The 72,089-nt window shown below is 44.0% G+C and overlaps 1 protein-coding gene and 1 long non-coding RNA gene across 2 annotated transcripts in view; both read right to left on the bottom strand.

Annotated features, from left to right (window-relative positions):
• The window catches only part of LOC141919131 (uncharacterized), a 10,234-nt gene extending 8,533 nt beyond the window's left edge, over positions 1–1,701 (bottom strand). The window contains exon 1 of the long non-coding RNA XR_012621880.1: positions 1,648–1,701. This is a non-coding gene — a long non-coding RNA (uncharacterized LOC141919131). The remainder of the gene's footprint in view (positions 1–1,647) is intronic.
• Positions 1,702–35,282: 33,581 nt separating this feature from the next.
• On the bottom strand, positions 35,283–50,955 carry LOC141919138 (HUWE1-associated protein modifying stress responses 1). The gene is made up of 4 exons (XM_074814131.1): positions 50,518–50,955; positions 49,512–49,592; positions 45,091–45,366; positions 35,283–35,676 (listed from the first exon to the last, which is right to left on the bottom strand). Exons 1-4 carry the CDS (start codon positions 50,735–50,737, stop codon positions 35,432–35,434), a joined length of 822 nt encoding a protein of 273 aa, XP_074670232.1. The 5' UTR covers positions 50,738–50,955; the 3' UTR covers positions 35,283–35,431.
• Between the last annotated feature and the right edge of the window lie 21,134 nt (positions 50,956–72,089).

Raw genomic sequence — 72,089 nt, 5'->3', positions numbered from 1 at the left:
CAGCAAGTAAACAGAGGCATGAGCAAACAGCATCTTGCAATGGGGGCTGAAGAGCCCGAAGTTGGAGGTTACAGGTGTACGGGCTCCTCAAAGGAGCAAACCAACAGCAGGACAAAGCCAACACTTCGATGTTGTGGAGGAGCCCAGCACAGAGAAAAGATTTCCACTTGCCCTGATGGTTTCTCTCCATGCATTACTTGTGTGCCTCAAACATCTGAACTGAAATCCAGAGCTGAGACTTGCACTGCCCACTCTTCCCCACAGCCCCACAGGCTGATGTGACACCGTGCAGCACACAGAACGTCACTGAAATGAGGAAAAAGATGGGAGTGAATAAATAAAAGGTCAACGCAATACAGAAGAATTCCCTTGAACGACATAGAGGGCTCAGCCCTTTGTCTCAACATACCAATGCAACTTTTGGTAGGCTTTCAGTAGAAAAAATACCACAGGGATATTTTATTCTATCTCTTTCCTTTTCTGCCTTTTCTACTTCCCCACACTGTCTTGGGAAAAAAAGTAGCTTGAGGAATTTCAGCTATTGCCAACCGCTGTATAAAAAAATATAATTTTGGGTAGCCCGGAAGTACTATTTGTAGCCAAAACAAGCACAGTTTATAACTAAGCTTTTCACATCAGCAGATCACAGGCAGGGGGTTGAAAAATTGATTACATACCTAAGCACATATGCATCCCACCACATATCAAACATTAATTTGAAGTGTAAGATTCCCACAGCCCACACACTGCATCCTTCAAACTACAGAGGGAGGAACATCTAAGGTGGGCTGAATAACAACCCGGATGTGTACCTCCCTCTCTGCTTCCTGCAGAATGAGCCCAGGGGGACGTGTGTCCCCTCTCATGGAAGAAATGCCAAACCTCAAGTGAAATAAACCCAAAGCCCTGTCCCAACATCCACTACTGCCACCCACAGCTCTGCAAGAGTCAATAATCAAGCCTCTTCATCAATTCTGTATTATTTAGAAGTTCAGCTGCTGATTCTAGCTAGCAGTCTGTCACATCACAGCATATTGCTCTTCCCTTTCTAAAACAGATGGTTCATCTCTGTTTGAGCTTTAGCTCCACAGAAGACGACCTTCTCCCCAGACCTTTACACACTGTTTTTACATGCAACACACAGGCTAAGACACTAACCCTGGAAAAGCTCCCTGTAGCACAAATTCAGCAGAAGTACAAAACACACAGTGGCTCTTATAATTCTCTATCTACTGATACAACATTATACATCAATCAATAGGTCAGAAGATTTCACTGCTCACTGGTTTTGTGAAACCAATTAACTGGATCATAAAGAAGATTAATTTATGGGATCTGCTAGGACACTAATTGTTTGCAGGAGGAAAGAAATTGTTTACTTCGATTTAACAGAGGAATGATTCCCATTTATATATGTGCACATATATATATATAGTGAGATGTAGGAATATGTGGAGCTCAGTTCCAAATAGCTGCAGCATGAGGTGCAGAGTGGCTTTGCCTTCCAGCATGAAGCTGGTGCTGCCAGGTGCAGCAAGCTCTGCAGCTGAGCCCCTCTGCTCTGCAGCACACCATAAACCCTGCAGCAGCTCAAACAGCCCCAAGCTGCATCCATCGAGTGTGCCTGTTGGTCCACGCTATACATACCGGCGCTGGTAATCTGTTCTGTGTTCAGTCTGAAAACTTCTGCTTGCAGATGGCTGCAATGTGTTTCAGTCTGCTGAGTAAGAAGCAGAGATTTAGGTTAGGCTGGAGAAGACTGGAGAAAAGCAGCACCACTCTTCTTTGAATGAAGAGATTTAGGAGCCTTTAAGGTAAAAGGTAATGAAAAAAAAGGGTAAAGTACTACAGTGGCAACCAATGAGCCTTTGCAAGCTGTGTTGCTGTTAATCCCACGGACTCAGCAGGGAGCTGGGAGGGGAGCAGACACAGCACATGGCCATGTGTAGGTGGGTGACAGCTCACAGGCCAGCGAAGCTTCACACATTAAGCAGCTCCGGCATTACCAAGCTGCAGCAATCCTGCCCAGCAGCTGCACAACTGGTTTTACCATCTCAAACCATTCGAGGTGGCTGTGCAGTGTGCTGTGACGTAGACGTGCCCCGACAGCACCTGCGTCACTCCTGTCTGTGTTGCCAACCTCCAGGACTCATCTCTGCATCAGCATGACTACTGTCTGGGTTCTGCCAAGCCATGATGGGTTTCCCCCTTAACTCATCTGCTTAAAAAATGAACAGTTTTCCTTTGGGATATAGCTGCAGCCTCACGCAAGCCCTGAAGCGCAGGCAGCACTAGTGCCACACATCATCGCTGTGAATTTGACACCATCAGTGCGAGGAGGGAGATCCCCAGCAGAGCAAAGTTTACTGACCCATGAAGGCAGCAGCTGAGGAACCACAATGGGTGCTGACCCCTCTGTGGCCGTGTGCCCCTTAATGCCAGGGTGCGGCAGATTGTGTACGGGGCTTGTAGCACTGCCGAGATGAAGCGAAAGCCACAGCAGTGTGAAAAGATTGGCATCCACCCAACAGGGCTGCCGCTTAATGGACTGATTTTAGATACATATATTTGGACAAGGAGCAATCAATATTGTACAGAACAGCACAGCACATTGTCTGCAGCCAATTATGCCACACTCTCCACTATACAATATTCATTTTAATGTTACCCTGAAAGGAGGGAGCATGGCAGGTCAGCCAAATAAAGTGACAGCCGTTGCTATACAACCCAGTCCTCATTTCTTTGAAAACCCATGTCGTTACAGTGCAAATCCTGACAACCAGCCCTTACAAAGCATGGGGTTCTAGGAAATCCATTAAACCTTTACTCGGTGGCTGTTGCTGTTTCTCATGCCAGTGCCACATGTGCCGTTTGGGCTCTGTTGCCAGCTCCACTCCATGCCCAGCACAGCATCACCCCTTCCCACCAGGCACTCCCTGGGGAGGAGCAGGATGGAGTCCCGGGGACTCAGCTCATCCTCCCCTTCCTGACCAAGCACAGGGAGTTCAAGGCAACATAAATGCCCAAACTGAGCCTGAATATCTGGGGGCCTTAACCTGCTCCTGGGTATCTGACTACAGATTCACCCAGCACAGGGCAGCACCATACAGAAAGCCATATTATGGTGCCAAGGATGCTGCTCTGAGCCAAAGTCAGTGTTTGCCCTCGACACAGCACTGCAATCTGCTGGGTCAACAGCATCCTTCACCAATTTGACCATCAAGTTATAATCTGTGAAATACCATAACCATCCTTTTCTGCTAATCTTCATCCAAGGCTGCATCTCCCCTCATAGCATCTTCAGGTCTCCTAAATTAGTCTCATACTATCTAGCATTTGTTTTAAAACCAATTAATGACAAAGGAAAAAAACAAACAACTAAAAAGGCAATTATTTTAATGACTCATTCTCGGTGCAAAAAGACCCTCAACTGTTTGAAGCCCATGACTCAAAGGTATGGCTTTTACAGGCAGCTGGCCAGCACAACACACTGCTACAATGCTCTGTGCAGTACCTGGAGATGCTTCTTTATCCCAAACAATAGGAAATTAACAGTTGCAAAAGGCTTTCGAGTGTTCCCAGGCAGGAAGCATTACAGGAGGCAGCAGAATCATTATTATTTATATAGATCTCATTATTACAAACTAGAACTCCAAACCATCACTGTAATAAAGCGTTACCCAGGAGACCAGTGAAAAACCTGAACGAAATCCTGTAATACGCTGGGATGAAATAAGAACACAAAAGGAAACAGCCTTTCAGATCATTTCCCGTTATCCCTTTAAATGGAGCTGCCTTGACATATGCTGTGCATCGCAGGGGATTGGCACATCAGCAGAGTGCTCTACAACAGCTGCAGGACTCTAAAAACCACCTTTTCCTTCTCACCTGTATTTCTTAGTTTAGCTCTTTCCATTTTGTTTTTCTACTGATGTGAATACGCCTCTTCCGTCGGGGGAGAAATGTAAGAAATGCCAGGGGATTAGCCCTGGCAGATACTGCCCAATTTGAAGGCAATACTGAACAATCTTCATGCGGAAGATGCCCAGCAGGCAGAGACTGAGCCAAATTCCTCCTGAAAGACCAGGACACTGCTCTGCAGCCCCATAAGCTATGTTGTGCCCTCTCTTTTTAAGCAGTTGGCTACAGAAATAGCAACAGCAGCATGTGCTGCAGAAATACAGCCGAGTATTGCCTGTGTTTGGACCGTGCTCAAAGAGCGAGCAGTTATCTACCTGCGGTTCATCATGGTGGCTACAGTGCCATCGAGCAGTCAACGTTTACACCGCAGCGCTGCCTAGGCGTGGTACGTACGTACCGGCACTGCTGACCCGGCCAGCGGCTTTGCCTCGGCCCAGGCATGGCAACAGGCTTGGCTGGAGGGCAACAGTGGTTTTGCACCTATAGCCAAGGTGGCTCTCTATTTTTAGGCGCAGGCTGCTTGAAAGCAGCACCCCAGGAGCTGGCGAGCCACTCAGTTCCCACTGAGACTCACTCCACCTCCGCAACCAAGAGATGCACACCCCAGGTGAGAGGGAAAGCCAATATTATCTGTGCTCTGACTGAGGGAGCTGCAGAGAAAAGCTCGTTAATATTGATATAGAAACCCAAAATCAGGCCACTTCAGTCCCTCCTATTTGTAGAAGCAATAATTCTCCATAGGTGCTTAAATGAATACAGAACAGACCACGTGCAAAATAACCTCATTTCAGATCTGGATCCATTTCAGAACAATTGCGGGCATTTGGTGATTTGCAGCAGAATTTTCAGTTAGCATCTCAGTCATGCCCGTTAGAGACCCTAAGGAGCAGCTGGGCTGTTTCACTATTAAAGGAGCCAGGGAGAGGTTAAGCTGGGAGCCTGCAGGCACAGACATAGCCCAAGCCCATAACTGCCATACCCCTGGAAAGAAGGCTGAGCAGGGTCAGCCTGCACGCTGCCTGCACGCTGCTCTCCCTGTTAGACATGCTGGGGGGGAGCAAGCCAGGACAGGCACAAGCCACACGCCAGCCAAATTAAACCTGTTCAGAAGCACTCCCAGAGTCAGGGCCAGTTAAAGCTGCTAGCTGTCACCAGCAGGATTGTTATATTTTAACTCAGTGTATTTCACAGTACTGCTGGGACCCACATCTCTGGCCAGAACCTCTTCTTTTACGAAAAACTCTCATTAAACAAACTCCTAAACAAGCAGGTTTGTATTACTTCTTTGCAAACACATGAAGACAAGCTGTCCAAGGAGAGCCCTGAGTAGTTCATGCCCACTGCTAATACATTCAAAAAATATAGCAAGATCCATCTGGGGATTGTGGACAAAGCTCAGCATAAGTCAATACTCAAATGGGGTATCTGGGAACCAAAGGTCAGCAAATCTGCATATCATCATCAACCATGGAAAATAAAATGTCAAATAAACCAGGTATTTTGGTTGCATCAGTACGTTGTTTGACAGAGACCTAAGCATGAAGCAGACTTGCACAGGCAGTAGATTTTCAATATAAAAGTGTTTTATACAAAATAAAGGTACCCAAAATATTTTAAAACTAGTTAGCTGATAGGTACTACATGATAAACAGACAAATAGCCAAATTGTTTCTGTCCCTGATCCAACCCTATTCAGTACATTACTCAATTATCTGGGAAATACACAAAACCATTACTGATAGTTTGTGCATAGCAGTACTTGGTGCCAGGAACAGCATTAATGACAACAGCAGATCTGGAAAGCTGGGTAATATCAGTTTGAGCAAAGTGCTCTGAATAGCTGCATATGGCATGTTGCCTGTCTAAGGATCAAGTACACAGGTCATGCTAATAACATGGACAACAGTATTTTGGCATCAGCAATTAAAAAAGGAAATGGGGAAGTTTGTACAGACCCAGCCTCACATGAACTCCTCACGTGATGCTGTTACTAAGGGGGGAGAAGCAATCCAGGGCTACATAAATAGAAGATTAACAAGCAAGTGCAAGGAAATGGTGTTATTCTGGCATCCAGTATCCAAGATACCATGGTTAAATGCTGTGAGCAGCTCTGGTGACCATATTTCAAGGATAGTCTTAAAAATATGTGAAGGATTCAAACAAGACTCTGAAGTTATATTGGCTCTTGAAAGTTGCCTGATCGTAAGAGGCTTTCGTAGCTCAGGCTATGCAGTTTTCCCAGGAGGTGGTAGGGATAGTTCAGCCACAGTCTACATTTACCTCTGAGAGGAAGAAACTCTGATAGCATACGGCTCCTAGCCCAGCCTAAACAGATACATTGCAGAAGCAGTAAAAGTAGTAAATATTTTAAAGCAGAAAGCAAGCCATCGCTGGAAGCATAGGCCTGGGGTTTGATCGATTCCATTCCCCTCAGTGAGAAGCATGAGTGGCATGCAGAGAGAATGCCAGGGCTCAGCTGAAGTTACATGCCCAAAGCAGAAGGTGCAGGCCGTGTTTGGATGTGCAGAGCAGCACCTTCTGGCTTGGACACCTGAGCAAGGCAGGCACCGGTGGTCCTGTAGGTGAGAAAACCCTCCCAGCCACACTTAAATGCTCTCCCCAGCTGCCCCACCTCTGACCTGTGTGCAACAGTGTCCCTCAACAATACCAAAAATGAGGTTAATGGCACTGGGAAAACTTCCAAGTGAATAAAAGAAAAGGATGTTTCATGGAGAGTACACGGGGAGCCGACCGCTCAGACTGCCTGCTGTTTGCAACCCAGAGGACGACTGAGGTCTTTCAGGGTTTATTCCTCTAAGGGCACCCATGAACAATGTGAGGAAGTTTCTGGGCTGTGTGGCTGTACCTTGCAGGATGCAATGGATTAAAAAAAAAAAAGTGACAGATCATACACAGAACACTGCCTCCAACTGAAAACCATCATACAAAGTGACTGAGCTCTGCAGCTGGAAGAGGGACCAAAAAAGTGACAGAATCCTTCTGCAGTAGTAGAAAACCCTATTGGGTCACTGTAGATTGCCTTAGATTGCACCAAGATCACGAGGTAAAAGTGAGCCTGACAAAGCCCGTGCCCCCTGCATAGGGAGCTCAGCTATGGAGCTGGCGTGCTGCAGGCTTCACGCGACCTGCGCCATCAGCACTGACAGTAACGCAGCCCCAGACAATATTCATCAACCAGTCATGCACATGAGCACATGCCCGCTTAACCTCAGCTCCAGCTCCTAGAAAATGCAGCTATGTTCAGTATTGCTCATCGTGGGGGGGAGTTTCAGTGCCACCCAGCTCCGAGCTGCCCAGCAGCTTCACAGCCTCTCCCCAGGACCATACGGTATGCCCAGCACTCAACCCCACGACACCTCAGGACAAACCCCCTCCCTGCTGCTCGGGTGTCCAACCCTGGACTCCCCCACCTCACTATACAGCTGCAAAATGGGCAGATCCTAACGCTGACCTGGCCTGAAGGCAGAAATACTCATTTCTGCTCATTAGCAAGTCCAGTGAGGTGAAGTCACTGTGCACGAGTGGAGCATGGGAGGACTTCGTCAAGCTTTTATGTCTAATTATAAATGAACCACTCTCTCCAGTCACATGTCTGTTGTGCTTTCCAAACTACTGCGAGCACTTACATCAAAACCTGAGCATGCATTATCTGGGAAGATTCTACACATGGTCTAATTAAAAAGGGGAAGAAAGTAAAAAAAGTGATGAGGCAGTATTTCACATGTCAGAACAGCAGTTTTAATTCAAGTTTGGAATTTGATAGAAAGCTTTGACTAAAAAGAAATAAAGGCTGGCACTGTGAAAGAATATACTGTTAGTAATGGAGGTCTGCAGCATGAGAACTTTTCCAGGCAAAACCTACTTGTTACAATAAATTATCTAAAAAATTCAGTATTCATATAAGAATCTGTGTGCATCTATAAAATAAGAGAGTTGCAAATAGATTAGGTTTAAAACAGTCTCAGGAAAAAAAAATAACTCATTGTCAGTTAAGTTTCCCCATATCCTGCTCTCTCAAATCACTGTGAAGAGCATCCATAGAGTCTCAGAAATCCCATTATCTCCCTGTTCTTGTCATAAATTCAGCAGTTTCTTTGATAAATCACATTTCTTTCTATTGTATTATTTTACTAAAAATTACAATCCTGTTCTTAATTAAAGCCCAGACCAGTAAATCAGATTTTTATATCTAATTGGAATACATACATGTATATAGTATAAATATAGTATATGCACGTATAAATGAGATCATGATGTGCCATTACCAAAACAGAGCTATCATTTCTATAGCTCTTAGAGAGTTTATTGTGATCTGTGATTCATGTGTTTTCAGGAGCTGTGCTTGTCACCCAGAGCTCTATACCTCCTTCATTTTTCTGGTTAAAATAGATTTTTTTTTTGCATTTGTCTATGCAATATGTTATTCTGGAACAGTTATTCTTGCGTGGATGTCCGCAGTCTGGAATGAAATGCTTTATCCATATGCTCAAAACATTTCCATTATTCCAGATGATGAAACGAAAGAACAAACCAACCAGCAAGCCTGACTCCAGCCCACAGGATGGATTATTCCAAACATCCTAACACTGGTGCCAGGCCCAGCCTAAGGACCATGTCCTTCGTTTACATAAAGGCTCATAAAATCAGGACCTATACTGTGTTCATGCTGCCTACAAAATTAATTTTTGATTATTTGGGTATCTTACACTAGGCAAATTTCCCAGCCCCTCCACGTAAAAATAAACCCATGCACAGAGCACATGGACTTAGAAACAATTTTCCCAAATTTCTGCCATCTTCCCAGCTGGAGAGTCATGAATTCAGGAACCAGACTTTTGCTGCATTGAACACATTAACAGCAATTTTACTGGGACAATTTTAAATATATGAGACTCTGGTGTCATTTTGGTCTCCTGAACAGCAACCCACCAACCCAGCCTTATTCAAGGTTTAGCATTCTCTCTCACATGCAGCCCACACCTCTGTATGTTGTTTTCCCCAACAAGTCTTCCTTTTTCAAAGTTACTAAGAATGCTGAAATATATAAAAGGCCAAAAAATATTACACTCAAAAAATAAACAAGAAAAAGATGTTTCTAAAACAGCAGCAAATTTCAAGGAGCACTGTGCATCCTCAGCACATCCTTAGTGATGCAGTGGATGTGTGGGCCGATGCAATCAGCCACGTGCCTCTGTTGAAACATTAAAGAAGAAAAATGTGGTGCTTTATTTATGTGTGTTATCAGCCTGAAAAGGGAAAAAACTCTCTCCCCACCTGTCAGCCCCACAAACTCAGCTTAGCATCACAGATGTAGCTTCACGATAGCTCTTCCCATCCACCTTTGCTTCCATTGCTCAGCGCCACTCCTGAACTGAACTGCCATCTAAGAAATCTTTGGGGTTTTTTTGCAAATTTTTAAGCTGAATCAGATCACATCATGGCCAAGAGTGCTGATGCAGCAAGAGTGCATGATGCTGCTGCTGGGAGCAAAGCAGGTGTCAAACAGGAGGAACGGGCAAACCTTGACTTTCCCGATACTTGGAACCGTGGCCCAGGAGTCTTGCAGCAGCCAGGATTACATTCCCTGCCTGCAACTCAAACAGCACAAACTTGGCATCACCGAAAAAGCTCCTTCATAACAAAGCACACTTATACCTTCACTGTACATGAGTACCTTTCCAGGGGGTGACTGGTCCAACCAAGGGGAGACAAGTGTAAGGGGAGAGAGAAGACTGTGCAAACGTCATCACAAAATACATGCTTATCATCGTTGTGCTTGTGTTCTTCATCACATCTGTAAGTGAAATGCTGCACTTTCACCCATTTTAGACAAGCAACTGAAGCATGTGTGGGAACACAGATAATTCCTGTATCTGAGGGATCTGGACACTCAAATCATACAGACTTCCATATAAAGCCCACAGTGATTTCAGCAGCTTGCCTGGGAGCAGGAAAGAAGCCTGTGGCAGTACAGGGAATTAACCCTGAGCAAGTCCAACTTTGGAACTGGCCACTGCTATTCTCCCACTTAACACAGAAAGGCGCTTCTTCAGGAAAAGCTTCACTACAAGACTTAAATTTTATCAACTAATTAATCAGCTTGTGCTATACAAGCATGTAGAAAACAAGCAATTAAGGAAAAGCATAGAAAGACTAGACATTCATTTTCATGTGGTTAGATTTTTGCAATAACCTGGGTGATTTTGCAATAACCTGCCAGGCTGCAGCTCCTGGGACTGAGTACTCCATCGGGCAGGCACCAAGGTGAGGGCTGGCACACGGGCGCCCCAGCACACACTGCCTGCTGTGATGCCCTCCTGCATCCCCCCATCCCCATACCAGAGGCCAGGGCAAAGACTTTTGCACCAAACCCAAGGCTGCCACAGCGACCCTGGCCCTGCAAGCAAGGCACAGGTTCATCTTTCCTTTATTAACAACACTTTTGGCAAGACTCAGTGCCCAGGTTGGGACAGCAGCAGCGCAGGAAGCAAAGGAAACCCAAGCAGCCTCAGTATACGCTGGTAAAAGCAACTTGCATGCAGCATCATGCAGTATAGATACAGCTCAGAAGGCTGCAGAAGTGCATCCAATATCCTCACCTGGCCCAGGGAGGCAGCAGATGAGTCACGGCCGTAGGTAGGTCAGGCTGCAAGGTGTTGCCGGCAGGAACACGCTGAGCAGCCCCAAAAGCACCCCTGCGGGAGACACGGAGCCAGTTCACCTCTCTTACCATCCAGCAAAAATGAAAACCCAGCCAGGGGCTTTATAGCCTCTTTATTTAAAAGATAAAATGGAAATAAACTTTAGAATGACGTTAACTAAAACTTTCTAAAATAAAACTTCCATTAAAAGGGGAGGCTGAAAGCAGATATTTCTGAAGCTGCTGCATCCTCCACAGTACTTGCACTTATTGCATCCCGAACATCCACCCAGAGGAGCCGCTGCCTCCCCCTGCTCCAGCCTTGCGCTCCTTGCTCTAGTTAAAATAAAAGGGAAGGATCGTTGTCTGCAAAGACAGGCTTACCAGGAGACTAAGCTCTTAATAATCAAGTCATGCTGTCAGATTAATTAATACATAAGTTAAGAAATGTTTTGCATACAGTTGTACGAGGCACAACCTCCTTGACACAGCACAGAAGAAAGGTTACAGGGATGAAAATGAATAAAGCACCAGGGAGCAAGGGCATGACTTTTTGCCATATCTATGGCCCATGGTGCAGACAATCTCAATAACCAAAGCAAATTTAAAAGTTTACCCTGTTTCTATCCTAGCATCTATTTCTTCCTTAATTTTTATGTTTTCTGCTGGTCACCTAAACTGTGTTTCAACCACACTATTTCTGGGGCCAGGCCATAGCTGGGAACCACCATGCAGCTCCACTATCAGGTCAACCCCTTGACCCCAACAGCAAGTGCCACCACATCAGGAGAAACTACTACATCTGCAACCACTCTCCATCCCACATTGCTCACCTCACACCAAGGCAGGATCTTTGGATGATGGCAACATTATTGAAATGCTCATTTTTTTAATTATTTCTATTTATGAAGAGCCATGAGTTAAAACACATCACTCAAAAGAAATCTAGAATGCAAGGGGTCAGAAGGTGTCTGTGTTCAAAGTAATAAGCAATTCCACTCTGTTGCCTGAAATTTTCTTGAGGTTCCTTCTTAACTGAGGATGGTACATTTGTAGAAAAGACTTGAATAAACTTATTTCTCTGAATGGAGAAAAATGAAAAATATCTTATCAGTAATACTGAGCTAACCTGCTAGAAGAAAAAGGGGGGTGGGGAGACAAAAAAACATTACTAATGATGCCTTAATCTTTTAATGTAATGATTTCTGCATTCAAGGGACTTCTGGTGAATACCACAAAAAGTCTCACCAGGAAAATCTCCTAAGCATTAATCTTGCTGCCTGGCCCCGCCAGGTTTTCAGTGCAGCAGATCGCAGTCAGATGCTCCCTTGGCACAGCAAGGGTATTGCTGGGACAGCAGACAGATGGGAAAACCTATTTCTGCTGTAAAAGCAGTACAGGTTCAAAGTCTGCTCCAGCTCGTAACATGGGGAACCCCATCTGGAGCTCTGCCATCCCCTTACACACTGCCAGAATCCTGAAATTCCTTTTCTCCCCACATCAGCAGCTCCTCTACAGAGCCTGAGGCTATTTCTGGTGCTCCACCAGGGCATGCCCAGGCCACCTCTTACTCACTGCTCCCTCTTTGCTCCATGTCAGGACAGGGCAGGACAGCTCCTTCAGGTTACTCACATCCTGCATGAGCAACCCTGTGGTCCACCCAGTCACACCTCCCGGCCAGCGTGAGGAGTGACAACCCCCTGGGACCATACCCATCACTCTGTCTTCATCCTTGCAGGGCAAGCAGCCCAGGAGGAGATGGAGTGTAGCAGCCAAAGACAACACATTTTAAAACTGTCCAAATCAGGGTCAAGCAGCTCTGAAGAAAGAGTGGGTTCACATCAACCCACCATGAACTGTGTTTTTCAGAGTATCTATTAATTTTAGGAGCTAAGGGTTTGAGCTGCAAGTCAAAGTGTTACCTGAAAGGCAATGCTTTGTGGAAGGGACCAACAGAAATGAAATGGAAGGGACAGGGATGGAGAGAGAGGATGGGTATATGCATGTAGATAGGTAGGTTTTCTTTTGACACATCTTTGGTCAATGGACACCAGAAGTAGGAAAAAATTTTTAAACCATTACGCAATTTTATTTAAATCTTCAATTTGCAATACTTCATCATCTTCTGCCTTGCCTTAGCAGACCCTGAGGGCAGGGACTTGAAGGACAGGGCAGCAGCTTTACAAAATCATTTCCCAGAGCTCTTCTTAGTCCTGAACAGACAACAACTGTCAGGTGAAACAAAAATCAAGGCACACTGGTTTTGCAAGCTGAACCAGTGCAAATTGGCAAGAAATAGCTGTACATGTGGCATCACCTATGCTAGAGGTGGAGAAATTAAAAAGGGAAGGAGAACTTCAGGAAATGCACCCAGACACACAGGTAATCACACCAGAGATGAATAAGAGGAAAAGGAGGAAACCAGTGGGAGCTGGAGGAGGAACAGGTGAGCCCTGCTCACACCACCGCCCTGGGCAGCACATCCAGGCATCCAGGGCAGAATCAAACACTTGTTGGACACTGGATTGACAAACCCACTGCTGCTCTGATAATTGCCACCCAGCAAAAAGCTGCTCACTGGAAACATCTAAGCAATGTGTACTGGGATGAAGCCATGGTCAAGTGACTCAGCATGGGGAAAGATGGGTCCCCACAGCAGCTCGGGCTACTCTAAGTGTCACGTGAAGCTAAATGAGTCACCAACAGTCAGAGAGGGCTCAGAGCAAGCTCACAAGACACACAGAGAAATATCTCCAGTAAATCTCCCCAGACACTGTTCCCAACACTGATGCCTTCAATTGAAAGGAGTCTCACTCCAAGCAAAGGCCACTGACAGAGTTGCTCCAGATTTAGCAAATGCTGATTTCAGTACTCAGCCACAGTTCCCCTTGCAGGCAAGGGCCACATGGATAAACAAAAATCTCCCTTCACCAACACATGCTAAGGAAAGGAGACCACCAGGATGTTACACAATGTATTTTAATCACCTTTCATCTCATTTAGGCCAATAAATTCCACAATTTTACAGTAAGCTACATAAGGAATCATATACACATGTTGTATATGCACCCTGGGCATCCCTGGACATCTGCTTGGCCAAAGATTATGATGCTTGATTTTCTCAGTCTGAAGTCTATGCCATGAATTCAGACCATCAGAAGGATGGCACCAGTGGTATTCTGCCTCTATTGGGGAAGCTGGCATTTTAACAGTTTAAAAATGCATGTTGCTGTTCCCAGATCCTCTTCTTTGTGTTTCCACCCCACTGCATTTTCCCCTGATCATTTTAGCACATCCCCATATATCCTTTTCTCATTCTCAAACTGCCTTTATCAGATCTTGCTTTGTATTTGATGCCCCCAAACATTTCTCTTCCTACCTAAGAATAACCAGAAAAATAAACTTGCAAAAGGCAGTAAATTCACCTTTAAAACAAAGTACTACCCTGGGACAGCTCTATTTTCTACACTATGTCAGTATCTAAACAATAAGCATCTTTCCTTATTTTTCTAATCCCTCTGCTTACTTGCAAGGCTTTGAAGGCCTGGCTGTACGACATGTAGTGACCTGGGGGAAAAAAGAGCAAACGAGCTCAGATGGGCCAAATATCCTGTACCAAAATGGCTCAGAAATAGTATGAGGACAAGAAATAGGTGGGTTAGTGGTGGAACTGGTTAAGAAGATCAGGAGGTCCAACTATGCTACAACTTGCCAAAATACACTGCACATACTTATCAAGCAACATTAAAAGACCAGCACCTTCTCAGGGAGAAAAGACTATTTTTTCTAAGGTCCCAGAGCTCAAGCCCTAAAAAATTCCATCGATCCATTGTTTTTCCCCCTTCTCCTCCCTTTCCTTTCCTGCCCATTCATGTAACCAGAGTTTGACAAAATTACAACTAAAGATCCAGGCTCCTCGGTGTGATTGCTGAAACTTCACGCTCTGCATTAATTTGCAAAAGGCTTTTTCAAACTGCAGAGTGCCATCTAGATGAAGGAAGGAGGATTTGCTGTGAATCAGCCAGCTGGAGGTAATAAATCCTTCGGGGACACAGAATGCCTACAAGATGCTTTGCAGAACAGCTCTTTGCAGACTGCAGATGTTTTGTGGCAATTTTTTTTAAAGTAGTAAAATCCTCCTGTGGCTGAAAGAGCAATGCTCTCAAATGGCTTGTGGGATAAGACAAGAGGCCTTTTAGTTTAGCATTTCAATATTTATGCATTCCCATGGAGAAACATTTTAGGTCCTTATTTTTTCCAGGCTTTTTAAGGGTTCACCTGGTTCAGACTGACACTGAATCTGGACAATTTTGAGGCTGGGTTTCCAGACAGACCCTCATTAAAGGACACATGTGGATGGGCACAACTGGACCCAAATGAGATCCTGCACATAAATGAACATTTTTTACATATGTGCAAATATTTGCCTATGGGGAGGTATTAGAAGGCATAGGGTCTATGAGCTGTTTAAGACAGGCTAAAAATCTTGCCTATATCATGAGTGGAAAAAAATTTGTCCAAGATAACTATAGAAATGCAGTGGGCAGCAGTTGCTGCAATAAAAAGGGACTGCTCCAAGAGACAGTGCTCCCACAAACCTGCTGAGCAGCAATAAGGAACCAAACAGCACATACACCTATCTTCTGTTCTCCTGTGCTGAGGAAGCAACCACGGACTTACAGACTACGCATCTTCATTTGTCTGAAAAATAGTAAGAAAAGTGCAGGAAAGTGGCTCCTAACTTGTTATATTTCCCTCACACCAAGTTGTGCATGAGGGCAGATCACTGAAGATGTCAACCACCCTGCAGAACTACCAGTGGCTCCATAGCCCTTCAAGAACACCACTGGAAATGCAGCGACATCCTAAGCACGCTCGTGCAAGACCCAAATGTGCCTTCACTGCCTGGGATGTTCCTTCTGGTTTAGATGAGCCTGAGGACAAGGTGGTGCTGTGAAGGCCATTGAGAAAGGTGAAATTCCCACTGACCTGCTTGGGGCACTAAGGCAGCTCTGGCTGTCCCACCACCTTCGTTAAATCCAGAGTGGAAATCAGCCCACTGCACCTTGCCGGCTCCCCTTGGCCAAGCTCTGCCCCTTGCAAGATAACCTCTGGTTTAAGGAAAAATTCAGATGAAGGCAGAGCAGGGGAGACAGCAAGCAGTGTGAATGTGAATCGCCTTTCTCCTGGGCCTATGTCAAAACCCAACCTGACAAATTCATCGTTTAAACTAAGCAGCATTGAAATAAACCAAACATCTCATATCAAGAGTCCACATTTAAAAGACAGGCTGCAGCAGCACAAAGCTGCCCTCCAGAAGCATGATCATTTCTTTGGGAGTTATAAAACAATACACTAGTGCAGCAATGTAATAAATAATAGAACCTGGTGAATAATGCAAATAAAACATTTTCCCTTCCTATTTTTCGTGTTTCTAAATATATTTCCTTTCATTGCAGTCAGGCCCTTTCTGCTTCGCCCTTCACAAACCTTCATGTGAAGCAGAGACAAACTGCAAAGGGACTTGGGAGAGAAACGAAGAGGCTGCTGCCTCCCATGCTTCATTCCCCTCTTCCCTCTGCCACATTCTGACAGGACCAGGAAGCTGGGGGCTGGATTTAGAGTCAGCAGAGGCGCTCTCCCAGCCTATAATTATGCTGACAGCTTCACAGGAGCTTTACTTTGGGTCCAATTAAGACTTACTAGAGTTGAAAACAAACAGAACTTGGTTCTTTCCAACACAATAGACTCTTTACAAATGCAAAGCAAAAAGATGAAAACAAAAAGAGATGGAAATTAAGGGGAAAAAAAGAGATCTGTGCCCAGCATTTCGACTTGGGGCAGGGAGCCCTTCACCAGCATCACCACTGGAGGTGGTGGGTTGGTGGCTGGAGGGACAGAACCTGACCCAGCATTCCTCACTCACTGGTTAGGGGCTGCTGGCTAATTGCTAATTGCTCCCCAGCACACTGTTAATGCTGTGAAGCAGGAGAGAAATCCAGTATTTCATAGTTTCTGATGGCTGGGAGATGGGGGCAGGAGAGGCAGCACACACGGGCTCTCAGGGTGAAGGGCTGCACTTGTACAACTGCAGGAGAGACTCCAACAACCTGAGCTTCCCCTGGACAACACGAATGTCACCTTAGCATGTGTATTGAATACCTAATGTAGGTGCAAAAAGAGGACACTAAATCAGAGTTTTTCAAAAAAACTTTCACAAGAGCAGTACCAGACTCCAGCAGATGAATTTGCCTATTGTTAAATGGAAAGGGGCAGGTTCCCACCCAGTGCAAGTGTGTGCACAGCAATTTAGCCCCAACCCTTTGATTTCCTATCTCCAGACACACACAGACAATAAACACAGTTCATTCACTCTTTTCATAGGCTCTTATCTCATATTAAGAGCATAAGGTGATGAGGGTGTGTGCTGTAAATCATTCCTTCAGCACCGGTCAGGGTGCTGAGCCCGGCACAGCTGCTGGAGTGCCAGTGCCCTCTCCTGTTCAGCCCGCACTGGCTTCCCCACTCGTTCCACAGTGTGTCTGCATGCCTTCAGAGGCTGGGGGAAATATTCCCAGCCATAGCCTGACATCCTGCTACCGACTAATAAAAAATGGTATTTATAAGGTTAAAGGAAACGTGAAAACGTTGCAGCACTTACTTGGACACCGCATCCCCTTCACTGCCGTCCAGAAAAGTTATTGCTTGCATTGGACCATTTAGGAAGAAATAATCCTCAAACTATCTCATTCCATTAAGTACAGCAGGCTTGGATCTTCTTTCCAGAATACATCTTCAATGACATCCAGTTTTACTTTCTGTGGCTGTAACTCAACTCCAGCTGCTGCCAAAAGTATTCACAAAGTCACAGAGGACGAAACCAAAGCCAAAGGGGAATCATTAGCAGGTCTGATATTAGGAAGTTTATGCTCCTGTTATTCCTGGACTGTTTTCCAGACTTTTCACACCATCACTTAATTGCAAAGCACAGACTCATCCTCATTTTACCACAGTATCAAAAGCAGTGGTGATGCTACAAAGTGTTTTCAAACAACTATTCTTTCAACTACTCCAAGGATTTCTGAAGCGGAGCTCTAATGAAGTTGCTTTCTGGTCTAATTTTATCACCCATCCTAAAGCAGCTGAAGGAATCAAAAGAATGAGCAGCAAACCTTCTCCCTGTTGCTGGAAAAATTTTCCTAGAATATTCCCAATATTCAGATGTCTTAGGATGGGCAAAATATCAGACCAAAATTTCATCCACCAGGCTATTACAATGAAAGTTTCCATCTCTCACGTTTGGAGACAACTGCTTGAAACCATGATGCTTAGTGGCTCAAAACTAAGGCAAATAAAAGAACCCAAAGCTCCCTAAAATGAGCTCATCTGAGCAAGTGCTCCAGCAAGTACTTGGCAAATTGAGCAGTGAAGATACTCCTATCAAATCAGATTTTCTAGTTCCCAACATGTACTTGTATCCTCAGTGATTACCATTTCTCTTATATCACCTCAGTGCCACAGTGCTCATGTAATCTGTTTCTCCAGCGGCGGGGGCCATTCAATGTCTAATAAAGGAGGGGGGTGAAACAAAACTGCTGCCTGGTCATTGACTCTTCCACTAAAGGAAGAAACACGGAGACTGGCTCATCTCTACGGAGAACACACTTAGCCAGGCTAATGAAGACAACCCTAATAAACTGAAAATATGGACAAGCAAAAAACATGCAAGTTAAGCCATGTATGAACATATTTAGCACATTTCAGCTTTAGGAAGCTTGCAGACTTGAGCATGAAAGAGGAGCTCCTCGAGACACTGTTGAGCTGAGCAGGGCTTTGGTGACACTGCTGATACCAGCATCAAGGGAAGTCATCCCACAAGGACTCGGGGGTGGACAGCACTTCCTGGCTAAACCAGGCTGTGCTCCTGGGGATGCTGTGCCTTCTGAAACCTAAATTCCTCCAACTGGAGCAGTACCATTTTGACCAGTTGAAACCCAGGGCTCAGGTGAGCAGGCAGACACAGTTCACCCTGTAAAGTGGCTCTTGTGCCACTTGTGGTTATTCTCACCACCACCAGCAACAATCAACAACAGACAAGCACAGAACCTCTGTGATTACTGATGGGTGATCTGACATGTTATTCCTTATATTTCTCCTACGCTGTTCTCCAAGTAAAACTAACAGGGTCAGCCAAAATGTCATACTACGATATTACCTACTGTGTTGGTAGCAATATAGTCTCCCTCACTTTAAAAGTTTTGATAAACTGTATAGTAGCTTAAATTAATTCTGCTTTGTGTTTTGCCAGTTAGAAACAACAAATACAGCTGCTCTGTTATCAGATGCCAAGTTTCCTGCCATTACTTTCTATAAACCTATTTGCTGGCAGCTCCTTCTGGGAGCAGAGACCTGGTGTGGGGTTCACAGGAGTCACAGCAGATGGGGCATGGGGCCATACTATGGGGCATGGAGAAGCAAGGCCACACTGGAGCCATGGTCACAGGGGTAACACCCAGGAGCCCTGGTCCAGCCAAAGAGCAAAGCTCATAGCACAGAGCAAGGATGCAAAGGCCTTGGATGGTAACACCCAGGAGTTACCCACAGCTCTCACATGCAGATTTTGACATCTGGTTTTTTTTTTCCTGCAACTCAGATCCATGACAGAAAACTAATTTGTCCCAATTTGGATGTCACATAAAAAGCATCAATATACCAGGGTTTTTCCAACAACAAATTTCGGTTTTCACTGGTTCTTCACATAACATATGTTCACACAGTACTAATTAGGACCAGATCTGGAACTTGCTAAAAGTCAGTTGGGAAATAGGGAGGTTTATCTAAGAACAAGTTTTGGAGCTCTTAGGAAACAAGGGAGTTGTTGCACAAAAATAAACTCAAGTTTAGAAGATATTAAGGGTGTTTCTATACCATCAGCTGGGTTGGTTGAAGCCTAAAATGAGTCACATGCAATGACCTGTGGTTGTAACTCCAAATGCCCAGTAGCCCTACACCACCACTTTTTGGAAAAGCCCACCAATGGGCTTCCATACTCGCCATCTATGGGTGCCAGACCAATGTGCAAACACAAAACTATACTCCATATTCCTGAGAAAATCAGTGCCAAAGCAAAATAGTAAGGGAAAGCTATACAACCAGGAGCCTACCTGTACTGAAGTTTGGGGTCTTCTGGCCTGAAACAGCAGCAGCTGAACTGGGAGCTTCCTCCAGCTGGTTCATGTGCTGTATGTAAGTGTGGGCATTCCCTACAGGGTACCAGCCAGGGCAAGGATGAAGCCACCCATTCAGGAAGTGATGTGGACCATGAAAACAGACATTGAAGGTGGGACACATCCCCCACAGTTGTGGTCCCTGCTGCAGCTCCATATCAGCCAGTCCAAAGAAAATTCAGAGCACTGCTGCCAGGGTCTGTTGCAAATCCACCCCACAACTCTCCTCCTTTAAGCTCTGCATGGGTGCTAAGGGAGGCTGCTCAAAGTTTCCTTCTCTGTAGGACACAAACATTATTTAATCAATGACTTTAAAGCCGTGTATGGCACAAAAGGTGTCTCCTGAACTTTCTAGTTACAGCTGATGCTTATGCCTGACAAGCTGCTTTTCTCTATGAAATCGCTGCTGACACTCAGCATTTTCCTTCCACCTGCCCTGCCAGGAACACGATTTCAAGTCACTTTTGAGGTCCGTATGCTCAGGCCAACTTCAGGCAATAACTACCCAAGCCAAATGGCATCCATGCTTAGCTCAGGAGAGGTATTTGCTGTAGTACGGCATCACTGTCGTAGGGACACCATCCTTCACGTGCCCCAGAAAGCCTCCTCAGTGAAGCATTCAGGTTTTTTTCTCATTAATGGCCAAAAAGCATCACTTCAAGGTCTAAAATATAAAAATAGTATAAAGATACAATGTATAATACTTGTCATAACTAAAAATGCATTCATACCAGAATTACCACCCTCGCAGTCTCTGAAATCTCTACCTAAAAGTAGGAAACATTTAATTGCACTCTGAGTAACTGATGGATTTCAGTCCATCTGTAATACTTAACAGTTCTCAGATAGCTACATCCACATTAACAAATAAGAAAAAGGTCAAGTTCAAAGCACACCAAAATCAATACGGCTTTAAATGTACTCATCTGAGATGTATCTAAAAAACCCACACATTGAAAGTGCCAGCTAGACATTTTTCTAGAAACTGAATCACCCAACAGCACCACAGGACTCTAAAAAGTGCTTCAGGGAGGGGGAAGACATCCAGCAAGAAGCCTTAAAAATGGAAGAAGCCCTCAAGGCTGCAACAATGCATGAGTTCTCCATGTACTTCCAAAGGCAAGGGTAAAATATAGGCTACCCAAAAGAAAATTCAGGAAACTACCAACTGGAGGGCTGTTGGTGTGCAGACCCTTCTGCTTTCTTTCAGAGGGAAAAGTATTTTCTTTCAACTTCATATAATTCCAAAAACATGAAAGAAAACTTCAGTGTAGCAAGTCTGATCAGTAAATAGTTGTATTTACTAATAATTATTGATTGTAAGTAAAGAGTGAGACCCAAAGAGTTGGTGTAAAGCCACATAGCTCTAGATCTGACCCACTGCTTGCAGCATTACAAGCAACTGCCATGTTCACTCCAATGTTATTTTGCAGGTTTTAAATCATGCCTCCACCACTGAGCACACATTAATGTTTGATCAGCCCAACATTTATTTCAAAAGAGCAAAAGGTTGTAGCATCTGTATACAGGATTGATTTGTAGGAAATGGGTGAGAAGGGAAAGTTATCTGCATGGCTTACTAACTTGACAAGGCTTCCCACAGGAGCACGTAAAACCATTTCAAATGTGATATAGCTTTTAAAATCTGATCCATAGCTCATTCTACAGACAGAGCACATTAAAAATATGTCAGAAACTGTGCTCTAAATCACTGAAATTCCTCAGAATCAATGGGGAACCTGGAACCAAGTAAAACTCCCATCCAGATGATCACACCTAATTCCTAATAAGCCTTCGGCAGGCTTTGTCTCAACACTGCACATACTATGGACTACACAGATCGTTTCAACACAGACTTACTTAAAACAATGCAAAAATTAGAGGATGTGAGGAAAGGGAAGAATGACAGAAAACGTGAGGTATTGCTGAGTAAGGGCAGAGTATAAAGGTACTACCAGGAGGTACAAGGAGGAAGGGATTTGTAAGAATAGGATGCAGATCCACAGCAAACTGCACTGCCATAGTTTTAGTGCCATAAACAGTTAAAAGGCAGTTTAAAAAATATATTTTCCTCTTTATGGCTGTCATATCTTCTGTTCCAAAGTACACATGGTTTTGCAGAGGCCATTCCTTCAATCTGGAAGGTCACAGTAATACAGCTGTGGGGGAACTGCAACAGGTATTGATCTGGACTATTAACTGCCTAGTTCATCTATACCAGGGGATGGCGAAACAGCCCTGGCAGCCCCACTTCATCTCTCTCTGACCGAGACAGCCAGCCAGCAGGAATTTAAGACTGTATGTAAATTCATTTAACCAGGAATTTGAGCTCAGGGTAAGATACCAGCTGGATTTGCTGGGGTCTTCAACTCATACACCAAGGTAAGCTTAGGGCAAACTCATGCAGCTCCAGTACACTCAGCCAGGTTTAAATTTAATGCAGAAAAGCGAGAGGCCTGTTTGCTGGGCTTTAGAAATATGAAGACTGTGGAAAGCAGTCTGTAAAATGGAATTTCAATTACACCTGAACTGGAACTACAAAAAAAATTCCCTTTTCTTTCAAGTCCTTGATGTGGGGTCAGAGCTATTAATGCAGATTTCAAGCTCAGGATTGATTTCAGTCTGAACTGAACATCTGTTCCCTAACCATGCCCTGGAGCCCAGGCAGAAGCCGGCCCACCACCTAGCTTTGGCTCACCCTTTAAGTACATGTAAAAACTTCTTGGATCTACAGAAAAGAACTGTTTAACATAAAAGCAAAGCAAAGAATGCGGTAAGGCATGCAAGCCGGTCCCCAGAGCCACTTAGCAGCATTTTGCAGAGGCAGAGCACATGCCTGAGGAAGGGTTGCTCTGGAGAGCCCTTAGTCCGAAGCTGAAACGAGTCACCATCGGCAATCTCTGACCTCTTCCACAAAACCTGACAAGATGCACAGGTACTCGTAAACAACCAAACAAAAAATGTACGTGCCCAGCCACATGTAAAAGGCCAACCTGAGATCGGGACTAACCTCAGCAGGGACAACACACCCACAGCCTGCAGTGAACGAAGGCAGCAGTGGTGCTGCCTGCAGCTCACAGCAAAGCCAGAAACCAATTCCCCATCTGCCCAAGACCATGCTAATGCCCAAGCCACAATACAGTGATCTTCTGCAATTTTTTATGCAGCTTTTTTTCATTGGAATAATATACTGTATTAACATACTAGATACATGCCTAGCCTCCAAGTGCTGCTCTGCCCCAGCACCAGCGGTGGGCTCTGCCCTGGCTGTTCATACACCCTTCCCGAGCAGCACACGGGGAGTAAACACTGCAAAAGGCTGTGGAAAGTATTTCGAGGATGTGGATGGTGTGTCTGCAGCGAAACCTTTGCACACTCGCACTAGATGGCAGCACCATCCAAAGAATGGGCCTGGAAACCCACGCTGTGCCCACAGTGTGCCAGGAGCAATCTGCTTCTTACCTTCACATAAATCTTATTTGAAGGCGTCCATCTAAAAAAAAAATAATAACTTCTGGAAGCCTGAATAAAAGGTGCATGTTGTGAGTGCCAGTGGGTTTCTGGACACCTGGGAAACGAGGTGCCTGGCATCGGCGCAGGCCGCAGGGACCTGGCTCTCCTCATGCCTGCGGTGAGCACGGAGCCAGCTCTGCCAGGGCAGCCCGCAACAGGCACAGGCTGCACCTTCTGTTTGTTACCCACACGCTTTCCTGGCACAGTAACAGCGACAAACCTGCTGTAAAGGTACAGCCTTCACATAACTGGGAGGGCTGAACCACTGGGTAAAGATAACAGCCTCAATATGGGGGAAATCTTGGTCCATTTCCCTGCGCAATCATTTCTAAGTCATGCCCATACCTTAAAATAATTTTACTTGTTTCAGTACTAGTACACTTCTTGTCCCGCTCCCCTAATTTTTTTTCTCGATACCCAGACAACCAAGGAGTGCACACCCTGTGCGTGTGGGGATGTGGCTGCAGGGGGACAGTGCTGGCCAGCAGAAACTGCAGACGCATTCCCATTACATCTGCCTGATGGCAGTGTAAGCACACCCTGTGGGGATTTTTCCAGGACCCACATGGCAGCAGCTGATGCTGGGTGCTGTTTCCACACTGGCACCCAGGACAGGCACCACACAGGCACTCACTTTGCTGTGTGAGGTTTGTCAGAGCTTCAGACAGCCCAGGGAAGTCAACTCACATCAGAACCCTACATAAACCACAGTACAGGATGGAGGGACAAAGATAAAAGGGTTTCCATGTTATTTACATGCCAAGGTGACACTCCTGCCAGTCAGCAGCATCAGCAAACGCTGTGGGCAAGGCAAGGATCCCAAGACAAAACACAGGGCTGAACAGGCATACCCTGCCCACCTAAAGACAGACAGGCAGAGGTAAGGCTGGCAGGGATACCTCAGTGCCCCCATGGACATGCACAGCAAAAGCTGATGTAGCAATGAAACACTACACTGTGCTAATCTTCTCCATACCTCCCACACTAGGCGGCTTTTTCAACAGAGGACAAGGATCTCCCATCAAACCAGGCAGATCACAACTTGGGACATGGAGACCAGCTCTTCCTCCAAGCTCTGATCATCTCAATCCTTTCCTTTAACAGGGAAGAAGATGACTGCTAACTCACACCAGACATTTCTCCTCTCCCTGCCTGTGCTTGCACCACCCTCTGGTTTCCAGGTTCACCTGTGAACCCTGCATTACCCTGAGGGATCCCAGTCACAGCTGCAGTGAACTCCTGGGAGTGAATTCCCCCAGACCTGGGGCCACACAGAAGAAAAGCAAGCATTCTATTCCACCCCTCATTTTGAAGGAGCATCAATGAATATTGACTTTCTTTTTCCATCTTGCATTTCTTGATCACATCCTGTATGGAAACAAAATTCAGAGAAAAAGCAAATAATGTCATTTAATTTGCAATGCATTATTGGTTTCATTATATGAAATGCTAAGCCTGGATTTTATTGCATGGATTAAGTGCCACTCTTGCAGATAATGGAAACAATACATCTAAAAACGTAAAAACTGAATGAGATACAAGTTGCAGAAGTGGGAAAGCACACAGCATCACTCCATCTGCTGCCTCATGCATCACCCCACAGCAGCAAAGGCACCAACCTGAGCCTCATCCAGCTGGGCTGAGCAGTGCCACAGGTTGTACCAGATCACCCAAAAAGCATCTTGGCCATCTTGTCACCTGTTCCATTGCTGCCTGAGGAGAGTTAACTTTGGACTACATATGTAAGAGTTACTCTTGTATAATAAAGTTTTGACTAGGGAAATTACACCAGCTCTACTAATAAATTTGAAAGTTTAAACATAGGAAACACACAGGATTAACAAAAAGTGACAGTTTCATAGAATCATAGAATCATTCAGGTTGGAAAAGACCCTTGGGATCATCGAGTCCAACCATCAGCCCTACTCTACAAAGTTCTCCCCTACACCATATCCCCCAACATCTCATCTAAACGACCCTTGCAGCAACCTTTGTTTCAGCACCAAGGGCCCACAAAGTTGCCTTCAGACACTGAGAAAGTAGGAAAGCAGGCTGTCAAGATGTATTTTGATCTTCACAAAGGACAGATGACAGCACACTGCTCTTCTAAAGATACAGATACAGTTAGTAAATTTATGATTTTCTGTTCATCTGATGATTTTAGAGTTCATCAGCTAAAAGAGAGCAACAATCCCTCACCAGTCACACTAGCAGGCAAAGGCATTGTTTGTAAGCAAACCCACTGGTGAAGGACACAGACCCCACCATCACACAGCACAGCCATTGGCACAACCTGCCGGATGCCACATACCAAAAGAAAACCTGGGCTAAAACACAAGCAGCAAAACTCCTCCAGAGTTCAGGAGAGCCAGGACTCCTTTCCCACACCTTGGGCTGCCCATGTCACCTTGTCTTCTCTCTGCCAGCTAATACAGGGACTCATGCTCCTTTTTTAAAACATTAATTAGGTAGTAGCTGGATCACTGCCACATTATGGGTACACATCAGGGTGAGGCTCCTGAAAAAACAGGGGCTTCACGGGGCACATCATCTCTGCATTGGGTTTCCTCCTTCTCCTCTCTAGTTGCATGCTGTAAACACCCACGAGCTGCAGTGCCTCCATCACTGGGAGGTTCACCCCTCCAGTTCCCTGCCACCAACCAGCTGTGAGGCTGCACCATGGGAAGGAGCTCTTCTGATTCACTCTCCCAAGCAGTGGAAATGGGCACAGCTCCATAAAGCAGCTGAAGACCTGGCTCCACTTGACAGTTTTACCTGAGATCACTATGAGCTTGACTAGGGGGTTCCAGCTGGATTGCTCTGGGGAACCATATTTATAGATAACACTTGATAGGACAACTTCAAGGTGATGGTCCCTGGTGGCCCTTTTCGTATTCCTTCAAGAGATCCTTATTCACACCTACCCAAGCACTTGCCAGGCAGGTTGGAGAGACAGCAGATAATGCAAAGCACCAGGAGCTGTCTTCTCTAGCCACCTGGCAGCAGCACTGCTGCCACTTTGCCCCCCACCACAGGCCACAGACAGCTGACACCTGATCTTCAACATGGCTACATATTTTTCAGGCCAAAACTCCATTTTCATGGTCAGAGCAGTATGCATTTTTCCCAAAACAATGAGATGCTCAGTGCAGTAACAGCAGATCAGTACTTTAGAGCCGTCATCTTCCTGCCTCCCAGCACAGCTTGTGTGACTTGTTACTTGACTCTGGACATTTTTACAAAGAACATTTCAAAATCATTGGCAAGAGTTACCCAAGGAATTATTTCTGCTTGCTGAATGACTGGTTTTCAAAGGGGTAAAGGGACTGGTCATAACAGTTAAATAATCCCAAGGGTTCTTTGCATTGCTTTAAAGCTTTGAGAAACAGAGATACTTCAAAGCATCAACATTATCCCCTTGAAATCCCCTGCAATAGAAACAGGTGTCTCCACTGAGCCTAAACCACATACTAAACTATGGCTTAAGAAAGTATTCTCCTCCACACTAGCGCATCATGCCTTTATATGGGAACTTAAGCCACTTATTTTATAGAATCACAGAATCATTAGTGTTGGAAAAGACCCTTGGGATCATCAAGTCCAACCATCAGCCCTACTCTACAAAGTTCTCCCAGAAATGTAGCTCTAAGTAATACAGCATGCAGGCAGTTGTAAAAACTTTAAGTCACCCAAGCCATCAGTTGGGCACTACAGCCAATGCTAGACCAGAGAGAGCAGGAATACAAAGCTACTGCAGCCTAAGCTTAGTTATTGTAGTTGAGGGCTATGACAGCTGATGGGCAAGTTCACTTCACCTTCCAATGCTCCTGTGCCACCTCTTGCCCATCACTTACTCCTTACATTCAAGACCATCTCCTGCTGACCATCTGTACATGGTCTAGGGGCCTCAGAGGAGCCTTCTAGCTCCATGTTAATCAAACTATCACAGGGACTTACGGGTTGACCTAGAGCACTGCACTGGGCAAGTTCACAGTTATGCAGGTCATGGGAATTTGCCTTTAGATAAATCACCTCTGTCCAGAACAGCTGTGGCAAAACAGCTGCACAAGGGGGACAAAAGAGTTGACAGTATTATCTCAAATCCACACACACAAGTGATGGGATGGAAAGTTTTATTTGAAAGCTACTTGGTCAACACAGAAAGACAACCTGGTGGGTTCCTCACCAGCAGTGCTGGGACCCTCATGCATCTTTACATCTGTATAAACATTTACAACTAATGAAATGTACCTGCAGAACTTAGCATGACCAAATCTACAGATACCTATTTACTCCATGCAGTATTGGATCAGCCTCTGATGCACTGACAGGTACAAAAGCTACCTGCCCTTCTCAAGTCTGCCCCCATTTTTGGCATGCTCCAGTGACATCTCTGATCTGTCCAGCCCACCCTCTGGATAGGCAAGAAACTCCTTGCTGTGTTATAAGTATTCATAATAATGTCATAATAATATCATAACCTGGGAGCCCAAGTACTGAAAAAGAAAAAAACACTGCAGCATGCACTTGCAAGAGCCTGTGGCCAACAGGTAGTATCTAGGTTCCTCCCAAGCCAGAATATTTAATATACATTGATTTTATTTTTTTTTTTTTTTACATTTGCTACTAGTTTCTGTTGTGAGTTTGACAGATCCTTGAAAGGAAGAATGCTTAGCTGGGACCTGCTGCCTTAGTCTCAGTGGAATACATAAAAGTGACTATTGCAGGAAATAAAGTAATATAGTTCCAGTTCATAGCAAGCAAACTCAGGCACTGGAACAACTTAAAAAATCTGCATTTCTGGAACAGAGTAACTCTAATTCACATTCTACTTTTCAGGCAATATCCCAGGTTTGTGAAAAACATTTTCAAGCCACCATTAGTCCACCTGGTGCTTTTCTGAATCTTTATCAGTGTCTAGTAAGTGGAAAGTTTTAGACCTTTCTAACTGATACGAATTTACCATTTGTCTCCAATAAGTCATACAAGAAATGGACATAACAATTAGAGCTTTAACTTACTATATGCCTAACCTGTGACAACGGTTTCACTTTTCTACCATCACCCCCATATCAGATCACATCAAAACATACACAAACAGAAGATAACATACAAAGCTTCACTCCAAATTTCACAGTAACACTTACCAGTCTGCCAGAACATTAACGAGGAGGGGCTGTGGCCTTAATATAGAAGCACTTAGCTACTCCTAATCGACTTTCACCTCTTACAAAATGGCTTTTTTGTAACTTATCAAAGCCAAGCTCTGGCAGATGCTTTCCTGTCCTTTGGAGGTGATGTTTCCAGCAGCTGAGCAGATGTAGTGCAAACATGCACTACAGCAGCAGCTTCACAGTTCAGCCCAAAACAACTCTGTTACTTGAAAGGCCATGAAACATGCAACAGAGGCAAGAAATTAGAAGTAGTTAAATTTGGGACCAGTTTCTGCATTCCAGGGCTGCGTATTCTGAGAAGGTTACAGACTAGCAATTTTGGTAGAACAACCTTCAAGTTCCCAGGAGTGGATGTGCCTCCTAGGAAAGGAAAATCATCTGTTCCTAAGTTACCATCAGTGGTCAGTTGTTATTTGAGCAGCAGGTATTACTTGGCAGCAAAGCCACCAGTGTCTTTTACCCTCCCTCACAGATAAAACTGCATCAAGGACAGTATATAGTCAATCCTAGACTAACACAGGTGGAAAGGGAGCCTGGGAGGTTACCTGGTCCAACTCCTGCTCAAAGCAGGTCTAAGAGTAAGATTCTCTGGACTGTATCCATCTGAATCCCAAGTACCTCCAGGGATGTAGACCCTACAACCTGTGGGCAACCCAAGATTATGTTAATTTAAGAGAAACATCACATGTATCACATACAAGCACTTACCAGAAATATCTCAATGTTCAGACACGCTGCATTCAGCACAGGCAGATGCTCCTTGTGTAAGAGGTCCAAATGGCCCATGGTCAAACAGGAGGAAAAAAGCCAGATGTAGATATGGCTTGTGGGTGTATGCTTTAGGAAAGATCAAATCAACCTGAAAACTACCTCTGAAGGAACTCAGGCCTTCCTGTGTTGAAACCATTATTAAAGATGCTACTTATTGGGATTTAAATACACTGAATTCATTTCCCTGGAAAATTTTTATGTGGGAGAGATGAATTGCCTGTATTTTGGGAAATACATCTAGACCCAAGGAAACCTGAATTTTGGCAAGACCATATCCAAAGCTGTTAAAGTAGAGGCAGACAAATAATTTTTAATAAATAATTTAAGATTCCAAATGAGTTGCACCACTGCACCATCATCCAGCAGCACACAAGCCTCTGGAGCTACAATATTCAGAGCATCTTCAGCAGTTTCCTACTCTGAAAACTACAATCATTTCAGTCAAAGACTTTAAAATTCATTTTAGCTAATAGAAAAGCACCTTCAGTGATTCACATTAATGACAACAGTATCTCCAGTGAGGAAAAAAGCCTGCCTGCCATGGAAGATCACAGATGCTCTTCCACAGGAAGTCACTTAAACATAGCCATGAAAGAGCAGACTTAACCGTGGGAGCTTTTCCAGCAGAAAGGCCTAGAGATGAAAGAAATAATATAAACTATGGTTCCCTCAGTAAGATGAAGAGTTGGATTACTGGTAGAATACTCAATGCAAGTCTCTAGAGGATGGTCCACCTTACCCAAGAAGTCTACTTGCCTCTAAGCACAATCCACACATTTCTTTTTGTTGGTGCTTTTAGAGAGAATAGAAAAACAGGTTTTAGAAGACCTGTTTGTTGAAGCCTTAGTTATCTTCAGCTGTGCTTTATGAAACAGACATAGGGCAGTATCACTGTTGCCAACTTGTGGCAAAATTCTCCCCAGAGCTTTAAAATTTTAATTTAAAAAGCACAGTAGGTATTTTTAAAAAACAGCTACATAGCTGGCCAATGCATTCTAAAGATGCAAAGATTTTTGTGGCTTGGAAGTGGTCTAAAGATCACTGATTTGCAGAAAGGCAATGCTGGAGTCAACCATATGAGATCAAGTAATTGCTCAGTTAAACAGTGGAACAAACTTGGTATTTTCTCCCCATCTTACTCTAGGTCTTGCATACCGCATTATAGGTAAGACCCAAGGAATTCAAAACGAGCAAGCTAGGTTCAAACAGTTAACAAAAAATACAAACAAAAATATGTGTTAATAAAGCAATAAATGCTAACCTTATGACTTTTCAGCATTGACCACGTTCTGTGAGCAGAGGTACACACCGCTGTACGGCAGTAGCCTTCCAAAACTCCAGTAGAAACTTCAGACAAGATTCTTAGTACACCTAGTTGAAATGCAAATATTTTGTATCCTCCGCTTTGATAATTTGTAAGAAGGACACTAGATGTACAAAATATCAGAATTCTCATGGCTTGAGTGTGAGAGCTGAAGAAGCATCATGAGTTTGTTTCCAACAAAGATGCAAGACAGCAGTACACCATGACAACACAAATGAAGACCTCAGTACTTCCTTTGATGTGTGGCTTGCTGTTATGTAGCATCCAGAACCAACTTTATCTTTACATTTAAAGGTGATATAAAAATGGTGAAATATTACACTGCATGATTAAGAGTGATCTTAGATGTTATCTTAAATTGATCAGTATTTTTTATACTGAAATTCAAGATGTTCTACAAACCAGTGTATGGTCAATGGGCTTGTAACAGATTCCAACAAGGTCATATTCTTGCACACTCCCCCACCACATTCCATCTTCACCAAAAAAATGACAGCCCCATATACAGCCCCAGTGTTCAGAACACCCTGAGAGCTGCTGTAACAGTCACAACAGCAGCAGCACCACTGCTCAAAACAGTCACATAGGAAATGCTGGAATTCCATTACCCACTGAGAAACATTTAGCTTCCACATCTCAACACAGTTAGGTGATGCTTCCTTACTACACAGAAGTGAATTTGGTTGGTTTATTCACTACTACCCTTGTGAGCTTGAGTGAAAGAAAGAATGACAGCAGAAAGCACCAGTGTTGACTACAGAGACATTTCATAATCTCTCAGAGAAAGTTTACCAGCCTCAAACTATCCACAGGAGTTACACGCACAGACAAGGAAAGCTTTAGAGACAGGCACAGTTACTGACAAGTGCCAGTGCCTTCCCTCATTACCTTAAATAACCAGGCATCTGCAATGAGCAAGCCACAGGGCCTTGTGGCTACCCCAGACAACCACAGCAGTCCCACCTGGTGCAGTGAACTCCATGGAACGAGTCAGGTGTGCATTCCTTATTTCTGCCAAAATATTACTAGCTCTAGGCTAACATTTGAAGGATGCTGGGTTTTTACAAAACATTTAAGAATACTTTCCAAAACCCCACTGGAATATTTCACTGGCTAGAAGTGAAAAAAATGTTAACATTGATTTAAGTTAAAAATGTCTTTTTTTAAGCTCACAATGAAATTCAAAGGCATGCTGATACAGCAAATAAGTGGAAAATAGTCTGCAGGTTTAGGGACACCCATATAAAGCAAGAAAAGCTGCTAATTAAAGCACCTCATTTCACTTAAGTCCAAGGAGTCTTTTGCAAGAGATTGGAAAGCTCTACTATTGCACTTAACTTTTCTAAAGAGGTTTTAAGTGATACAGTTTAAGATGCTTTTCCTACATTAGTGATGTTAAACTCTATAGAACATCTTATACAAACTTAACAGTATACCCCAATTCTTAGTATCTTCATTAGTCCATAAAAGGCAGAAAGGAAAGCCTCTTAAGTGTCACTAGACTGAACAGCTACCATCAAATTGCATTCCTAAAGAAAAAAATCCTGCTCTGCAGAACCAAATAAGCCTGTCAACTCATACTAACTGTATCTTGTTTTGGGTTTACTGATGGATTCAGAAACTTAAAGAACTACAAAGCAGCCTGATTAGTTGTATTTATTTTTTTTATTAGGTTTATTATGACTTAGAGTTTCTATTACTCCAGCTGGGTAAACCACATTTGAGAGTAAGTTTAACTGCAGGACTTCAGTTTCAGCCAAAATCATTTTTGCATTACTTTACTGTAATATAGATTTAAATTTAACATTTAAAACTTACTTCATTAATAAGCAAGCCAAGCTCAGTAGCTTCAGTGCAGGATGTACTTTATGTAACTTGCCGCACATTCATGTTAGATTTGATGTACATGGAGAAGAGACCGGTCAACTATACGATTCATCGGAGAAAGCAAAAGTAAGCACCATTTTTACCAAACTAAACAGTTCTCAAGTCAGTGTTTCTTACAGAAAATCAACTTGCTTCTGGCTCCAGGAGCTACAGTTTGAATAATAGCTAAGAGCTATTCCCAGAACGTCAATTTTCTACACTGGCACAAGAAATAGTCTTCAAAGCAACAGGTACTGGACTTTTTTTTTTTTTTTTTTGAGACAACCTGTTCTCCTTGTGTTTACCAGGTGAATACATGCATTTTTGACCATTCTGGCAGAGGTTAACAAAGAGCAAACAACAGCTGGGGCTAAACAAAAATAATCAAAAAGTTGCCAAATATTTAAGGTACAAGCAAAAAAAACATTAATGCAACCAGTTTAATATCTAAGCCTGATTTCTTTCCAAAAAAATGGCACAAATTAAATCAGACAAATTTAGTTTTAGATGGTACTAGACTGAATTAATGCTTCAAAGCATTAACAGGATTTAATTCACTGCAAGGAAGAGAAGTAGTAATTTAAACAGGCTCTGTATATTTGGGCTGGACCAGAAGCACTGTTACAGTTCAGTCCATATATGCAGAACTGATACCAACATGATGTTACCTTTACCACATGTAATAGTAAAGTGTGTTAGAAGTTGCAGAGCGTAAGCATCTTCATTGTACAAAGCCAGTTCATGAATAAACAGAAGAGCTGAAGAATGGTTCTCACACATGTCCTTTCTGTTCAGGACTCCAGATTTTTCCTCTGGAATAGAAAAATCCCTCTGCCAACAGCCTAATAAATACTAACAGATATATTTAGAAACCATCCTCAAATATCTTTGTTGAAAATGCAGTCTCCAAATGAAAACTAGCTTTATGCAGTATTAATATTTTACATAAAATAAGTCTTATGAATCATAGTTAATAGCAGTAACTGAAATTAATGTATACTGAGTCTGAGTGATGTGCAAGTTCAGCTACGTAACACAGGTGGAGGTTTTGAACAGTTCTTACCATCTTGCTTTGGACAGTCCTTACACTTGTCCCATAAACAACAGAACCTCTAGCTACAGTATTGTGCAACTGTTGACATCTTCAAGAGCTCTTCAATGTAAAGAAATTTGATGGAAGCACCACAAAGCAAGGAAATCATGCTCTTAGTAGGGAGCCTTGAATTCTGAGAATTTAAACACATCATTGCTGTCTTGCCTTGACTACAGAACACCAATGAGAGGACATCAGGGTAGAAAGGAGCAAAACTACAGTGAAGCCTGCTTCAAACAGGGAAGATAATACAAAAGAGATCTGACTCTACAAGCACGTAAGCAAAAGTCTTGAAGAACTGTGTATTAACATGGAGCTCAAGGTGCCTTAACTTAGCTAGAACACCACAATTTTTGTAGTATTGTGGATCTAGCATAGCTGCATTTTGTCCACAAATCAGCCTATGCTTCCAGTTAAAGCATGCATACCACCTCACTAAATACCCCTTCCCAACTTGCATATTTGGAGCTCTTTTCTTATTCCTCCTTTATTACCCCTTTCCTAGGCAGAGATTTAGAGGCCCTGAAAGCCAGAGGTCTCCACCAAAGACTTGCTGCATCTACATGTAAAAATAGTTAGGACGCTCTTTGAGACTGACACATATCCTTCCCCATCCAGAAACAGATTGCAGCAGGTCGGTCTTGATCTCTAGTTCAGTTTCAGATTATGCTTAAGTTATGGCAGCCAGAGTTCAATCCTATGCTCAAAACAAAAAGAAAGCCATTTATCCTTTTTAATTCATCCTTACGGCATGTTTACCCAGAGCTTTATAATCAACTTCCAGTTTTAAATTATTTTCTTAGCACTTGACAGAATCTGCATGTCGCTCCCTCCTGAAGGAGATGGCATCACACAGAATCTTGTTTAAGTTAGTCCAAGTTTCCACATGTGACCAGAAGTCTTACTTGTTAGAACACACCCCTTTTCCAACTACTCCCCCTCATTCCCTCTCCTCCCACCCCTCCCCAGAAATGGGCAATTACTTCACAAGAAATGTAAAATGGGATATGGGTGTACACAAAACCTACCCTTCACTAATACTGAACAGAAAAGCCTATTTTCCAATTACAGGACATCTTTCTCTAAATTTAGGTCAGCACTGGTGCAGTCTGCACTGTGTATGATTACCACAAGGATAATACCAAAAAGTACATATATTTTCTCAAACTGAATTAAAAGCCTATGAAGTTAATTGGGGAAAGTTTAATATTGCTACTTCAGAGCACTAAAACACACAAAATGAATCCAATAAAGATCCTTGTATTGATTCAATATTAAGTATTAATTGCATGACCATCATAGCACCTCTTTACATTATCACACAGTCACCAGAATTATCAACTGCTTTTAAAACTAAAAAGGGTACAGTCCAATATTTATAACTTGCACACTGTTACTATATAGAAACTAGGTGCATGGTACAGTGCTGCAAAAATGGAAGCCTGCAGTTTTGACAAAGATGCCAAGTCATGTTGTAGACAATTTCAGTCAAACTGGCAATACTGTTTAAGCAAATACTCAACACAGCAGGAAATAAAGGACAAAAAAAGCATTCTATAACCAAATAAACATCTGAAATTTCCTTTCCCTTTAAGAATACAAGTAAGGTCACTTTTAGCCTTGGAACGGATACATGTTCGCCTATGATGATCTTGCTAACTACTACACAATATCTGATGTCCTCTGCTAAGAATATAGTTTAAGAAAGCCGCAGTTACAAGAGGCATCTAATGTAATATCTAAAATTTCCTTTATGGCAATTATTGAATTTATTTGTCTTAAACAGTGAATATGGAAAGATGGCCTCATGTTTCCTTTTCAATAGTACTCTGAGGATCAAGTGGCTTTCAAGCAGCATGGTGGGTTTGAAATTTTTGCAGTTTAGATCATTCTGTTGCGTTTATGAGTTGGTGAGTCTGTAATGACATCGCCACACTGGGCTGAGGTACGCTTTCTAGTTCCACCATTGTCCAAGTGGAGTGCCATTTCTTCTGATATGAAAGTGTTCAAATCAACATCATGGAGTCCATTTCTCCTTCGACTAGCATTGGAGCCACTGCTCACGTGAGTGGGCGAGCCTGGGGTACTTGAGCGAACACTTATACTAGCCATTGCGCCACTAAGACCTAGGGGAAAAAAAGAAAAAGTATTTAGGTCAAACAGTAAAGAAAGTTAATTTCCCCAAGTGTGACAGAAGGGATGACACTCATCTGACTTCTATTGAGATGTCAAAGACACTTCACCCCTGTTATTTGTACCACACTTGTTTGAAGTCCAGACCACACCTTCCCAGCTTTTAATCCATGTAAGAATCTAGCAATTACTAGAACTGCTTTTTATGAAATGAAAAGTGAACTTATACACCAGGTTGTAACAGCACACTACAGCAACTGCTAGCTCCATAAGCATGACGTGCTATTCAAGATATGAGTACATGAACTCAGGAGCAGACTATTTCAATATAAAGGCTTCACACTAGACCAACAGTTACACAGAATGAAAATCCCCTAACCAAAGACTTTTCCAGCTTGACCTGACATGGTCTTGTTTCCGCCACCACTACTCTGCTCCCTTCTACTCCCTCAGTCACTGTAGTTCTAAAGAAAACTGCAGTATGACAGCAGATCTCAGACAGGTATATACTAGAGCTAGTTTTTAAATAAAAGCTTTATTTCATGTCTCTTGCTTTTAGCCAACACATTAGTATTATCAGAATTCACAAAAGCACTTAAAGCAGCCAAGCAAGACCACAGGACAATCCCCCAAAGTTTTCTATTGACAGATCTGGTCCAAAACACTGCCACAGGTATCCTGTAATTACTTTGGTTTGTGTTCTGGTTATTAATAAAGTGTTTAATCAAAACACAAGTTTCTTGTAAAAACAAGGCCATAAACAAGAAAACCATGAACATCATAAATTTTGTCTTCAGTAACATTAGTATTACAACATTACAAAAGCAAGACCTTCCAAAACTTAAGTTTAGTAAGGGCTAGTACATGAAAGCCTAACAATTCTTCTCAATTTGTAATTCGGGCTATATTTGTAGATCTACAAATCTACAGAAGCTCAGAGATCAAACATCTTTACTACAACTGCTTCAAATCTGAGCATTATTAGGAAACAACAAAAGCATATACTGGCCCTAGATATAAACTACCAAAGCAAGAGTCATACAGGAAGACAAACAGCAGAACAAGATCTACATCTGTGTATATTTCTAGCAATAACAAGCAAATGTTACACTGTCCAAGAAGGTTTCTGTCTCAGTAACCTTCAAAATCTTGAGTTCTCAGAGGTTTTCTCCAGAATCTAATACTCTACACCTTCGTCCAGCCATCACACATCTTGTGTGTGTGCAAAGCCATTTAATACACATCTCCATACAGTGTCAAGCAGGCAGCCAGAAGTCACATGCTGACAGGTACAGCCTAACAAGACCCTATCTATTAGCTGCTGATAGGCCAAACAAGCAACTTCAGAGACTGTGAGAGAAGACTGCTACAGCTACTAGATCAGTTGCCAGAAACCTCAACTAGAAGATAAATCCTACAGCCATCTGCAGCAATAGCAGGTCAATACACAAATCAGGATAGAACAGGCCAAACAATTCCACTCTGTTGTACATTCCTGTTAAATGAACACTTGAAGCTTAGATCTTGTAACAGGACAGGATATACTTTTACATATGTATGTTGTACTATGCAACAGCCAGCAGAAAGAGTCACTGATGCTCTTAGAGCTTTTGCTTACAGCTTTAAGTGGTGTTTCAATACAACTCAGAAGCATGGTCTGAAGTCTGGTAGGGACCCTGCAGGTTTTATTAATATTAAAATCATCTTTCATTCACAATGGCAGAAAGTATTTAAACAGCAGAAGCTGTTTCAGGGAAAAGATAATTCAGAAACAAGGTCTGTTCCAGTATTCCCAGGATTAAGGTCAAGCTTAAATTCAAAGTCATTATGAAAAGAGGTTCCTATACATCTACCAAAGAAAGTAAAGCAGCTAATTGATTACACAGACATAAAAGCAAAAAGCCAATTCAGATATCATAACTTGGATAAACCACCAACATGCAAAGTTTGGGCAGGTAACAAATCACACTTCAAAGACAACAGCAAGTTTAATTTCAACTGGCATAACATACATCAGAAAAAACATTAATTCATTCTGCACATTTAAATTGGAAGAAGTTGACAGTGCACAGGTGACATTTCAAATCCAAACTGATTGCAGAGATTCCCCCCACATCACTACTCCAAGCAAAACTGCTCTGAAAACACAAGTTCAGTGTTGTTACTTCCACTGAGAGTCAATTTACACCACTTAGCATTTACTCTTATACAATACAAGCAAAAGGCCAATATACTAATTCAGTTTTATCATGACATCTTTTCATTATGTTTAGCACCCAAGGGGAGAAAAACTGTTCTAAATAAACCCCAATACTGACCCACAATGAGCGATGCCAAAAAATGTATTCTCACAAGAACTATTTTTTTTTAAGTAGAGCCTTTTCAAGTAACAAGCATTTTTTAAAACAGTAAATACAAAAGTCAGAATTAAAAGATGCATCTGTAATATGCTACAGCATATTCTAAAACAGACTGCCAAGGCTCACAAGCAGTCTCTCAAGGAGGCACTGACTTCCCAATATTTAGGTAATACTGAATCACTGTACATTTAAATAAACAAACAACCCTCAAGAGGTAATTAAGAGGTTAAAATCTTCAATCAAACCTGGTGTCAAAGGCAGGAGAGTAATTCTGAATTATTTTCTACAACAATAGTACAAGGATATTATATCACAACATGGACTTCCACTTGCAGTTTAATCTTGCATTTCATACAGGTATTTAGTACTGAGCTAGTCACTGCTGAGTATGCTAACAGATTGACTACAAATTGGTATCAGTTACTGGCAGTTAACTGTATTACACATCAATCCAAGAGAACTGTCAAATGAAACATTCTGATCACTTTAGGATGGGGTAATCAAGCTAACACGAAAGAGTCAAATTCAAGGCATGCGCTGAAATATCAAGTTGCCATTTCATGGAAGCAACATCTTTGAAGACAATCAGTAATGCAATTGAAGAGTTCCTCTTTTGGTGACAGAAATCATCTTTCAGGAGCTGTGATCCACAGTTCAGTTTTTCTGGAAAAGTTGTTGTAATGCGAAGAGGAAATCTCATAAAACCCATTTCTGAGTTTAAGTTTCCAGGGGACTCTGAGACCTCTTCCCAAAGCATTTAACCATTTAAAGCAGTAAAGCACACAGTAATAGATAGTAGGAAGTAGTAAGATGACATGACTTAGCAACACCATTTCACAACCTCAAATTTCTATATTGTGATTAACATGACCTAATCACAGGCACATCAGTCTATAGAACAGGACAGCTACTAAAGTACCTTTACTTCTTTCACAATCTCATGACCACCTCTGAAGTCTCCCACTGCTTTCTACAGGAGATATTTCCTTTTTTACTAGATGCCTTTAAGAAACAACCCATGGCTCTTTCTCCCTTTTTAAACTTGAAAGGATTAAAGTGGAGGGCATATCTGAAATATTTTGCAGTACTTATTACATTCTCATTCCTGCTGTATCTTTCAGTCATCAACAATACGGCATTTCATAGCCAGTAATTTCACAAAAAGCTCTGCTTTTATCTGAAGCTACAGTCTAAAGCATTTATTATAGTACTATCAGAAGAAGCTGCTGTCCAGAAGAAATTGTGACCAATACTATCAAGTGACTAGAATACCTGGCTGAAAGTATATTTTATGGAATACAAAATACTTAATGTAAATAAAACTGTCAACTCAATATCATCAAGTTTTTCAACACTGGCCTAAAACTATAAATGCCAGTTCATCTGCACTGTAACCATGTCCATAATGTTATTCAGGTCACTACCACAGCATAATATACTGCATAACTACTGTTCAGTATAGTAAGAGTATTAACTGTTGTTTTTCAAGTATTTTAACCAGGAAGTACCAAAAAGAACATCCACGCTTAGATAAGTGTGACTGAAGTACAAATTAGTTAATAACCCCAGATAAATACAAAATGGCATGCAGACAGATCCTTGTCACTCCTGTCATACCCACCCTTTCACAGTACTGCTCAAAGAGCAAGTTTTAGCAGTACCTACCAATATACAACTGATAGCTACATAGACATACACAACCTTTAAACTTTTAAACTAATCTGAACTCTGCTCTCCCATCTCCTCTTCAACCAGCTGCTGCTTCACCACTCAACTGCTGATGTTTTATATTGCAGTTTAATATTTTAAGAGAATAAGGAGGTCTAATGAAAATTCAAGCTCTTTAAAGGGACCAAGCCACACACTTCTACATGCTAGAGCAAGGGTCCCCCTACCCCAAAGAGACTGAACCACATTAATGATACATATCAAAATTAAAGCTAAGAAGCAAAAGTACTAACACTCAATGTGCTGTTACCCATTCATGTCATTTGTTGTTAAGAATCTCAAATCTAATACATTCCAGCATTGCCTTCCCAAGCTTGCTTCTTCCCCCTCTTCAAATCATAGCATTTTCTCCCATAATGCTGGGAGAATGGTTTGTAAAGCATGGAGCACATACCACATTAAAAGACCAAAGCATCATTTCAAACATAGACTGTGCACAGCCACTGGCACTGCAAAACTTGGTATGATAGCTACAGCCAGGCAGAAGAGGACCTGGCACATCAGCTTCAGGCAGTCTATGACTGTTAGTTCAGTTTGATGTAGTTCTCTCATTTGAGACTCTTCTCAAAGAATCTGATATGGCAATACACTTCCAAAAATTAGGAAGATACATCCATACCTATACTAACTGCAGTGACATTGCAGGGGAACTACAAGCCAGCCAGTCTCACCTCTGTACCCATAAGATGATGGAGCAGATCTGCCTGGAAACTATGCTAGGGCACATGGAAGGAAAATAAGGAGGTGACTGGGGACAGCCAACATGGCTTCACTAAGGGCAAATCATGCCTGACAGATTTGGCAGCCTTCTACAACAGGGTTACAGCATTCACAGGTAAGGAGAGAGCTACTGACATCATCTGCCTGGACTCATGCAAAGCATCTGACACTGTCCTGCATGACATCCTCATCTCTAAATTGCAGAGACATGGATTTGATGGATGGACCACTCACTGGGTAAGGAACTGGCTGGATGGCCGCACTCAGAGTTGCGGTCAAAAGCTCAGTGTCCAAGTGGAGAGCAGTGACAAGTGCCATTCCTCAGGGGTGGGGGTTGGGACCGGCGCTGTTTAACATCTTTGTCGGTGCCATGGACAGTGGGATCGAGGCACCCTCAGCAAGTTCACCAACGACACCAAGCTGTGTGGTACAGCCAACACACTGGAGGGAAGGGATGTGCCATCCAGAGGGACCTGGACAGGCTGGAGAGGTGGCCTGTGCAAACCTCATGGAGTTCCACAAGGCCAAGTGCAAGGTCCTGCCCGTGGGTCAGGGCAATTCCAAGCACAAACACAGGCTGGGCAAGGAGTGGATTGAGAGCAGCCCCAAGAAGGAGGACTTGGGGGTGTTACTGGATGGAAAACTGACTGTGAGCCAGCAACGTGCGCTCGCAGCCCAGAAAGCCAACTGTGTCCTGAGCTGCATCAAGAGCAGTGTGGCCAGCAGGGTGAGGGAGGGGATTCTCCCCCTCTACTCTGCTCTCCTGAGACCCCCCCCCCTGCAGTGCTGTGTCCAGCTCTGGGGGCACCAACATAAGGACACAGACCTGCTCGAGCAGGGCCAGAGGAGGCCATGAAGATGCTTGGGGGGCTGGAGCACCTCCCTGTGAGGACAGGCTGAGAGAGTTGGGGGGGGGGTTCAGCTGGAGAAGACTCCAGGGAGACCTTATAGCAGCCTCCCAGTACTTAGAGGGGCTACAGGAAAGGTGGGGAGGGACTCTTGATCAGGGAGTGTAGGGGTAAGACGAAGGGTAATGGTTTTAAACTGAAAGAGGGTAGATTCAGATTATGTATAAGGAAGAAATTCTTCCCTGTGAGGGTGATGAGACACTGGCACAGGTTGCCCAGAGAAGCTGTGGCTGCCCCCTCCCTGGAAGGGTTCAAGGCCAGGTTGGATGGGGCTTTGAGCAACCTGGGCTAGTGGAAGGTGTCCCTGCCCATGGCAGGGGGGTGGAACTAGATGATCTTTAAGGTCCCTTCCAACCCAAACCATTCTATGATTCTACAACATGTTAGACATTGGAAGTTAAAAACCTAGCTCTATATTTACAATGTTGAATAGGTATTTATCTTCTACTATCACATCTTAAAATGCAAAGCATCATCATATGCACAGTTCCTGAAGTTTCAGAAAAATCCACTTGAACTTCAGAGTAAAATAGCATATATTACCTTGAGCTAACTTCTCAGCTTTTCTTGAAGGCTTTAGTTTCTTTTTCAGGTATTCACAGTTCAAGTTTCCAGCCATGTTTTACTTCAAAGGCTACTCATCAGCACACTAGTAATGGAAAGCTGATATTAAGGGCAAAGATTTTTTTTATTTACCAGTTTACTCTCTCAAAAGATTACTTAGTTCCAAGAACTCATTCTCAAGTACCCTGAAGTTAGACTAAATACTTCAGTAACAGCTGCACAGCATACATGCCATAGAGTTAACAGAAAAGGTAGATCACATCCATCTTAAACATTCCTGTGCCAGTACAGTTTGTCATGATCATTTTGCTTTTAGCTACTGTAACAAGTCTTGAAAGCAGAACAGTAGAGAAGAACAAGTTTCCTTATAGCAGAAAGACTACTAACTAAAATCACAGGATTAAATTTTAGGTTCAAAAATCCCTAGCTTTAGTCAAGAACACTATGAACTACTCTTGCAGACCTATAGTATTATAGTATATTAACATGGTTTGAGGTAGAAGAGGTAAGGTTAAAAATCCAATTTTAAGATATTTCTTTTTAGATGCAACATACAGTTTTAACATTGTACCAATACTTAAAGATTTTTCTCTAATATTTTAGCCTAGGATATACACCTAGGATTTTCACGAACATCAAACACAGTATCTAATTATTAGCTACTTTGTTACCCTAGCTTCTGTCAAAAGTTTTCAGACGTGATTATGAAGCATTTAGAGGTCACATGATAAAAATAGAGTTATTTCCTCCAAACAGCAAGATCAGCAAGTTATACCACCATGGTCTTTAGACACATATTAGCATCTATTTCTGAGACATCAATAAACCAAGTCTGCTTCCACAGAGCTTTATTTGGTGTCATAGATTCATACCTATCCCTGCTTCACTAAGAGGTCTTGCTTAGAGCAGCAAAGTTCTAGCATTATCCCTCAAATCTAATTTGGCCCAACCTCATTACCAGTAGAAAAATGCTCCATTTCCACAGGAAGCCTACCAGCACAAAAACAAAGCCTCACTCCTTTACACACCAGTCAAAAAACTCCCCTTAAAGCCTTAGTACTGAACACTTGCTGAGACTGCTACTCACTATCATCAGGTTCTCATGTTTCCTCACAATACCTAGAAGCAGCAAATCCCTTTTAAAGAGCCTGCCAAAAATGAAGATAAGCACAGCCCTACAGAGGACATTAATTTACATATACCTGAAGATCCTACAGAGGTTTCAAAATCAAAACATTGTTCTGAGTAGCCCTGTGACAAATAGGAAAATAGTTTGGGAGATGGTTTAATCACAACTTCCTTAATGTTAAAGAAAAAAGGGGAGAGAAGCTGGAAGAATGCAGAGATTGTAGGCAATAACCTAAAAACAGTTACAAGGCCAAATACAAGCCTAGTCACTAAAGGATTAGCACAAAAGCATTTGTGTCAAAGACCAGATTGAAACTGATATCAGGAGAACCTAATCCAGAAGATGACTGACATGTAATCTTGTCAACCAGCTGATGAAGGGGAAAGAGCATTTCTAGCCCCTGCAGCGCCAGTACAGAGAACTTCCTACAGTCCTCATGACCCTAATTCAGTTATGAAATATGAAACAAAATTTTATACCTCATGGTTCAGATTCCCATGCTAAAGAAGTGACTTCCATAAACCACCTCTATACAAAGCAGACACTAAGAAACACCACAAGCACATGCAAAGAGCCATATTACCAATAAAAATGCCTCTGAGTTTACTCTGCTTGAAAGCTCACTGTGCTGAAGTGAGTCTACCTAGTTTACTCACATGAGATTAAGCCTTTACAGTTAAAGCCAACTGCACACCAGATTCAACTACAGTTTCAGAAAACAAGATTTTTGAAGAGGGTGTTATCACACTGTATCAGGTGAGAGCCAGCTTCTGCAGTTGTTCCCATCATTAAATTAGCTTTACCTACTCAATAAGCAATACTGGTGCACAGAATTCTCTAGCCAGATTCCAATATGAGAAGGAAAACTGCCAAAAACTACATGACTGGGTGGAAGCATGCTTGATTTAAATGGCAGAGCAGCAAACAATACCAGAATTAGGCTGTCACCTAGACAGTAACAGTGTCTGGCTTATGTATCTTGAAAAACCACCACAGCATAGCAGAAGCTAAGACTGCATTTTCAGGAATCCACTCATCTAATTAACTAATTCCACCCCCACCAAGAATATTGAGACAGTAAAAATTTCATTTAAGTTTCATAGGTGGTACTTCTAGATAGTTTGATTTTTACTTTCAGAATGGTGTACTATTTGTACCTCAAGATATCTGCTACCGTTTAGCATTTTAGAAGGCATAAAACCCACAGGTGAACTGCTTTCATTTCACCTCAAGAACACATTAAAACATTTTTCTTTATCACTTGCTAGTTAACAGTCCAATACAGAATAAGCTACTGAATATTCATATCTGAAAAGGAGAAAAGATACACCACCACCGTTGTTGGTGATGGCAAGGAAGGAAATTCAGTATGACACTGGAAGACTTAAGTCTGAAAGTGAACTAGAACTAAGTTCTGAACAAAACTCAATTATTGCAGTGATGTGCATGTGCAGTACTCTTTCCAGAACAGCTTATGCAGAATGCTAAACCGTATTATCCAGTGCATAACAAGGGTACTAGAGTGAGTTATGGTACACCAGAGACAGAAGCTTCAGACATTAAATTCCCTCCCTATCCCCACAAAAATTTCCTAGTTATTTGCTACTAGCCAAGTCTTAGTATTTAACTAGTTGCTAGCATAGTGTTACCATTTTCCAAGAACTCTGTTTACTTTAGCATTGGTATGAATGCCAGGTCTCTTCATGCTTCAAAAACACTACGAAGAGTTGATACCTAACTGTTGAGTTCACAGTTGTAGAATATTATAGAACCAAACCTCATTTTTATACAATACCTTTTTCTCATTCAAAATACTTGACCATTGAACTGTTTAGTAGCTAACAATGACTTATACATGCAAAAACTCACTTAGAGAATGAAGGAGATACCTTCAGCTGGAACATCAGGTACATGACACCAACAAGGCCCAAGAGCCAGACATGCTTTAAGAACCCCCACCCAATTTTAACCAAGTAGTATTGAAAAAGTTACTGTTACCATGCAGAGCTATGGCTTCACGGAAGGGTTGCAAATCAGTCTCTACAGATGAGCTAGTTTCTGTTGAAGTAGCTCGGTTAGGGGATACTACAGTCAGTCTTGGGGGAGCTCTAGAATTTCTTGGAGGAGGAACTTTTCCACATAGGAAGCTGATCAAGTCTTCTCTACGAATAGTTCTTCTGCGTTTTTTAACCCAAGCTAACACATCCTTATTCCGACGCTGATAGCCAATCTGAATTCCTACATCAAAGCTTCGCTGATGGGCATCCACACTTTCTGCAAGAAGACAGAAAAAAGTTTAGTGTTACAGATAGAGCAGTGTATAGTACTGGCACATCATGACATGGCTTCCTGCCCACCACAGGAAAGAAGTGTACCTTCTACAGGTTACTATAACACAGTACCAAGTTAGCTGTTAACAGATGAGTTAGCATTGCAAATGAGTCCTATCAAGCCTAAAAAAAAGAGTATTAGCTAAAAAGTTCCCCTCCCTTTACAAGTCAGAAAGTCAACTGCAATTCAAGCACCACCTAAATAGCATTTACTATACTTCAGGTCAACACTACAGCACAGTTTACAAAACCATATTCTATTACCATTAAAAACACACTTTGAGCTTGTCAGTCTGACAAGGGTACTTGAATCAACAGACAATGCACTTTCTGAAAGTGACACTCTTAAAAGTGCATCAGTACAGTCAGAAAACCCCTCAAAAAAAGCAGTAACTGCTTTTCTTGATTCTGATAGGTAAGGAATTTTCAGAGAACTCAGACTTCTTTAGAGTCCTTCTAGTTTCATCTGAATTTCAACTGCAGAGGCAACTCACAGGAGGCCATAGTTTTGAAAGTAGCTAGAACACAAGTGTCCCCAATACCTTTCAATTAGGCAACATATCATTTACAAAGGAAGTCTAAGAAAATTTCCTTCCCCATTTAAGATACCACTGCAAATTTGATAAACAAAAGCTTTAAACACATTTGCAATTAATCCTACTACAAAATGCAAATTCATTCCCCACTGATGTAACTGGTCACCTGTGCACATCAGTTATAACTGCCTCAAACACTCTTAAATGCCTTGTATTACATTGCTTTCAAACTTCAGCAAGTACATTTCTGGCTACTAGTTTAAGTATGAGTAAGTTCCAGTCAACAGTAACAGGTGGGACAAACCCTATTCTCCACACAATTATGCTCATCGTGTTTGTCAGATTTGTTATCAGAGCTTTGCCAACAGCTATTTCAGTTTTATGAAAATTACTGTTATGTTGCTCTCGCTCCATTAAGACATCAACATATCCACTCCAATTTCATTTACTCCATTTTCATACACTTTTTTAAGTCAGGCAGAGTTGATTAAAACAGCTTTTTATATTCTAGCTTTACTAATGAGGTCCAACAGAAAAGAGCCATTTACCCAGAACAATACCAAAGAGATTTAATAACAGCTGTCTAGATAATGCTTTACAGGTAAACAGTGACATGTACAGCTAATCTAGTTTTCTTGCACTCAAAAAACCAAAAATAATCACTATTAAATGCTACTCTTAGACTTACATTCTGAGGCACCACTGCACAGTCCACAAAATACTACATACACTAAAACCTACACTATCAAAGAGCAGCACTTCAAACATAACACAACCTATCAGAAAAGAAAAACATCTCAAACCAATCATAGTTAAATCTTGGGGCTTTTGGAATATAAACTATACAGGTATACATAGAGTACACTTACATGTTAATTACTTTTATGTACTCCATGAGTATTTTGCTTATGCTGTTTTGTAATCAAAAGGCTAGAAGATTTACAAATGCTAATTCCTGTGAAAGCAATGGCAGCATGACAGATTATTCCTCCAGCCATTTTATACTGCACAGCAGCTTAGGACTCCACTGCACTCACATAAAAGCTACCCAAACACTTTGGAGCCAGTTTGGAAACTGACAGTATCCCTTTACTCACTTTCTAAAATACCATGAGAAAGTCCTTCTGGGAGGTGAGGAGCCCAGCTTTATATCAATAACCTGCTTTCCTTCTGGAGGAGAATGTTTCAGAAAGGACTAACTATGAACTAGTTATGAGGTCAAACACACCAACTGCTGATGTAGCCTGGACAAATTTCAAGCATCATTACCCTGGGAAGGATTAGATTTTTATGGTAAAAGCTACAACTACTTTGTCTACAAGTTAAGCTGGAAAAATATAAGCAAATCACATACATTCTGAAACTACCAAATCAAAACTAACATTAGCAAACATTCAGCTTTTTTTAATAAAGGTAAATTATAGGCTCAGAAGTCTTATTCTAATACATGCCTAAGACTTTCTACAGTGACCTTAAGTTCTAAATCCTATGTTACAAACCATGTCTTCACTACTTTAGTGCAATCTGTAAGATAATCAAATGTCTTTAAATGGAGCCTGTCACCAGCACCAATCAGAAATTCATGATCTAAGGCCTTCAGTGTGGTGTGATATTAAACTCCTAATTTATTTTCAGAAAAAATTCTGCCATTCAAGATATCATGGCATTCTCCTTATATATATTCCTATATTCCTCATGTGGCTCTTTTTATCAAAATTTTTGATGCCTCAAAAATCTAAACATTTATCAGATCAAAAATCAGCTGACAGGGCAAGAGGCCATTTGTGGTGTTCAGTTTACCACAGCAAGTACTTCTCCAGTGTTTTGACAGAGTCCTCCAAAATACTAACATTGAGTATGTGAGAAATGACAGGAGATTTTAAGAGCCATGTTCATCACTAGAGAAGGCAAATTCACATTAAGAGACTGCAGCTTGCCTGGTATGCCAGAGTCTAGCTGGTTCTACCTGTGTTCTCAATGAATTTCTACTCACTTGGAAGTTAGTTTAAAATTGAAAGATGGCAGTTGTAAGCAAGGTACTTCAGCACTTAAAGATCTGTTTGAAGGCAAGATTTGTTTCAGGTGCTGCTTTTTGAACAGTACACCTGACTGAAGACAGCTTCCTACTCTAAATTCTAGCTTCCCAATCACCACATACATACTCTTCTGTTAATCACACTACTGCACAAAAATAGGGCTCATTTTGCCTATAGCACAAGTGATTTAACAGCCTAAATCTTTGTAGTGAAGAAGCTGTAAGGGAGACCAGTGCCATTTGGCAAAGAGACCACAATTATTCCAGACAGTTTATTAACACTACCTGCTGCTACTCTAGTACCACACTCAAGTGACTAGTGTCCCAGACCACGTTCTAGTGACCCACTCCCTCAGGCCAACACCTACCCTGTTATGTGATGTGCTGCCCCTTTACATGACCTATGACACATGCACAACATTCCAATGCACTGCCTGCAGAAGTCTCTGGCAGTGACGGTTATGCATCTACATCTCCTCTTTGCTCTGTCCACATCTGCCAGAAACCTGATCAGCCATCATGAACATGTTCAATTGCTACAAATCCAAAATGGGAAAGCTGGAGACAAATGAAAGAACATGCAGGCAGAACTACAGATAATGCTGTACCAACCAAGAAAAAACCACACCCCAGAACTCAAAAAAAAAATCAAACTACAAGTCAGAAAAACAATTTGGAACTTAAAGTTTTTTCCTTCCTAGAAATGGAAGACAGTAACAACAGGAATCACACTGTGCCTATTTAAGCCTCCACTGATACAGATATTTTTGTAACTGTATTTTAAACAAACCACTGAATGATTCTTTTGCAGACAAGAATTCTTGTGACCACCCAAAGAACTGCAGAGTTCAGGAACAGATCCTGACAGATAGAAACACAAAGTAAAACAGCACAAAAGCAGAGTAAGCCATATGCAAAGTGCACGCTTATCAAAGTTTTGGCTAACACTGCCTTCTTACAGTCACCCTGGACACAGTCATAATGACATTCTAGTGCTTAAAATAATCTGGGAGGCTTATTTAAGAAGCCTCACTATCACAACATCTATGCAGAATTTTACAAACATGAAACCTAACCTATGCTTCACCACAAACGTACATGTATTACACTGATACCCCAACATTTAATACACCATAAAATATACAAAATGCAGGAAACTTAAGTACTGTTTAATAAGCTATCACACTCTTCCCTTGACTCCCTGAGCACAAGCCACATGCTAAAAACACCCTTTTTCAAGGGTCTCAAAGTAAAACAGCTTTTAAGTTATTAGTCACTGACATGAGGCAACAGAAAAGATTCAGCTACCGTCAGCTAGAGTGGCCCTGGGAAAACTTGCAAGATTCAGGAAGCAGTCTCAGGTTAGATTTTATCAGGGTGAATAAGAGACATTAACAGGCCCTGCTTATGAGTAAGCCGGGGCAGGAGGCAGAGTGGGGCCCGGCTAGGCGGGGAGGGCTGCCGGGGCAGCGCGTGGGGGGGGGGGGGGGGGGGGTGGGGGGGTGGGCAGCCCCTTACCTTTGTAGAGGTTGGTGACCGCAGTGGCGGCGTTCTGGAAGGGGACCCAGAGGGAGAGCCCCGGCTGCTGGCACACCCGGTCTGCAGGGAGGGAAGGACACACGCTGTTTATTTTGGAGTCACCAACTCCGAACGGCCATGTTAGGTTTCGCCATTTTGTTCCACCTTCCGAAGGCAACTCGGGATCAGGGCCGGGAAGGGCGGGCCGGCAGCGGCCCGGTCCTGGGCAGCGGGCACGGCGGCGGCGCCCCCAGCCCGCCGGGGAAGCGCCCTGCCCGGCCCCCGCCCGCAGCCCCCGCCGCACAATGGGGCCGGCCCCTTACTTCGCCATTTTGTCGGAGCCTCTTCCCTGGGCTGGGCGGCAGGAGCCGCCGCCGGCAGGGCCGGGCTTCCCGGTCTGCCCCCACCCTCCCCGCCCCCGGAGCCCGCAGCTCCCCGGGCACTCACAGGGCTCGCTCCCGCCGACCGGGACCCTCCCGGCGCGGCCCCCCGCCGAGGCCGCTCTCCGCCGGAGCGTCCTGCCTCCCGGTGCCGGCAGGGCCCCGCCGGCCGCCCTCCAGGCCGCCCCTCCGCCAGCCGCCCGTCCGGGGCGAGGAGGCGGGGGGAGGCGGGGGGGGGTGGCCAGGCCGGGCCGACGCAAGAGCCTAGGCCTCTCCGCCGGAGGCCGCGAAGGGCGATGTCCGGGCAACGGCCGCGGTTCCCCCTCACGCCATTTTGTTTTCCCGTCTGCCTCTATGGACGGGCGCGGAGCCCCCGGGCCGGAAGCCCGCTCCTCCCCCTGCCCAGGCCGCTCTCGCCGCCACATCCCCTTTGTGACACCGCGGCCCCGTTCCCACCCCACCCCCAGCGGCTCCGCGGCCGCTCCGCGCCTTAGCGACCCTGCCCCCCCCCAATCTCCCGGCCCGGCCTCGGCCCCGAGCCCACCGCTCTCGGGCTCCACCGCACGCCAAGCCCCGTCCCGCCCCAGCCGTGCCCCCCCTCCCCGCGGCCCTCCCGCAGCGCTCACCCTTGTAGAGCTGCGCCACGGCGGTGGCCGAGTTCTGAAAGAGGTGCCAGAGCTTCTGCTGCTTGTGCTCGGGCTGCGCCGCCGCCTCGTCCTGCAGCTCCGGGGCCAGCGCCTCCTCCTGCTCGGCCTCGGCCAGGCACTGCCGCTCCCACTTGCTGAACCAGTGCTCGGGCCCGTGCTCCTGGATCTCCGCCTCACCCTCCTCCTTCTTGTCCTCCATCCTCCGGCCGGCTCCGCGTCCCTCCCCGGCGTCGCCGCCGCCGCGCAGGCCCGGCCCCGCCGGACAGCCGCGCTCGCCTCCCCTCCGCCGCTGGGCCGGCCCTACCTCACCCCCATGCTCCCGGACCCGGCCCGCCCGTCCGCCGGCTCCAAACACACTGAGCGTCGGCGCCGCCCCGAGCGCAGTAAAAGCCCGTCGGAGCCGCCTGGGAACTGCTGCCGCCCAGCGCCCGCCCCCGCCGCCCGACTGGCCGCCCTTCCCCCGGCACCGATGGTTTGAACGGCACCGCGGGCTCTCATTGGTTCGCCCGCACGCCCATCAGGAGGGGCGGGCCGGGGGGCGAGCCCGAGCGCAAGATTGGTTACGCTGTCACACACCCGTGCGCAGGAGTCGGCGGCCGCGGCGCGCAGGCGCAGTGGCCTCCCCCGCCGCCCTCGGCGCGGCCTGGCCCCTCCCCCTGGCGTGATGCGCCGGGCCCCGGGGCGGCCCCGCCCGCCCGCGCCCCTCACCCTGCGCCGGGCCCGGGTCGCAGCCGGCGTGGGCACGGGCGGCAGCTCGGGGGCTTGGGGCGCTGCCGCGGCGGCGGCGGGGCTGCGCGGGCCGGAGTGCCCGCCGGGACAGGGCAGGGCAGGGCGGTCCTGCCATCTTGGCGCTGGGGCCTTCCCCGAGCCGGGTAAGGCGTTGTCCCGCCTCGGGCTTCCCCCCAGCCGCTGCCGGCGGAGCCGAAGCCCGAGGGATGACAGCCGGCCGCCGCGGCTGGTCTGAGGGGCAGATCCTCGCCGGGGAGGTGCCTTCCTCCGCCTGGCCTGCGGTCGAGGCCGGGGCCTGGCCCGGGGGAAAATGGCTGCCGCAGAGGGCCGGTGCGGAGCTCTGTCGCACGGCCGAGCCCGGCGCTGGCGCTGGAGAGGGCAAGGTGTCGGCTGGGGGGTTTGCGCTGAGGTTCAAACCCTTGCGATCCCTTTTCAGCCATTTTACACTTCTGTTAGCTACCATTTCTTGCAGTGTATTTGCACTACACCAGGCAAAATTCCAAATGGAATTCCGTCATTCCAGCAGACAGAAATGACAGCTTCTTCACACGTGTCTAAAGCACTCGTTTACCTGACGATGTGTTCAAAATGCTGCTGTGAAAATCATCTTCCGAACTGCTCCAGCCACACGACTCCTTTCAGTCAGAGCAGTGTCCCCATGAGTCAGCATGTGAGCCAAGCCATGAGCTGGTGTAGAAACGCCGATGAGCACCTTGAGTTTACCTTCTCTATGAAACACTCTCTCTTGTTTAGCGTTGCTCTAGCACAAAGGCCGGACGTACCTGCAGGTGGTTTTGCATCCGCTGCCCTGGGTCTGCAATGGCGCTGCTGCACGTTTTCAGATCAGCTCTTCCGTATTACTAAACTGGTGTTACACATCAACGGGTAGTTTGGTGCCCTCATCCCACTCAAACGCACTGGATGTTAGAAACACAACTGTTACGGACTCTTTTCTCCTCTGACAGTCTATTTGGTTCAGTCCATACTTGTTCCCATTTTGAACCTGGATCTTCATACAACTTCCTAAAACATACAGGAATTCAAGCCTAAAACATATGTAGTGGGGAAAGAGATGGTAATAATTAGAACTGTTGGGTTTTTTTTTTATCTCGAAGGACAACTGAAAACTAAAGCTGCAAGGCTACTGTATTTCCTAGACCACTGAGACCAACTACTAGGGACCTCCTGCTCATGGGGTATGCTCTGGTACTCCATCAGAGTAGAAGGGATGAGAGTATCTCTACCTCCTTGCATATGTTCTTAAACTGAAGTTGTGGCATTGGCTTTTTATTATATATTTCATAACACTAATGCACATACACACAGGCATGGATATTCTCTTCCTTTCTAGGTAAAGCTCTGTCCAATCCTCGTTTAGGATTATGAAATTCAGCAGGTTTAGGAGTGGGCTTTTATGAACATACAGAGACAGCACAGAAAAGAAAGGAATAAATTCTAAAAATTTAAATATTGACAATAAATGAAAATTGGTTTTGTAAATCATATATTGATCAGTAAGCCAGTAAGTACATATTGTGATGAAACATGGATTTTTCTCCTGTGCAACTGTTTAAGGAAAACAAAGAACAGAAGAGGAAACTATCTTCTGTGTTGAAAAGGATTTTTTATAAACTACCTACAGCTTGGAAATGTTCCTTCCTTATACTCCTAAATTGTTTAAATATTGAAAGGCATCAAATGGGAATGTGTGACCAGATTGTGTTCAAGTACTTCTCCAATAAACAGGGTACTTAAATCCATCTCACTCATCAAAAGGCGAGCAGAAATGCTCCTGTCAACTTCAGTGATCTTTGCAGATGCTCTCTGTAAGATCTGAGATCCAAAGTTACTGCATGGAGCTTGATGTAGGAGGGGACATGGCTATCCTGGATTTTGTATACCACACATCTGTTTTTATTTCTAAAGAGTTGCATAACATTGGCAACTGTGAAATAAACGGTTGTTACAATACAATGTAGTGTTAGTCATGATTTATCAAGCATACAGTCTTAAAATTTGGCTATGACTGATGCCCATTCGGTATAAATCAAGCAGGAAGTTGTAATGCATCACTAGGTAATCCTGGTAAAAGTGTAGCACCCAAATTTCCTGGCTTAATTTAGAGAAACCTGGCTACACACAGTTCTCAGAAATATCTACAGCTGATAGAAAATGCTGAGATTTTAAGAGGGCTGTTTTCCTTGCTACATGTGTTACGCCAAGTGGGGTGGGTAATGTTGGAGTTGTATCAATTGTTTTTACAGTTTTCTGAAGTGGCCGTTGGTGATTTCTGGGATAACAGTGTGGAGAGGCTTAGCACAGCTAAGAACTGGGATACTGAATTTTAAAATTAGAAAACTTACGTCATTTTTTGATAGAATGAATTGAAGAACATTGCCTTGGTCTACAGACTTCTTTATTCCACCTGAAGGCAAAAAGGGTGTTAGGGATCTGGGAGAGGGGTCAAGCATTTTCTGGGACTAGAAGAATAATGTACCAAAGGAGTCCTGCAGGTAGAGAAATAGCATTAAATGGAGAATGAAGACAATATTGATTGACTTTTCTTGGGTAAATTGTGGAAGAGGCAGCAAAGGAGAGAAGAAAAAGGAACAAAAGCACTCTGCGCAAAACCCCGTTAACACACCCAAACACTCTTTTTCCTGATGCCTCCTAAGAAGCTTAGTGCCTGCATCTTCTGAGCAATACTGATTCACTAAAGATTTTTTTCCTCCCTGTAAATAAAGAATACATTTCACGCTAATCCATTTTGACCTGCCATCGATGGCCTGGAACAGTGGCCAGCTGAGCTGGCTTGGGTTGCTGGTAAACGATTTGTTGGCTAGAGTCAAATGCAAAAAGACTGGGAGATCAATGGTGTATGCATGGTGAATGTGGCATCTGAGTAATCTTGGTGTTTTGCCTCTTAATTTCCCCCATGGGAACACTGTAGTGATGAGAGCAGTGTGGCATCCCAACTGAAGTCTCTGGGGAGATAATTACTAGAGCATGATGAGGGTATGCTAATTGTAGAAGGCTCTAAAGGCTTGTTTTATTCCCTTATGCAGACTCTTACTAGGAGTTGAATTTAACGATAAATAAAGGAAAACATTTTTTTAATATGAAAATATGAAATTGGGGGAAGAGAAGGGTTTATTGATAATACAATCTATTCAAAGTGAACACTAACATTTTAAAATACCTGAATGCATAGATGGCTGAATATAGACAAGGGAATGTTTTCACAGTGCTGCGGCCAAATGTGTGGATGGTTGTACAAGAGAACTTTGATAATAGTTTAAGATACTGGAGGAACTGAAGGGAGCAGGTATGCATTTCACCAATGGGGAAAAAAAAAACAGTCTGAGGGACAGTATTTTCATTTCTCTTCACAATTTTGTCCTTTGGGATCAAACTCTAGGTATGCTGTCCTCCAAAAAAACAGGTCAGCAGGGAAGGAAATTACTCAGCTGGAAATTGTAATGTTTCTCAGGCAAAAGTTTTCAGCTCAAGTAAATCTGAAGTAGTATGCCTGAGCAAGCAACCAGCAGGTATCTATGAGAAGTCTGATTTGCAGAGAACAGCAGTGCACTGACTATTGCATATCACATAATCAAGACAGTTTAACCTGTTATTGATGCAATCAGTTTGGCTTTTATGTATATTGGCTTGTTACTGCTATTCCCCACCAAAAAACATGAAGATAGAGCACCCTTAGTGGAAACACTTGATCAGTCTGAAACAGAAATGGACTGACAGAGGTCAGTAGCATCAAGGTATGAGGGTTCATTACGATCATAAGAGCCTCATATTCTCCTGTTTTGGAGTCATGGGAAGGAGAAAAGAAAGGAAATAGGATAAAAGGATTTCTTTTCCAATATGTGCTCCTAGGTAACGGTATGTTCTGAAAACCAAAACTATATAAGCACTGCAAAAAGGCAATCTGAATGGTATTTTGAATTTTTAAATGCTGATAACCTTAAATAAAAAATTAATATTGCAACAGTGTCTGCACCCTTCCTGCAATTTCCTGGGAGCACTTTAGTAGCACTTCTAAGACCATGATCAAAATGCTGTCACATAAAAGCAACTTGAAACTATGTGATTAAAGCTTCGTCAATTTATTTTTGCCTAAAATAGAGATCCAGAGACTTTTTGCCCCAAAAGCCATGCTCAGTATGAGAAGAAAAGTAATTGACTCTGTGGGAACAAGATTCTCAAAACCTCATGACAGGGCTCTGATATCAAAATCATTAAACAATCCAGACAAGGAGCAAGACTTCCCTTTTGCAAGAAAGACTACATGACTACACTGAGGTACAGATCATTTACATGTGAATTCAAACACTACCAAAAAGAGTAGCAGACATAGTTTTCAGTTTTACTGGGTAGTACCTTACTACATACTTGGTTCCACTGAAATAAATGGTATTTCTTGCATAACAGGATAAAGCACATGGTAAATATACAGTTCTCCTGCTCGGTACTTCAGAGCAGGCTAATCTTTCTTCATGCATTAAGAACTGCTCTGAAAGGAGAACCCTGCTTGTCTGTAATACTTCTCTAAACAGCTTTTTTTTTTCTCCAGATTCAAATCTCTAGTGCATCATCAAAAATAAAAACAGCTTCTGTGTAGCACATTAAGATTCACGAACAAGGTCCTATTGCTGTGGGCTGTGTACAAATGAAAGAGATATCTTTGCTGTGAAGGACTAGCAATTAAAACACAAAGGAAGAAAAAAGCATGCATCATATTTTCATGATATACGATGAACAAGCATATGACTATTCCTTCTAATAACACAACATTATTACTCTGTGCATAAGCTGGTATTTCTCTTGTCAGTACTGAGACAGACAGATCTTGAAGCTGAATTCAGTTTGGCAGCTTGTGCTATGGTTAGCATAACTGTTGGCCCAGTTTTTACCCAAAATTCAATCCCAAAGCTACGTCCAACGCTGCAGGAGAAACAATATCCAATAATCTCCGACTACTGCAGGTCAAAGTCTAACTGTAAAGCATCTTAATCACTGCAGATACATGACTGGCCTATAAAACAGAAAGGCTACAGAGTAAATGAAAGATTGGGAAAAGAAACACGGTGGGGCTCATCTAAGTGGAGTTTCCTTTGCATGCGGAGTAGATTACTTGCTCCGGTGCCTTCATGAGACAGGAAGCCAATGCTTTTAAAGATCCTTAGTAGAGTATAAATGAAAGTAGAAGTTCTCCATGGGATCTTGTGGTGTGATGTTGGGATATTTGCACTATGCACATTGCTGCAGCTGGCAGGTGCTTCACCACTTACTCTCATTTATTAGTTGAAGGAACAGCAGGATGCCAAAGGCCTACAGTAGGTTGCCTTCATGCTCCCGTGCTTCAGCATTTAGCATTTAGCATGCATGCTTCAGCATTTAGCTCTCCTCTTTTTTTAGAGCATCACAGACTATAAAAGAATAAGTAGCTTGCTGTATCACTCTTTGCAGAGTGTTTTGGAATCACAGATTGCAAGAGTGTTTCTTAAGTTAACCCTGTGCTCAGAGATGGTTTTTTTGTTTCTAGGCAGAGAGTCCCATTCCAACAGCTTTATTTCTGAGTTGTCAACATACCTCCATACAGTTGGTACTGTCACATAACCCACCACTTCTGAAATCAAGAAACAGGGTCATAGGTAGAGCATTAGTTTACTACATAGCCTTGTTGGGCACAGTCATGAAAACACTCATTTTATACTGCTGGAGTTAGCTTTGAAGAGCAGGGACCCCGTGATCTTTTTATACCTGATATTGTTTCAAATGAGAGTAGATGTCCTCCTTTTATCTAGTAGCACACATCAGTCCTACAGTTAAGCCTATCTCAGCCTCACTGACAGTACTCACTACTGGACTAGATGCACTTGAACAGGATGCAGGAGGGTCTGATTCAGTTGTGCCTACAGAGCTCTGTAGGAAACGTTTTTAGCAGGATTAGATGGCTGAATAAGCCATGAAAAGCAGGCTCCCTGATCAAACCTTTGAGGCTCAGCAGAACCCCCACTGAAGCTGCTGAATGTTTTGCTTGCTCAAGGACAACTGAATTTGAACTTTCTTTGTAAGAGAGCAAGTGGGCATATCAGGCACAGCTGTGCACAGAGGTAAGCAGTAATATGAACAGAGGATAGACATCAGATCTCGGATTCCAGCTTCAATAACAATGTCCTTTCAGTTCTTGACCAAATTATTTAATTCAAAAAGTACATCTCTCCCCACGCTCTTCTAATCAGTTGAGTAGAAAAAAAAAATCAAACCACCTACTCCCATGTTGTAAGGACTGACTGTTCGAGTTTAAAGCATTTCAAGTGCTAAATATAATATTTGCAGTTCTGCAGCTCAGCTATTGGAGGATTCAGTAGATGTTTGAATACCAGTAATCTCTTGGGACCCTGGCCAGGGAGGACTTCATTTAGTTTGTGTGGGAGTAGGATGCACAGCACTCCCCAAAATGGGTCCTCTAGCTTCTCTGCTTAATTCTCCACCTATCTAAAGGAGATAATACACTTCTATTCCATAAGAAGAATGGAATTAATACCTGCCCTTCAGGGATCGCCATAGTGTCAGTTCTTTGAAATCTTCTTAACAATTTGTACTGAGCAAACAGGACATGTAGTAAACTGGGGATGGTAACAGAGTCATTCGGTCTCAGTGGATAATGTATGTGGTTTCTCTTCTGGAATGCCTGAATTTCTAGTTCAAGGAAAATAAGGGTGATGTCCTATTGACTCCATAAGTGCTTAATGAAATACCTTCTTTCACCAGGAAGATTACATAAGAACAGATTTTTGTCATGAAGTGTTAACTAATAAAATATTTAAAATGAAACATGATGAAAATACTAAAGAATACAAAGTTTAATAGGCAAATTCTGGATTAGTAGATGTAATCTGACATTATCACCTCTAGCTGCCTGACTGGTATGTGCCAGAAGCCACAGCCATGGCAGCAGGGGTAGCAGAGCTGTATGTAAGCCCCTATGTCAGCTCCCACAGTGCAGGCTTGGTCTAAAACCACTTTTATCGGGGCTCAGGCTGTGAACGGAGCCCCCTTCTTCATGGTGAGGACTAGTCATACAGTGGAGGGGAGTAATGTTGTGAAGAACACAACTAGAACTTCATCTCAGATCATTAAATCCGTCCAATATGCACCGTAAAGAGCAAGCGCTGGGCTCCGAAAGGTTGGTGTGTGTATTGAAGGAATTGGAAAGACTCTTCCCCAGATTTGATCCCATTTTTCAATAACTCTCTGCAGCGTAAGAGAGATGCTATTGATGTTTCCCGTTGCTGCTGTTCAGTGGAGTACAGGAGACTTTAAGTGGCACTGGAGCTGGGACTCAGGCTTCGAGTGCTACTTCAAGACCTGAATATATCAATTTCCTTTGAGAAGCAAGGACAGGGAAAGATTGGTGTTGCAGAGAGTGGAAACGTACTCTGATGGGGCAGTTTTCTGGGTTGCTATGGTGAGAGTATGTCCTGCTGTGCTCTGTTGCAACAGCCTTAGAAATACAATGGCTAGAGTCTATTCCAGTGCAGATTTATGAGGATGCTGGAGCATTTACTCCAGAGCATATTTTTCTCCCCCCATCACTATAGTCGGTTGTTGTCAACAAATGTTCTGTAACTCTTCCTGTATTTTACTCCTGGGAATAGAACAGAAACAGACCCTTAAATCCAATAAACATGGAAATGGGATAAGCTTCCTTTCTTTAAAAAAAAAAATTTCTGTATTTTTTTGCCTTTTACTCCAGATCTGAAGTTCTGGTTCTGACCTTGCAGCTGCAGGCAGTTTGGGTCATCTCTGCCTACTTTTACCACTCGAGCTCACCCCCATTTCATTTGCTGGGAGATGAGAGCAGTGTCAAACAAAACAAGGTTTAGGCAAAGTACAGGCACTCACCAAAAGTTCCTCCCCAGCCAGATTTTTCCCTCCATTTCTTCTATGTCAGCATTCATGATTTTGTACCACGTACCAAACCAGGTCAGATCGAAACCAAATTTTATCTTATTGTGTTTGAAAAAATGCTAGTTTTCAGTCAAATCAGTTCCCTGAGCTGGCTCATTGGCCTCATGTGATATGGAGATGGTGAGACACATTCTGGTCACAGAGCAGACTTGAATCAGTATGAAGTCATCAAGCAACAACAGCTAAATATTGTGGTTTAAGTCATTATTCTCTTCTGTAGGTAAAATATTAGCTGTCTAACTCCTTAACCTTTAAATTGTCTTTTGGAGAGGAAACAGAAGGGAAGAAGATAAGGGAAGGAGGGTTTTTAGACATTCACCTTCCCTAAGGAGAAAATATCTGCTCAGATGATGAGGAAAAATCATTAATAATTGCAGTACAACCTGTAGAACAAATAAGGCATGCTAACCACTCAGTTCAAATTTATTTTTAATTCCCTGTGCCCCCCACTAGGTGCCCATCTTTAGTAGGCTGTGTCAGCACACAGTCTGCCAGCCCCATGGATTATTGCCGTTGCTTTCCAGGCAGTTACTTATCTTTATTAAAACACTTGTGCAAAACAGAAAGCGAGGTGTCTGGTCTGCAGGTAGGTGCTGGATGCCTGGCGCCACATAGCCCACAGGACCTGGGAGTGCTGCTCACGCTGGGAATTTCTGGGCTTTATCATAGTTTGGAAGGTTGGGTTGGTTTTCTTTGCTGGCTTAGCTCCGTCAGAGGTTTGAAGAGACTGTACTTGACCACTCCTAGCAGGACAAGTTTGGTAGCTTAGTGTTTACGATGAGTAAAACCTGGCTAGAGGTATTTGTGACGTATTTTCAGGGGCACCAGTTTGGTCTTGTTAGGTATTTTGTAAACTACTTCTAGATTTGGGGTTTTCCTATAGGCTACAATAATTGTCACAGAGAGGCAGCAATGTGATCAGCTATTTGATGTTTCCCTGCTTCTCATGAATTCTTACTATGCTTTTTCTGAAATCATACTTTGCTGCTGTCACCTCTTTCTTTTTTTTTCAAAACTGAATTGTTCTAGTCCACATGGCACACCATGTTTTCTACATAATATTTTCTTATATTTGGGGAGAATGATCATCACGTGTCTCTTTTAAAAGTTTCATTTGTATTTATTTCTGTCATCTAAAGATCACTGTGCCAGGTCCTTACCTGTGAACCAGTGGAATCAGGTAGTAAAAATACATATGGGCTAAGAAATGTCTAAATTTCCTTGTCTGGAGCAGGCTTAGTGTCTTGGCCCATGATGTCCCACAGCTGGCAGCTCTAGGAATGTTGGGAATGAAGATGGTAGAGGAGAAGGTATGTCTCAGTATACAGATATTGAAATATTTGGGAAAAAAAGATAGTTAATATGTTCTAAATAGTAATATGTTTCTCTAAATAGCCTAGAAGCATCACATTGAGTTAGAGTTGGGAAGAGATGTACTGCTGGTTTTCATTTTGAGGGCTTAATACTGCGCATATATTTTATAGCTGTTTTATCTGAATTCATGACAGATTATCCCTTAGCTTTATATTAGTGTATAATATTTTTAATATTCAGAGATCCATAGTGCAACAACTGTAATCAAATTACAGATGCCGTTAGCATCTGGGTAGTGGATAATAATTTAATAAAATTAGCACTTAACTTCTAGAGTCCTTTTCTCTGCACAGAAATGAAAACGAAATGAAAATGCTACTCTTAACTTCCTTTGTTAAGGAACCCCAGCCTTGATTGACAGGATCTGAACATCCAAACATTTAGAACTTGTTTTCTTAAATTTCTACCCCCAGTGGCATTCACGGGAGTACACCAGATTAAAAAATAGATCAGAAACTCCACATTTACACAAACCATGTGTGGGAAAAGAGATGAGAGCAGCAATGCCTCCTCCTTTGGCTGCACTCCTGGAGCAGAGAACACGCTGAGCAGTTATCTTCATCAGACCTTTGGATGGCAGGCAGGGTCATACAAGCAACAGGTGAAAGGAGAAAGGTCTCTGTCTGTAAGCAGTTCCTCTCCACCCTTAAAGCTTGTCTGTGAAAAAGGTTGCTCATCAGAAAGGTCAGGAAGATAAGCATATCAAAAACGTTGGGAAAGAACAACAAAGGGAAAGAAGGAAATGGATGCCAAAGTAGCTGTTAGGTTCCCCTCCAGTGTCTGGGACATGGACAAGAAGGCTCCAGTCTAGATATGATGATGGTTACCCATCACAATGAACTTTGTTCTTTAAAATTCAGTGTCTTTGCTTTACATGGTGTAAGTGATGTAGTTTAGAGTAAATGACTCCTTAATGTGTGGCCACTGACAGCAGGGATTTGTGCTGCACTGCATTTGAACCAGCTTTAAACTCATATTTCTCAAACAGATTTGGGAACAACGGTATAAACTAGATGCAAGCCCTGCAGCTGCAGAGCACTTGAATCTCTTTAGGTGTTCCCTCCAGAAACTGCTGAGGCAGCCTGAGTGTTGTCTCTCACCTTACCCAATGCCCCCATTCAGTGAATGTTCAAATCCTTCACCCGTACACACCATAAAAAGGCAGAGTGTTGGATTTATGCGACATCCACGGGGGACGGAGGCTGGGACAGTGAACCTGGCACTGGAGCAGATCAGGGACATCCACTCTGTCTGTTCCTGCAACACTGCTGTGGGGCTGCCGGCCTCTGGCTGGAGCCAGCTGCAGCCACGCGGGCAGCATGTTTGCACATCAGAAAAGATGCACCTGAGCATTCAGAGGAGACTGAAACAGCAAAGAATTTAATTGTGAATCCAAGAGAACTGAAATAAAAGGATTAAAGAAACTAATGGATTCATTACCAGCATTACAGTGTGCTGGGCACTTCTGACTTAGGAATTCCCTAAGTTCCCACTACAAAGCCTGTGTGAGTAGGGCAAAGGAGGTTGACAGCCATCTCAAGCAGCGAGGCATGTACAGAGCAGCTCTTCCCTGGTGCACACTCACAAAGCAGTGGCTTACGGACTTTCCGAGTCCAAGGTTTCATCCATTTCCAATAATAACCATCTGTTAATTAATACTGCTGATCTGTCCCTTTATAAATAAAAACAAAGGTATTGGGAAATTAAATACTATGGGATCATTTTCAGCAAACTAGACTGTAAGTAGCTTTTTTCCTTCTGTCTGGCCCAGGAGTGAGCGACACTTTGAGGATCCAGAAGGATACTGTTGTACTGAGGTGTAAACGTGGGGACTCTGCCCTTCGGGACACTTGACACTCCCCAGTATAAAACTTTGCGGCTGAAATTCTCATCTCTGCGATAGGCAGAAAATCAGGGAGATTTTCATAATAGTGTTTCAGGTAAGCAGGGAAAAATAAAACTGAGTTCTAGATCAAGCCTTTTGTTGAAGCACTACTCTGTTGCTAGGTTTAAATCCCTTCTCATTCTTGGCCCCATCCTTGGATATGGCTCCTCACTTTCTATGTTGTGTATTGCTGTGTGCTATTAAGGGAATTCTATGTTCCACTTGAGAGGCAGTAAAGTGAAAATCATATAAATACTCAGGGAAGAGCTCTCTGAGATGCTTCAGGACTTAAAGGAATATGAATTTGCAAGCTCTACTAGCATGATCTCCTTTTATGGAATATATTTATATCAAAATGTGGTATTTTCAGACAGATTTGACACATGGATTCCTTCCAACAGGAATAGAAAGATGGCATCAGTCATCTGCATTTAAAATCCAAACAGAGGAAGTTGCATATAGGAACTGTCATTAGGTAATGAGAGGGAAGATGCCAGTGATTCCTATTGATCCTCAAAGTGTGACCCTGAGCGAGTCCCTGAATCTTTCTGTGCCTCAGCCTGTGGTGCTGAGACATGATTAGCATGTGTACTTTATCAGCAAGGATGTTGTGCAAGTTATTTAATGAATGCTTGCAAAATGATTTGCGGCATTTGAATGAAAGAGGCTGTGTAATTGCAGAGCACTGCTGTATTGTATAATTGCATATGTTGCAGGAAGCGTATGGTAAACCACTTGCTTGCTCCCTGCTGAATAGCCCATGAACAAATGATCTTTTTAGTGCTGGAAGGAAAATCCTGTTACCCTGAAGCGTAAGTGTGGATCCTCTGCGTTTCTGGGCAGTTTATGCTTCCTTGTGTAAAACTTGGTGGTTGAAGTTCGCTGCTGTGTGCTAAGCAGATTTTCTTAGTGTTGTCTTCTGACTTGAAATTATTATTTAAGCAGAGAAAAATCTGTCAAAGTCAGTAACTTCCATCTCAACAGCAGGGAGAAAATATCACACTTCAAGCATGTTTCCATCAGGATTGAGATGTTGCCACTGGGAGGTATCTTTGGCCCAGAGGAGTGCAATCCATGCATGTATATATTGTTAGTCCACTGTACTCCTCACGTGTCCAGCTGGAAGGTCAGATCTGTGAATGTCTCTTACCTATCACACAGTATTCAGCCTTTCCAAACAAACGTGTACAGCAGCGAGGAGATGTCACTCAAGAGCCAGCATCCCGTATCACTGGTCTTTCCCTCTGCCACCTCTGACTTCAGGGCTGATGCCTCCTCTGATTTCCTGACCCCTGAAGGACACCATACATAGCTCCAGCCAGGGCTTTGTTCTTCTGCCTATGTAAATAAAACAACTTTTTTTTCATGTTTGCACTAGAATTAACAAACTGCAGCAGTGCAGAGAGGACCCAGTTCAGCTGTCACTTTTGCTACCAGTTTTTCTTCTAAGCAGGTGCCTTTATGCAGAGTGCTTCTGTTTTAAAACTTTACTGCATTCATCAGCTGGCTTCGACATGTAACTAAAAGCACAGAAGTATTTACTGTTCAAGAAAATCTGTAAGAAGTGGTCCAAGGACTGGCCCGTGTTGAGGAGATGAATTCTTACTGATTTGGCCTTTACCTACCTTTAACACACCAGTTTTAATAAACCTTCCTGCTTGCCTTTTGAACCTTGCTCTTACACTTAGAGAAGAGGCTCTGTGTGTCTCGCGCTGTGTGTGCTCAGCGGGCGCAGGAGTGCCACTGATGGTGTTGTCCCCTGTGGCAGCAGAGCTGGGAGCCTACGGCAGGTTCACTGCCGAGCTTTGTTCCCCCAGTGAATGGAAAATCCTCCATGGGGTCTTTATGGAGCTGCTCTCCTTTTGACAGCACTGCGGGATCTGTGTGTGTGTGTAATCTGTTTCTATTGGGCGACTACAGTGGGCATTTCACATGTGTGTCAGTCAGGCTTGAAGAAGGGCTCGAGTCTGGCGGGGACTGAGCAGAATAGGTACGGCTGCTCCTACGTGATGGGAACCTGCCAAGGCTACATCTACGGGTGCATGCTGAATGAACGTGGGAGAGGGCAAGCATTTAAAACACCTGGAGTATGATTAGAGTTTCTGTGAACATACAAAAAAGTGTTTTGAACTCTCTTTTGATCACTAGAAAAAAAATATTGCATATGACCTGCCCCTGGGTGCAGCAAAGGCTCGCTGGGCTCAGGGCAGCAGTCAGGAGTCAGGTGGCAGGCCCAGGCAGGAGAGGACACGCTTCCCTGGGCAGCACCAAGCACCCAGCCCCCAGGGCAGCACCCAGCACTGCTCTGCAGCACCCAGAACCGCTCTGCAGCACCCAGCACTGCTCTGCAGCACCCAGAACCACTCTGCAGCACCCCAGCACTGCTCTGCAGCACCCAGCACTGCTCTGCAGCACCCAGCACTTGGGCTGTGGCCCCTGGATGCTGAGCCAGCGCCCATGGCCAGAGCCCCCACATACCACAAAGCACCTACATATTTCAGCTCTTCTCTTTAAAAAACAAGAGGTAAACTTCCCAGCAGTGGCCCACAGAAACAGAAAGTAGACAGAAAGTCACTTGTTTGTGCTGGAATATTCACTGCCACCTGAGCAGGCTCGACACAGGAAAACAAAATTTAAGGAGCTGGACCCCAAGGCTTCTTCACAAGCATTTCTGTGTTCACATAGACATTGATTCACTGGACTGTTGGGTGCTTATTTTTTTAGTTTCTTGATATTTTACCTTCCTTTTGCTGTAGCAACTGAGAAGTGCCGTAGAGCTGAAGTCTGCCTTTTCAGGACAGTGACCAATATAAAAACAACCCTCAGCTTAGGGTTTAAGAACACTTTTTAAAAATTAGTGTACAGTTCATTTTGTTCCACATAGAGGTGCATGCCCATTAATTTTGAATGTGAATATAAAGTCCACAAATTCAACGTAACCCGCTACATTCCTCAGTAGGGATTTCACTGGGATGGAAGGAATAAAGTTGCTGTCCACCCCTGGACAGGAGCTGATTTTGGAGAGGATTTGCTGACATTTAAGCTTTAAGGTAAAGTCAGGAAGTTTGAATTGCTATAGCTATCTTACCTAAATTTAATTTCAGTCCATTTTCTCTAAGGAACTACTCATGAGCTTAATTCGAATAAGCAGCCTTTAATAATAAGTCCAGATGTACTTGTGATTGTAGATGATCTGTTTCTGTAATGGATGCTGAATTATTCTATATGATTTGGGAAAAAACTCCCAAAAGATTTTTAAACAAATAAACCAGTTTCTTAGGCACATGCCAATTTAGGTGATAATCTATAAATAATTGTTCTTTGTACCACTGCAGTTTAAAAAAACCATGACTCCAGCATGACAGTTTGAGCTGTGCTTTAACAATGTGTTGTCAAAAATCAAGCCTGACCTTTTTCTGTGAGTAAATGTGTGCTTTGGGCAGTTTGCAATCCACCTGGTGGGCTCACTGATGGGTCCCAGCAAAATGCCAAAACCCCTCCACTCATTCTGATACTCAGACGAGTTTGATGGACTTTGCAGCTGATGGAGCCAAGACTTGGAGGAAAACTTGGTAAACGTGAAAAGGCTCTGGGCTACACAGGACCTCGGGCTAACCCAAGCCCCAGCTCTTCCAAACACGAGAGCAGCGGTTCCCTGCTTGTGCTAGATCCAGCACCTGGGTTCAAACACATGCTCTGAAATAACCCAGCTGCAAGCTGCTCTCAGTGCTGTGAGGCATTTCCAGGTGTGTGCGGGCTCTGCAGGACAAGAGCTCCTGTGCAGTTTGTGCACAGGGATTTGTCACCAAGAAGCCCCAGACTGGTGTGTGACAGCTCCAGGGAAGGGACACGCTGAGCATCCCCAGTCGCATGGGCTCTGAGATCACCGTGTTGTACTGCATGAGACAAACCTGAAGTTACTAAAGGCCAGAAAGCTACTTAGCTGGGGAAAATCATGTGCTTAGACAGGCAAAACTCTTAATGTCTTCCAAGAGGAAAGAAATCTGGGAAAGCATTTCAGATTTCTTCCTTCTGAATGCAGATCTGATTTTTTAGGCCAGCCAAACAAAATATCTGTCTAGAGAGCTCCAGAAAGAGGAACAAAAGTAAACTATAAATATTCAGCTCTTGATTTCAGGTTTTAATAAATTATAAGCTCTGGGAGAAGCATTTTTTCTTTCAAATATCAAATGACTTGATTCATTTTATAATTTGGTTATATAGTGCCTGTCACCTTCTATCTGGATACAATACAGCAGTCTGTGGCAACACTTTAAGATCCCAAAGTAAATTGGGTCCGAGGGTCTAATGAGGAACAACTACTCCCCTGTGAAAGCTGAAGTCTGTATCTCTGTATCTGTATCTGTGTCTATATCTATAAATAAAATCTCCTGCACAGGAAGGTCTGATGTGAGACATGATGTTCAAAGATTACGTGACCTATATAAAAATCACTGAGCGCTGTGGTGGCAGCCCCCGGAGCAGGGTGACGGGTAGAGGCTCTGCTGCTGTTTGCCTGCAGACCTGCAGCGTAGGCTCTGCTTGCAGCGCTGCATTGATCGGGCTCTGCCACTCAGCTGGCTGCCAGCCAGCCTTGCACAGACAGAAATCTGCCCTCCGTGTTTCCGAAGCACACCGACCACACCTGGATGCTCGTGGGAAGCCAGGCTTCTTGCAGATGTGTCTTGTGTCTCACCTGGCATCACTGGCTTTGATTGAAAACCTTGAGATGCAGACACCTTCTGCTCTAAGGGAGGTTATTGTGAAGCCAAAGCAGACTTAGGCCCATGTAAACTGTTCATGTTATACTTTACTGATGTTTACCAAGAAACACACGTGGCTACATGGTGTAGTGTATTTGCACCACCTGAGCATGACTGATTCGATTAGCGACAGAATAGCTATGATGTGTTGCTGGCTCAGACCATGCTCCTGAGCACAGTGGTAGAATAAACAATAAAGAATTATTCCACCAGCTTAAAAATTGCTGAGTGTTTTTCAATCTTCAGAGGCAGTTTTCTGGATGGATAAAAATATGTGAGAGCTGAGCTCTCTCTGGGTCCTGGAGCACTCGGGCTACTTGGTGGGAACTGAAGAAAGGAAATTATGCAAATTCCAACTGTTGCACACACAACCAGTGGGAAGAAAACAATTCTGCTGATCATATACGTACTTGTGTTGTGAGGCTGAATTACAGGGGACTGGGAACATGCACTGTAAATTCCCTTTGGTTGTTAATGAGCTGGGTGTTATCCACTGCTGAGGAAGAAGAGGCCTCAGCCCTTAGAGCAGCTGCATATGTGTATTGCTGAAGTCCTGTTGCTGGCAGTGTGCCGGCTCGCGGCAGCGGTGGTGGCAAGGGCTGCTGGTTGGCTCTGGACTGCTCTATGGGGTGTTAAGTCCATTATAAACTCTGCCTTTCCTGGTATGCCCATAAAAAGTGCCATTTGCCAGGCTAGGTGTGAAATACACGATGTGCTTGGGCAAAACCCCTAGATACCAGCACACAGTATTTTAAGCGTTCTGAAAGTGGAAGAGCTGTGCTCGGTGATTTACACCCAAAGCAAAACACCCTTAAGCAAAGTGACCATTCAAATGACTGCTGAAGTGCCTGAATTGAAATAGGTGTGCAACAGCAGGGTAGCAAAATGTCCCTCCTTCGCTAGCTGGGATCTGCAGGAGCAGGGCAGCTGGGGCTGCTTTGCCTGAATAAACTCTGGTTTGAGTGTGAGCAGTTGGTGGATGCTGGCTCTCTGCCAGATCCCCAAAGTCTGGAGCAAGTGGTTCCCTCGGGAAGGAGCATTAGAAATTGCACAGTTTAGGGTAAGTTTTTGGGGGGATTTTTGCTAAATTGATACATTCTTCCCTCCAGATAATGTCTTACCTGGTGTTTGATAGGGACTTCACAAGCTTGCTGGTAGTGTGAAGAGCGGGCTGCCTGTTGCCAGCTCTCTGCCAGACTCACCTTGCAGACGCTCCCTTCCTGAGGACAGGACATCCCAGCTATTGCGGTGGGAGGAACAGCCCATTCACCTGGCCTGACCGGCCTGGGGCAGGTGCCAGGGGTGCTGGCGGTGCCAGGGGTGCTGGCTTGCTTTGGGCGGCTGGGCTGAGAGTTGTGACAAGCACCGGAGATGCCTCTGCCGTCGAACAACATGTGTAATCGCTGGCTGCCTCAAATTGGTTTGGGCATAAGTCATTTGAATTAAATTGTCTTTTTGTAGAATTTAAGACGTCATATATTTTCTTAACTAGCTATACCTTAAATCCCTTTTCAGACTTCCAGATTCAATAAAGGGATAAGACCACTGTCCTCTATTGGAAGATCTCAAAGCATATTTCCAGGAGTAACATGTTCATTTTAGAGATGTCAGCTGCAGCATGGACAGTTGACATGAACTTCCTCTGCTCACACAGCCAGTGTAGTCCTAGAAAGAGACAAAGTCTTCAGCCTCTTACAACACCAGCACTGCACTAGGTAACACTTTTGAAGCAGTGGTGTGACACCATGAAGCAATGTTTTCACACAATAACCTTGGTTTAATAATGGAGAACTGAGTCCAGCCTTAAACCAAACTGTCTCCCAAGTAATTTCCTGGGAAGAGCAGATCCTTTGGGGAAATAATCCACACAGTAAAATAAGCAGATGCTACTCCTGCAGCATGTCACAACACAGATTATTTCATTGGGGAGATGAAATACTGTCAGGGTGATGAACGGAGCCATAGCTGCTATGTTTCCTCCACAGCCACGTTCACACCTTACAGACCTACAACCTACATCAAGCGTCTTCTCTTACTTTGAGAAAATTGTTTCAATTCACTATTTTCCAGAAAGTTCACAATCCCAGGCTGGGAATGTTTAACAGCACAAGGCACAAAGCTCTATTACCAAGTTGGAAAGATTGGAAAATGGAAAAAGCACGTGGTGGACAGATGTGTAAGCAGTCAGGCTGTGCGCCCACCATTCTTCACCAGCCTGCTGTGTCGGCCCTGCCAGCCTGCCGCGAGGAGAGGACAGCAGCTGAACTGGTCCTGCACCACTCACGCAGCCACGCACTCTCATTGCCTTTTCTCCTCCAGACAGCCACACCAGCAGAAGACTTGACCAAGCCAAGACAGGAGATGAACTGTATCTTGTCCTTTTGCCAGCAAATCTTCACCTCCATAGCAAAGGTGCTGCCTGCTCGCACAGGCACAGATGTGCTGCCTGCCTTAAGGAATGGATGTTTCACGACTGCTGTAGCTGTGACACAGGAGTTTGCTCAGCATATCCTGTTGCAATGTGATCTCTACCTGTGGCTTGAGGAACTTTGTTTAGTAGTTGTGGAAAAGTGATCCCCAAATACAATGAGATGGCATGAGTGGGTTCTGCACTGCTGGTTCCTGATTTCAAGAAGTTGGCTTAATCTGTGCTCTGATGTTCACTGACAGGGGAAATCTTGCTTCCAAGGCTGCTGTTTTCTTTGTTTGTAAGGTACAAAACATCTTCCTAATTCATGCACTTCATACTGCATATTTTCCCATTTTCCCCAGGAATTTATCTTTATAAAAGATTTGAAAGGTTGTGTATCTTAAAAGTGTTGTATGTTATTAAGATTTTTAACTGCAAGGCTTAATATTGTATTGAAAAAAACCCCTAGTTGATAAACATCAATTTCATAGCCTGTGCATCTGTAAGGTTTTTGTTAAATCCCCAGAACACAGGATCGAGTATGAAATCTATGTTGCAATAGTTTACAGGGTCTTCCCTTTTTGGCTGAATCAAAATCACACTGGAAACTTCACAAAGATCTTGAGAGACCTGTGGCCACAGCCGTGGGTAAGAAGGTGGTTCCTAGAACACAGAATTAGCTTAACCCAAGTGTAACAAACCTAAAGATGGGATATATTTGCTGCAGCTCGTGGTGGCAGCTGGATTCTCTTTGCTGCATCTGGGGTTTAAGAAGCCTTTGGATGAGCCGCTGAGGGTCTGCAGGAGACCTAGAACCAGCGATACTGCAAGGAAAGAGTCTGGAACATCTAAGCTTCAGAAGAAAGTTTAGATGTGCTTGTTGTCCTTGTGGTTACCAGTGGAGCTGAACTCTGGGAAGAGATGCCTTTAGACTTTAGGCCAGCTGTGTATGTACTGCAGCGCAGCCCGTGGTCAGCTCTCAGGACCCCACGACGCAAGAGGGTTCTAAGCGCAGGTACAGGTGGTGAGTTCTGCAAGGCTGCCTTCACTGGCACGCCTTTTCATCCGGCCACTGTACCGATGCTGCTTTGCAAAGCCGAAGGAAACGGCGTCTCTCGAGGGCCCCGGGAGCGGGCAGCGGCAGTGGCAGGGTCCGGCCTGCTGAGACACCGCGGGGGGGGCACCACGGGCCTTCCCTGCGCCCGCCCGCCTGTAACACCCGAGTCGGCAGCTTTCAGGCAGTGTTTTATTTACCCCTGATGAATTTAGATGCCTACGGTTCCTTGCAATTTTGTGGGAAAATTCCCAACTGGGATTCCCTACATCCATACCGGGGACGTGCAATCCCTAAAACCCCTGGTGCTCCTTCGCCACGCACACTTGGGGCAGTGGTTTTAAAAACGTCCCCTGTGCTCTTCCTGCTGTCATAGAAATCGGCTCTAGTGGGTTCGAAACCAGCTCCAGTTCTCCCTGGCCCGCGAGAAACTTCACCGGGGCTCACCCAGCCCGGCGAGCCGGCGTGGGGAGAGGGGGGAAATACCGGGGGGGGGGGGGGGGGGGGGGGCGGAGCTCGTATCTGGACGGGAGCCTGCTGCCCGCTGCTGCCCGCTGCTGCCTGCTGCTGCCTGCTGCTGCCTGCTGCTGCCCGCTCCCGCTGCCTTCTGCTGCCCTCCGCTGTCCCCTGCTGCCCGCTGCTGCCTGCTGCTGCCCGCTCCCGCTGCCCTCTGCTGCCCCCCGCTGTCCGCTGCTGCCCACTGCCCTCTGCTGCCCTCCGCTGTCCCCTGCTGCCCGCTGCTGCCTGCTGCTGCCCGCTCCCGCTGCCCTCTGCTGCCCCCCGCTGCCCGCTGCTGCCTGCTGCTGCTCCCCGCTGCCCTCTGCTGCCCCCCGCTGTCCCCTGCTGCTGCCTGCTCCCGCTCGCGGCTGCCCTCCGCTGTCCCTTGCTGTCCCCTGCTGCCCCCCGCTGTCGCCGTCGGTGTCCAAACCAGGCACCAAAGCTGGGTACCCAGGGCTTCCCCAGGTTACAAGGGATATTTGCAGATAGTGTGTATCCCTTGAGTCAAACGCTGCGTAGGAAAAGAGCGTTTTTCTGGTGATTTTGAAATTATTTCTTCTAACTTTAGGCTAAGACAGATTTCCTCATTTCTTTAGCTTAATATCCACCTCCAGGGAAGGAGAAGGGTAGTCACGCTTCTCTACAGGCTTCCACGTACTGACCTTTCAGAGGTTCTTTTATTATTTTAAAATCGACCCAAAATATATTTAGAAATTCCAACAAATAAGTTTTCCTCCAAAATAAATTCTCCCTAGCACTGCGTGGGTTATTACACATCACCCCAGGCACTTCAAAGTAAGAAAATGAATAATTAACCATAAATGTGACTTGAGCACTAACTACATTGTA

This window comes from Strix aluco, unplaced genomic scaffold, assembly GCF_031877795.1.
Source record: "Strix aluco isolate bStrAlu1 unplaced genomic scaffold, bStrAlu1.hap1 H_1, whole genome shotgun sequence".
Lineage (NCBI taxonomy): Eukaryota > Metazoa > Chordata > Aves > Strigiformes > Strigidae > Strix > Strix aluco.
The sequence above is the reverse complement of the archived record's forward strand: the minus strand, read 5'-3'. Positions and strand labels throughout refer to the sequence as shown.

Coding starts and splice junctions, on each gene's coding strand:
- LOC141919138 (XM_074814131.1), bottom strand. CDS start 50,737: ATGGAGGACAAGAAGGAGGAGGGTGAGGCGGAGATCCAGGAGCACGGG. Junction 45,367..49,511: donor GGTCACCAACCTCTACAAAG/GTAAGGGGCTGC, acceptor GTCTTCTTGCAG/AAAGTGTGGATGCCCATCAG. Junction 35,677..45,090: donor TGAAGCCATAGCTCTGCATG/GTAACAGTAACT, acceptor TTTTTCCCCTAG/GTCTTAGTGGCGCAATGGCT.